This window comes from Balaenoptera musculus, chromosome 4, assembly GCF_009873245.2.
Source record: "Balaenoptera musculus isolate JJ_BM4_2016_0621 chromosome 4, mBalMus1.pri.v3, whole genome shotgun sequence".
Classification (NCBI taxonomy): domain Eukaryota; kingdom Metazoa; phylum Chordata; class Mammalia; order Artiodactyla; family Balaenopteridae; genus Balaenoptera; species Balaenoptera musculus.
Genome location: NC_045788.1, coordinates 61,931,743 through 62,003,831, shown reverse-complemented (window position 1 = coordinate 62,003,831; position 72,089 = coordinate 61,931,743). Strand labels below are relative to the sequence as shown.

The following is a 72,089-nucleotide window of genomic DNA, read 5'->3' as shown; positions in this document are numbered from 1 at the left end:
GGCCAACCGCAGGAAAAGAGCCCCAGCTGCGCCTCTAGCGCAAGTCCCTGCCCACGCCCACTCGTGACTCTCACCTCCGCAGGTGTACAAAGGCTAGGCTGAGGGTCTTTGGGGGGGCTGAATCATCCCCAAAGAAAGGCCTGTGGAGCAGTGACAAGGCCCCTGCGTGGCCGGAGCTCAGCAGGGGCTGGTCTTGGCCCCCACGAGGCTCAGAAAGGCCACTCCAGAGCTAAGGAACTAAGGAACTGGAGCTAAGGAACTCTAGAGAGGCAATGCAGGGTCTGAGGCAACCACGCTGGGTCAATTCTAAGATGAGCTCAAGGGAAAAAGAACAGGAGAAGAGCCCATTCATAATAGAAAGGAGGGCAGAAAGGGAGGGAGAAAGGAAGGGAGGAAAAGAGACAAGGAAACGTATCTTTAGGCAATAGGGTGGAGCTGGGCTCAGGTAGAGATGAAACCCCTTGCCTCAGGCAGGGTTCTTAGCCACAAACCACGAAAACTGGCTCTGGCAGATTTAACTAGAAAGGAGGTTTATAAAAGGAGTCATTTGGAGGGCTAAGAGCCAAGGCAGAGTCCAGGGCAGGTGTGTAAGGCCTGTGCCCACTCCAAGGGAGGCCATGAAGGACGAACCTAGCATTTCTAGGTCCCTGTGGGGATCTGGGCCCTCCCCGCTACCTACCCATTAGGTGGGGAATTCCTTACATAGAGGAAGGGGGTTCAAATACTGAGCAGACAAACAGAATAACTATGTCCACTAAGCTCCTCCTCTCCTCTACCCATCTGTGTCCCTGAACTGTGTGGGCATGAGGTATGTCTGGAAAAATAAGAACTTGAGCTCTGTTAACAGTCAGGGTTCAAAGATCACTGACACCCTGGAATCCTTGACAAGAGCCACTGTAAGAAGAAACAGTATGACACCAAAGAGAATATTTGCTACAAAGGAGGAAGGCACCTCGTACTACAAACCCCACTCATCTTCAGACCCTGAGGGTCCACATGATAGTGGCTTCAGGAAAACTGGGAGGCTGGCCCTCAGCCTTCCTCCCCATCCAGCCTCCCACAACCACAGGTGTGCACTTTGAGAAGACAGTCTAGGTGGAGGGCCTAGGAGAGTGGCCTCACAGAACGGTAGAGCCCCACAGAGCTCAAAGAAACTTCCTGCGGGGTCCCCCCTCCAGTGGAAGCAGAGCTGTTGCCACCTCACTTGGCCCGAGCATCGATCCCTGGGGAGAACTGCCAGAGACCGAAACCAACAAGACCAGGACCCCTCCTAGCTGTCGGGGCCATTGCCTGTGGAGCCCCGGCCCCAGAGACCCAGCTCAGCCAGCAGCAAGAGTGGACTCCCCACAGCAATGGCAGCACCACAGGCCAAGACAGGGCTGGAAGCCTACAGCCCAGCAGGCTACGGCATCCCTGGCGTGCCGCTGACGGCGGCAGCTGCAGCATCAGTGCCCCGCACGCAGCTCGGGCAGTAGTACATCTACACCTGACCAGCAACCTGCTGACAGAGCAGTAACCAGAGCTGACTCTTGGCAGATGAGACTCCACAGAAGACAAACTGTGCAAGATCCGTAGACTCTCTGTGACCTTGCAAATGTTGGGGGCAAAGAGCCACTAATATGTGGACACTCGTGTTAATCAGACTGGACTTGTAGTCCCAGACTGGTGAAACCTGGTGTGCTGGTACCACAATTGTAATAACAAACACAATTGTCATGTCATGTCGCATTCTCGTGCATTAGCTTAATGCCGGGCAGACAGAGGCACCAGTGAAAGCACGGGGAGCAAAGTGGTATTACTGCGGCACCGCCTCCTGCCCCCGGGAGCACCTACCTGAGAGGTGAGCCTACCTGTTCACCAATTGTTGGACCGTCGTCTGGCTCCTCCTGGTGGGATGGAAGGGGCAGTTGTCCCCTGTGAAGACCCCTGGGCTCTTCTCCTTAGGGCTGGTGTCCCTGCCCTGCTGGGCCCATGTCCTACTAAGAGACACGAGGGCAGAGGTAGTGGCAGCAGGTACCCCTGGGAGAGGTGGGGGAAGCAGTTGCCTTCTTAATTCCAGTCGTGCTAAGTTCTTCTGTTTTTCAAGGATAAAGCAGATGGTAATAGAGGACTAAGAAGAGGATGAGGAGCTGGTCCTTCTCCATACGCCAGGGCAGCAGGTTGCTGTGCTCTTCTTGCTGAGCACGTGGGGCCGTAATGAACTGGGCAGAGAGGCACATGAAGACGGGCTGGGCAGCTGAGGCCTTTGGTGTTGGTGTTCAGGGCCTGAACAGCACGTTGATCAGCCACCTGGCTGCTGCAGCTGTGTGTGATGATGTGTCTCCTACGCACTGGAGACCCTGAGCTTCCTCACCACCTTCTGCTGCTGGCGCCTGGCCTTTGGAGCTACCGTGCCGGCACCATCTGCAGCCTCTGGCACCATTGTTGCCCCTCCGATGGAAGGGCAGGTGCCAGGTCCCACCACGCCTGGCAGGCCCCAGAGGTAGAGCTCAAGAAGCTCAGGGCAGAGGTCATGCTGCAGGATGGGGCCTCCTGACAGACCTGTCCTTGGAAGATGCCCACACGTGGACAGACTATAGTGTCCTGAGAGCCACAGTTTGATTTCCTTTCCCGTGAATCGTGTTCTTGTTTCCTGGGGTTGTTTAGCTCCTGGGATGGCTTCAGGACCTGTCTGTCTGTCTGTCTCACTGTATGGAGGTGGTTTCCGGGCCTTTCTGGAGGCTTGGGGGTTCTAGAGAGTAGGCTGATATGGAGGAGTATGGAGAGTCAGGGTGGGCCAATGGACACCCTGGTCCTGGGCACCTGGACGAGTCTTTCCAGTTATCACTGGCGTGATTGTGACAGTGATGTTTAGGAAGAAGTGTATGTGCAGAGCCATCTCTGCATAGGCCCATCATTGACAACATGCTTGTGTGTCTGCATTTCTCTCTGTCTTTTTCGAAAACACTGCTAACAGGTCAAAACCAAAACCATCTTCCAGGAGACAGATGCTGGGTGTGGAGATGCAGATCCTTTCTACTGATCCGGGCAGGGTCTGGACGGAGAGAGAGGATTGAGCAACATGTCTGGACATGAGGTTGCGGACTGACTTCTTCTTTTATTGAAGCATAACAAAAATACAGAAAGGTGGATAAATTGCAAGTGTGCAGCTCAATAGCTTTTCCCCAAATCACCTGTGTAACCAGCATCCAATCAAGAAATAGAAATGTACCAGAATCCCAGAAGCCTCTCCTGATTCTTCCCTGTCACTCCCCCTCACGCTAACCACTCTCCTGACTTCTAACACCTTAGGTTAGTTTTGCCAATTTGAGGACTTAATAAGAATAGAATCCTAAGATATTACTGATGGACTTTAAAGAACAGAAATGTCTAATACCTAATATTGGGAGTTTTGCTTTGGGATGATATAATCCCCTACCATCATCATCCTCACACTTGTAATAAAGCCTGCTGCACAGATGAATGCCTTTTGTGTGTCTTTCGTTTTGCTTTCTAAAGGGTAGAGGTGGGAATCAGTGAAAGCGGCTGGGCCTCCCCTCTGGGCAGTACAAAAACAGACCAAACAGCGCTGCTGCAGAACGTGTTTATAGCAGATTCACACACTCAGAGTCTGATGGGGGCCCTGGAATGCTCAGGAACCGTGGACAGAGGGTTGGATTTCCGAGAGTACGGGATGCGTAGGCAATGAGTCAACTTCACCTACATTTCAAAAGATAGGGTGATGCTCCACTAGCATCTGGGTCACAAACTAGATAAGCACGACATTTCATTAGAGGAGATACAAAGAACCACCCATAGGCATCTCTATTTGACATTAACTGGCAGGTTTATTCCCGTGTGAGTTACACCTGCATGAGTCAGGTTTCAGGGCTGAAGCAAACCAAGCATATCCGAGTCTGGAAGAAGAGAGGGGAGGGAGGAGGATCCAGCCACACGTATGGAAAGGGACCAGGAAAAAAAACCCTGCTGGCAGGGGGGTAGCCATGCAGCCACCTATGCAGAAGTGCTGCAGAGGGTACGGAGCGGGTCTCTGGGGCCAGTCTTGGGTAGCGAACGGACCAAATCGCAAAGCAAAAGAGAAAAGTGAAACTTCTGTGCACCCACCCCCCACCCAGCAGCAGCAAGAGTTAAAACCAGAACAGCGCCCAGCTGAGCCTCCCAGGGGTGTAGGAAGCCAACTCTGTAGGAAGCAAGAGGGCAGGACCCGCCCTTCTGACAGTAACTGCAGATCAGATAGCGTAAGGTGGTTCTCAACCTGACTGCAAATTACAGTCACCAAGGGAGAGTTTACTTTTCACTTTTTAAAAAATTGTGGTAGAAAATACATAACATAAAATGTCCCATTTTAACTATTTTGAGGGATACGGTTCAGTGGCTTTAAGTACATTCACACTGTTGTGTAACCATCACCACCATCCCCCTCCAGAACTCTTTCATCTTCCCACACAGAGACTCCATCCTCGTTAAACACTAACTCCCCATTCCCCCCTCCCGCAGTCCCTGGCAACCACCATTCTACTTTCCATCTCTATGAATCTGGCTACTCTGGGTACCTCATATAAGTGGAATCATACAGTGCTTGTCCTTTTGTGTCTGCAGGGGAGATTTTAAAAGCATGAATGCCCAGGCCCAACAGCCCCTGATCAATAAATCAGAACTTGGGGTGGGGGCAGGAACCCCTCCCCATAGCAAATACATCTCAGCACCTGCTGGCTGATGCCTACAGTTCCTTTAGTTGTGGGTAAAGCTAAGGATTTCTCCTTTTTCAGCTGGAGATGAGGGGCTTAAAATGACTGATTGAGGTATCACAGTGACTGAAACTCATCTGCTAAAGATTGATCTATCAGTCAACAAGCATAAATGACTATTATCAGGCACTGTCTACTTTGGAGAGCCAGGAGCACTCAGACAGCAGCAGACGATGAGATGGGGTGAGACAGACACACTGGAGACTCATGGTTACTTTTGGTGGGGGGTGGGGATGAAGGTTAGTTCTGTTTACCTTTAGTTACCCTGTGGACAAAATAGGAGTTGGGAGTAGAGGAATTTAGGTCCAACGCAGCTGTGCACTTGCCTGGTTTACTGGAACGTGGCCACCCTGACATATGGTTCCCATCAACTGTATTTTTGCATGATTCTTGAATCCCTCCCCTTTTTTTTATTTGACTGCACTGACTTCATTGCAAAGGAACTTCACTTCCATGGGTTCTGAGGCATGACCAGTGCCTTGTTCAGAAAAGAGCCCCTTGTGTTGCTTGTTTCTGCAGAACTAGAAATACATAGAAAACAATCAGATGGGTTAGAGCAGGGGTCCCCAACTGCCAGGCTGCGGACGGGTACCGGTCCCTGGCCTCTTAGGAACCAGGCGGCACAGCAGGAGGTGAGCTGCCGGCAAGCGAAAGAAGCTTCATCTGCCTCTCCCCATGGCTGGCATTACCCCCTGAACCATCACTCCCCACCCTCCTCACCCCCGTCCGTGGAAAAATTGTCTTCCCTGAAACCGGTCCCTGGTGCCATAAAGGTTAGGGACCGCTGGGTTAGAGAGACAGAGAAAGACAGGCAGAGATACAAACATATACAGAATAACAGAATGACAAGAAAGATTCACATCAAGCTCCTAAGGCTGGCTCTCCCTATGAAGGGAGAAAGGTATGGGAAGGGGGCTGGAAGGATTTGAATGTTTATTTATTTTTTAAAATCCTGAAGCATACATGACAAAATGTTAACACTTATTCATTCTGTGTTGGCATTTGCTATGTTATATCACTTTTTACTTGTCTTTGTGCCTTTTGGTGTCTTTAAAAGTTGCCAGTATTGCAAATATATCTTTATAAATAATTGTACACATGAATATACATGTATAAAGAAATATTTTGATGACTAAAGAGAGTTCTTACAAAGTTTTTTATGTTAATAATTTTACCATAAAATTAAATTAATAAAGCCTCACAGAAAAGTTGAAAAATACCAAAAATAGAGACGCAAATTAACATTTCCCATAAAACTACCATCCAGAATTTGCCACATTGTGATGTCTTGATATCTAAGCTTTTTCTCCATGCATTAAATCATTGCATCATTGGGACTTCCCTGGTGGCGCAGTGGTTAAGAATCCGCCTGCCAGTGCAGAGGACATATGTTCGAGCCCTGGTCCGGGAAGATCCCACATGCGTCGGAGCAGCTAAGCCCATGTGCCACAACTACTGAAGCCCGCACACCTGGAGCCCGTGCTCCCCAAAAAGAGAAGCCCCAGCAATGAGAAGACCGCGCACCGCAACGAAGAGTAGTCCTGCTCACCACAACTAGAGAAAGCCCGTGCACAGCAACAAAGACCCAACACAGCCTAAATAAATAAATAAAAACCTTCATTAAAAAAAAAAATCATTGCATCATTGATTTCAAGTTTTCAGGTAGTTTATGATTAAAAAAAATAATACTTGTTCATTGTAAAATGCAGAAAAAGATAAAGAAATGAATCACCCATGGTCTTACTACCTGGAGTGTCCTTATCAACGTTCTTGATGGCAAAACCCCAAACCTGATTCTAATTAGGAAGAGAAAGACATTACTGGAAAGATTGGAGTAGCATTCATCATCAGTGTGGAGATGGGTTTACCGGTGTTTTTTATTTCATTCATCTCCTCCTCTGGTCTTTATGTGATAGAGTGACCCAAACATTCAGTCAGATTTTGAATGGCTGGACCCTAATGCCAATTTGACCTTAAATGTTATTTCTTTGATGGCTTAATCTGAAGGAGTCACTCACTATTGCAATAGTCTTTTTTTTTTTGGAAGGGAGAGGGCTTACCCTTTATCATCCTCTAGCATTTTTCTTGTTTTCTTGAGTTTTTCTTTCTTGTCTCTCTTCTTCATTGTTGGATCCTCAGGGCCTGGAACAGCATCTGACATTAGCAGTATTCATTGTTGAATGAATAAATGAATCAAAGAGCCTTTGGTGGTCTTGCCTACGAAGAATCTTCCTTTAACTACCACTGGACACGTAGCCTAAGAAGGCAACCTGGTGAAGCACCGGGTTTCATCTGCATCCCTGCCCCCCACCTCCTTGTAGAGCAGCAATTCTACATCCTTGTGTCCACTAGCCACAGCCAACACCATATCCCTCTTTTTTTGCCTGTTTGCCTTGTGCCTTGAGGAGCCTGAAATATCCATGTGAAGCCTCAGCTTCCAGTTCAATGACATAATCAATGTGTCCCTTGATGAGTATATTCTTCCCTTTGGTGCTAAAACTTTTACCCTCAGGGTCCAGTGTTGCTAGTATGGGAAAAAATATTTTTTATAGCCATTCACTATTGTAGCAGTCTTAAGATTTTTTTAACTTATCATTTATCATTCTTTACCACTTTTCTTATTTGCCACTGAGGAGTGGGAGGAACTACGTCATCCTCTGTGAGGGGAAGTGTGTATTCTTTTTTTTTTTAAACATATAGTTAATGCAATTTTTAAAATTATTTATTTATTTATTTATTTATGGCTGTGCTGGGTCTTCGTTTCTGTGCGAGGGCTTTCTCTAGTTGCGGCAAGCGGGGGCCACTCTTCATCGCGGTGCGCGGGCCTCTCACTGTCGCGGCCTCTCTTGTTGCAGAGCACAGGCTCCAGACACGCAGGCTCAGTAGTTGTGGCTCACGGGCCTAGTTGCTCCGCGGCATGTGGGATCCTCCCAGACCAGGGCTCGAACCCGTGTCCCCTGCACTGGCAGGCAGATTCTCAACCACTGCGCCACCAGGGAAGCCCGGAAGTCTGTATTCTTAAGGCCACAGATAAGCTCCACCCCAGCCACCATGGCCACACCGTACATGACCCCACTGAGCACACACTGGGTGGAGGGGAAGGGAGCAGAATGCCATCCGCAGAGTCGACTGTCCTGGTCCCTGGTCACTGAAAACCTCCACTGTGGGAATATTTTGTTCAGCATTCACATGAGATGCATATTCTGGGCCCATTCTGAGAGTTCAAGACATTAACTCTTCCCCAAACTTTTTTTGCCATAAATCCTCTAATCTTAGTTCTTCTAGGTCATTGACCATATGATGAGATTTTAATCACACCCCAGGATTTAGTGGTCCTTGAGCCATTCCAGAAAAAGTAGAAAATTTTTAAAAAATTTAAATACTGTGTTCAAAGTTCTGCCTCCTGGAAGTGTTTCTTTTAGCTGCTGTTCTTCAGGACCATCTGGAGAGGGACTATAGCACTGCTCAGGGCATCCCTGGTAGAGCCATCTGGAACCAAGCTTGAATGTTTCTCCCTCATCAAGCAGTCATAGAGAGCTCTACACGTGGCCCTACATGTTGGCTGAGGGAGGAGAGAGCAGAGAAAGCATGCTGAGAATGTGAGCAACACTTTCATGCCATTTATTTGTGCTTTCAGGTGATGCTCAAACCTGGCCTCATTGTACCATATCTGTTTGATGATGGAGCATTGTTATGCATGCCTGACTTTAGACTCAGAAAGCACCCAGATCACATGGTTACCTGATGTCCAATATGGAAAGTGTTCACTCTCCAGAAGAGTCCAATAGCAAGCTAAGAACAGTTTCTCAAAATGAGGATGGATGGTCATTTGCCAACATAGTCATGGTTTTGCTCCAGAATTATGGCGCCTTCACTGTGATTCTCCTATCTGGACTTGACACAGCCTCCAGGAAATTTACTACCTCTGGATCCACTAGGCTATAATAAAGCTGCTTGTGCTGCAACCTGTGCCAGTTGGAAGGTCTTCCCTTACATGGGTCTCCACCTAAAAACAAACATATATGGACATTCTACCCAACAACAACAGAATACACATTCTTCTCATGTGCACATGGAGCATTCTTCAGGATAGACCATATGTTAGGTCACAATTCAAGTCTGAAAACATTTAAAAAGATAGATATCATACCAAGTATCTTCTCCAACCACAATGAGATGAAGTTAGAAATTAACTACAGAAGGAAAACTGGAAAATTCACAAATTTGTGGAAGTTAGCACACTTTCTTTTTTTATATACAGCACGTTCTTCTTAGTTGTCTATTTTATACATATTAGTGTATATATGTCAATCCCAATCTCCCAATTCATCCCACCATCACACGCCCCCTCTGCTTTCCCCCCTTGGTGTCCACACAATTGTTCTCTACATCTGTGTGTCTATTTCTGCCTTGCAAACCAGTTCATCTGTACCATTTTCCTAGATTCCACATATATGCATTAATATACGATATTTGTTTTTCTCTTTCTGACTTACTTCACTCTGTGTGACATTCTCTAGGTCCATCACGTCTCTACAAATGACCCAGTTTCGTTCCTTTTTATGGCTGAGTAATATTCCATTGTATATATGTGCCACATCTTCTTTATCCATTCATCTGTTGATGGGCATTTAGGTTGCTTCCATGACCTGGCTATTGTAAATACTGCTGCAATGAACATTGGGGTGCATGTGTCTTTTTGAATTATGGTTTTCTCTGGGTATATGCCCAGTAGTGGGATGGCTGGGTCATATGGTAATTCTATTCTTAATTTTTTAAGGGACCTCCATACTGTTCTCCATAGTGGCTGTATCAATTTACACTCCCACCAACAGTGCAAGAGGGTTCCCTTTTCTCCACACCCTCTCCAGCATTTGTTGTTTGTAGATTTTCTGATGATGCCCATTCTAACTGGTGTGAGGTGATACCTCATTGTAGTTTTGATTTGCATTTCTCTAATAATTAGTGATGTTGAGCAGCTTTCCATGTGCCTCTTGACCATATGTAGGTCTTCTTTGGAGAAATGTCTACTTAGGTCTTCTGCCCATTTTTTGATTGGGTTGTTTGCTTTTTTAATATTGAGCTGCATGAGCTGTTTATATATTTTGGAGATTAACCCTTTGTCCATTGATTTGCTTGCAAATATTTTCTCCCATTCTGAGGGTTGTCTTTTCGTCTTGTTTATAGTTTCCTTTGCTGTGCAAAAGCTTTTAAGTTTCATTAGGTTCCATTTCTTTATCTTTGTTTTTATTTCCATTACTCTAGGAAGTGGGTCAGAAAAGATCTTGCCGTGATTTATGTGAAAGAGTGTGCTTCCTATGTTTTCCTCTAAGAGTTTTACAGTGTCCAGTCTTACATTTAGGTCTCTAATCCATTTTGAGTTTATTTTTGTGTATGTGTTAGGGAGTGTTTTAATTTCATTCTTTTACATGTAGCTGTCCAGTTTTCCCAGCACCACTTATTGAAGAGGCTGTCTTTTCTCCATTGTATATTCTTGCCTCCTTTGTCATAGATTAGTTGACCATAGGTGTGTGGGTTTATCTCTGGGCTTTCTATCCTGTTCGATTGATCTATATTTCTGTTTTTGTGCCAGTACCATACTGTCTTGATTACTGTAACTTTGTAGTATAGTCTGAAGTCAGGGAGTCTGATTCCTCCAGCTCCGTTTTTTTCCCTCAAGACTGCTTTGGCTATTTGGGGTGTTTTGTGTCTCCATGCAAATTTTAAGATTTTTTGTTCTAGTTCTGTAAAAATGCCATTGGTAATTTGATAGGGATTGCATTGAATCTGTAGATTGCTTTGGGTAGTAGAGTCATTTTCACAATATTGATTCTTCCAATCCAAGAACAGGGTATGTCTCTCTATCTGTTTGTCTCATCTTTGATTTCTTTCATCAGTGTCTTACAGTTTTCTGAGTACAGGTCTTTTACCTCCTTAGGTGGGTTTATTCCTAGGTATTTTATTCTTTTGTTGCAATGCTGAATGGGATTGTTCCCTTAATTTCTCTTTCTGATCTTTTGTTGTTAGTGTATAGGAATGCAAGAGGTTTCTGCACATTAATTTTGTATGCTGCAACTTTACCAAATTCATTGATTAGCTCTAGTAGTTTTCTGGTGGCGTCTATAGGATTATCTATGTATAGTATCATGTCATTGGCAAACAGTGACAGTTTTACTTCTCCTTTTCCAATTTGTATTCCTTTTATTTCTTTTTCTTCTCTGATTGCCATGGCTAAGACTTCCAAAACTATGTTGAATAATAGTTGTGAGAGTGGATATCCTTGTCTTGCTCCTGATCTTAGAAGATATGCTTTCAGTTTTTCACCATTGAGAATGATGTTTGCTGTGGGTTTGTCATATATGGTCTTTATTTTGTTGAGGTAGGTTTCCTATGTGCCCACTTTCTGGAGAGTTTTTATCATAAATCAGTGTTGAATTTTGTCAAAAGCTTTTTCTGCATCTATTGAGATGATCATATTGTTTTTCTTCTTCAATTTGTTAATATGGTGTATCACATTGATTGATTTGCGTATATTGAAGAATCCTTGAATCCCTGGGATAAATCCCACTTGATCATGGTGTATGATCCTTTTAATGTGTTGTTGGATTCTGTTTGCTAGTATTTTGTTGAGGATTTTTGCATCTATATTCATGAGTGATATTGGTCTGTAATTTTCTTTTTTTGGATTATCTTTGTCTGTTTTTGGTATCAGGGTGATGGTGGCCTCATAGAATGAGTTTGGGTGTGTTCCTTCCTCTGCCATTTTTTGGAACAGTTTGAGAAGGATGGGTGTTAGCTCTTCTCTAAATGTTTGATAGAATTCACCTGTGAAGCCATCTGGTCCTGGACTTTTGTTTGTTGGAAGATTTTTAATCACAGTTTCAATTTCATTACTTGTGATTGGTCTGTTCATATTATCTATTTCTTCCTGGTTCAGTCTTGGGAGGTTATACCTTTCTAAGAATTTGTCCATTTCTTCCAGGTTGTCCATTTTATTGGCATAGAGTTGCTTGTAGTAGTCTCTTAGGATGCTTTGTATTTCTGTGGTGTCTGTTGTAACTTCTCCTTTTTCATTTCTAATTTTATTGATTTGAGTCCTCTCCCTCTTTTTCTTGATGAGTCTGGCTAAAGGTTTATCAATTTTGTTTATCTTCTCAAAGAACCAGCTTTTGGTTTTATTGATCTTTGCTATTGTTTTCTTTGTTTCTATTTCATTTATTTCTGCACTGATCTTTATGATTTCTTTCCTTCCACTAACTTTGGGTTTTGTTTGTTCTTATTTCTCTAGTTCCTTAGGTGTAAGGTTAGATTGTTTGAGATATTTCTTGTTTCTTGAGGTAGGATTTTCTTGCTATAAACTTCCTTCTTAGAACTGCTTTTGTTGCATCCCATAGGTTTTGGATTTTTGTGTTTTCATTGTCATTTGTCTCTAAGTATTTTTTGATTTCTTCTTTGATTTCTTCAGTGATCGCTTGGTTATTTAGTAATATATTGTTTAGCCTCCATGTGTTTGTGTTTTTTACATTTTAGTCCCTGTAATTGATTTCTAATCTCATAACATTGTGGTTGGAAAAGATGCTTGATATGATTTCAATTTTCTTAAATTTACCGAGGCTTGATTTGTGACCCAAGATGTGATCTATCCTGGAGTATGTTCCATGTGCACTTGAGAAGAAAGTGTAATCTGCTGTTTTTGGATCGAATGTACTATAAATATCAATTAAATCTATCTGGTCTATTGTGTCATGTAAAGCTTGTGTTTCCTTTTTCATTTTCTGTCTGGATGATCTGTTCATTGGTGTAAGTGAGGTGCTAAAGTCCCCCACTATTATTATATTACTGTCGATTTCCTCTTTTATAGCTGTTAGCAGTTGCCTTATGTATTGAGGTGTTCCTATGTTGGGTGCATATATATTTATAATTGTTATATTGTCTTCTTGGATTGATCCCTTGATCATTATGTAGTGTCCTTCCTTGTCTCTTGTAACATTCTTTATTTTAAAGTCTTAATGATATGAGTATTGCTACTCCAGCTTTCTTTTGATTTCCATTTGCATGGAATATCTTTTTCCATCTCCTCACTTTCAGTCTGTATGTGTCCCTAGGTCTGAAGTGGGTCTCTTATAGACAGCATATAGATGGGTCTTGTTTTTGTATCCATTCAGCGAGCCTGTGTCTCTTGGTTGGAACATTTAACCCATTCACGTTTAAGGTAATTATCGATATTTATGTTCCTATTATCATTTTCTTAATTGTTTTGGGTTTGTTTTTGTAGGTCCTTTTCTTCTATTGTGTTTCCCACTTAGAGACATTCCTTTAGCATTTGTTGTAGAGCTGCTTTGATGGTGCTGAATTCTCTTAGCTTTTGCTTGTCTGTAAAGCTTTTGATTTCTCCATCAAATCTGAATGAGATCCTTGCCGGGTAGAGTAATCTTGGTTGTAGGTTCTTCCCTTTCATCACTTTAAATATGTCATGCCACTCCCTTATGGCTTGTAGAGTTTCTGCTGAGAAATCAGCTGTTAACCTTATGGGAGTTCCCTTGTATGTTATTTGTCGTTTTTCCCGTGCTGCTTTCAGTAATTTTTCTTTGTCTTTAATTTTGGCAAATTTGATTACTATGTGTCTCGGTGTTTTCTCCTTGGGTTTATCCTGTATGGGACTCTCTGTGCTTCCTGGACTTGGGTGGCTCTTTCCTTTCCCATGTTAGGGAAGTTTTCGACTATAATGTCTTTGAATATTTTCTCGGGTCCTTTCTCTCTCTCTTCTCCTTCTGGGAACCCTATAATGCGAAAGTTGTTGTGTTTAATGTTGTCCCAGAGGTCTCTTAGTCTGTCTTCATTTCTTTTCATTCTTTTTTCTTTATTCTGTTCTGCAGCAGTGAATTGCACCATTCTGTCTTCCAGGTCACTTCTCCATTCTTCTGCCTCAGTTATTCTGCTATTGATTCCTTCTAGTGTAGTTTTCATTTCAGTTATTGTATTGTTCATCTCTGTTTGTTTGTTCTTTAATTCTTCTAGGTCTTTGTTAAACATTTCTTGCATCTTTTTGATCTTTGCCTCCATTCTTTTTCTGAGGTCCTGGATCATCTTCACTATCATTATTCTGAATTCTTTTCCTGGAAGGTTGCCTATCTGCACTTCATTTAGTTGTTTTTCTGGGGTTTTATCTTGTTCCTTCATCTGGTACATAGCCCTCTGCCTTTTCATCTTGTCTATTTCTCTGTGAATGTGGTTTTTGTTCCACAGGCTGCAGGATTGTAGTTCTTCTTGCTGTCTGCCCTCCGGTGGATGAGGCTATCTAAAAGGCTTGTGTAAGCTTCCTGATGGAAGGGACTGGTGGTGGGTAGAGCCAGGTGTTGCTCTGGTGGGCAGAGCTCAGTAAAACTTTAATCTGCTTGCCTGCTGATGGGTGAGGCTGAGTTCCCTCTCTGTTGGTTGTTTGGCCTGAGGCAACCCAGCACTGGAGCCTACAGGCTCTTTGGTGTGGCTAATGGTGTACTCCAGGAGGGCTCACGCCAAGGAGTACTTCCCAGAACTTCTGCTGCCAGTGTCCTTGCCCCTGCAGTGAGCCACAGCCACCCCCCACCTCTGCAGAAGACCCTCTAGCACTAGCAATTATGTCTAGTTCAGTCTCCAATGAGGTCACTGCTCCTTCCCCTTGGGTCCTGATGTGCACACTACTTTGTGTGTGCCCTCCAAGAGTGGAGTCTCTGTTTCCCCCAGTCCTGTCAAAGTCCTGCAATCAAATACTGTTAGCCTTCAAAGTCTGATTCTCTGGGAATTCCTCCTCCCATTGCCAGATGCCCAGGCTGGGAAGCCTGACCTGGGGCTCAGAACCTTCACTCCAGTGGGTGGACTTCTGTGGTACAATTGCTCTTCAGTTTGTGAGTCACCCACCCAATGGTTATGGGATTTGATTTTACTGTGATTGCACCCCTCCTATCATCTCACTACAGCTTCTCCTTTGTCTTTGGATGTGAGGTTTCCTTTTTGGTGAGTTCCAGTGTCTTCCTGCCGATGATTGTTCAGCAGTTACTTGTGATTCTGGTGCTCTCGCAAGAGGGAGTGAGGACACATCCTTCTACTCCACCATCTTGAACCAATCTTGAAATTAGCGCACTTTTAAACGACCAATGGATCAATGTTATTAGTCTGCTTGGGCCACCATTACAAAATACCACAGACTCAGTGGTTTAAACAGCAGATATTTATTTCTCTAGTTCTGAAGGCTGGGAAGACCAAAACCAAGGTGCTAGCCAATTCAGTTCCTGGCGAAGACACACTTGCTGGCTTGCAGATGACCACCTTCTCTGCTGTGTCCTCACATGGCAGACAGAGAGTTCTCATCTCTCTTTCTCTTCTTGTAAGGACATTAATCCCACCAGGGGGGCCCCACTCACATGATCTCATCTAAACCTAATTGCCTCCCAGAGACCTCACCTCCAACCAACTACCATCACACTGGGGGATTAGTGCTTCAACATATGAATTTTAAGGGGACACAAACATTCAGTCCATAACATTCTGCCCCTGGCCTCCCTAAAATTCATACAGATATACAAAAATATTCATCCCATCCCAACAGTCCCAAAAGTCTCAACTCATTCTAGCATCAACTCTAAAATCAAGAGTCTAAAGTCTTATCTAAATCAGGTATGGGTGAGATTCAAGGTATGATTCATACTGAGGCAAAACTCCTTTCCAGCTGTGAACCTGTGAAACCAGAAAAGTTACCTGCTTCCAAATACAGTCCTGGAACAGGCATAGGCTAAACATTCCCATTCCGAAAAGGAGAAAGTGGAAGGAAGGTGTTATGGTCCCAAGGAAGTACAAAACCTAGCAAGGCAAATATTGTTACATCTTATGGCTGGAGAATAATTCTCTTTGGTTCTATGCTCAGCCCTCTGGTCCTTTGGAGCAATGGTCCTGCCTTCAGGACCCAGTGGATTGGCAACGCCATCCCTATTGCTCTGCTTGGCAGGTTACCACCCCCCGCCTCCAGGTGGCCCCACCCCCAAGGCTCCAGAAGACCACTATCTGACCTGTTGAAACTGAGGTGATGCCCATCCCCCCTACCTTTTGAAACCAAGGAAGCAGCCCTGATGATCTCTGAATTGCCTTCAGGGTCATTTTTCCCTTGTCTTGAAGAATAGCACATGTTCACAGCCAAATAACTTTATGGTCCAGTCCTGTCTATAGGATCTAACAAGCCCAATAGCCTTCCCTCATTTGGTCTGAGCTCCATTCCTTTGGGTTGAAACTGGCAGTGTTGCTGATGGAGTGGCTAATTAGGTCTGTAGTCTATTCCCATACTAATCCCCTTATCAAAGGGTTGTTGGGCCCCACCTTACTGTTCTCTTCAGAAAAACTTCCTCATTTTTTGCAATATGGACAGGGTGAGAATTTTCAAAACCGTAAGTTAGGATCTTTTTTTTTAATTTATTTTTTGCTGCCTTGGGTCTTCGCTGCTGTGTGCAGGCCCTCTCTAGGTGCAGCCAGCAGGGGCCATTCTTTGCTGCGGAGCGCAGGCCTCTCATTGCAGTGGTCTCTCTTTGTTGTTGAGCACGGGCTCTAGGCGCAGCGGGCTTCAGTAGTTGTGGCGTGTGGGCTCAGTAGTTGTGGCTCGCAGGCTCTAGAGTGCAGGCTCGGTAGTTGTCGTGCACGGGATTAGTTGCTCTGTGGCATGTGGGATCCTCCTGGACCAGGGCTCAAACCCGTGTCCCCTGCGTTGGCAGGCAGATTCTTAACCACTGCGCCACCAGGGAAGCCCTCAGGATATTTTCTGCTTAACAATTGCTTCTTCAATGCATTCCTCTCTTTTCACGTTATATTACAAGCAATCAGGAGGCACCAAGCCTCTCCTTAAACACTTTGCTTAGAAATCGCCTCAGTTAAACATGCATTTTCATTTCTCACAAGTTCTACCTTCCACAAAACACTAAAACATGAACATAATTGTGCCGAGTTCTTTGCCATTTTTATAAAATTTATCACTTTTTCTCCATTGTCTTATAACATGTTCCTCATTCCCATCTGAGACTTCACCAGAACAAGCTTTATAGCCCATATTTCTACCAACATTCTGTTCATGACTATTTGTGCTTTCTCTAAGAAGATGGACATTTCTCTATAGCGTTCCTCTTTTCCTTGTAGGTCCTCAGCTCAATCACCTTTAACTGCCTGTTCATGGCAATCTTGATCTTTTCTAGCATGCACCTCCAAACTCTCCCAGCCTCTACCCATTATCCTGTTGCAAAGCTGCTTCCACATTTTTAGGTATTTGTTACAGCAGCATCCCACCTCACAGTACCAAAATTCTGTCTTAGCTCAGTCTGCGCTAATGAATACCGTAGCCTGGGTGGCTTAAACAACAAATATTCTTTTCTCATGTTTTATAGGCTGGAAATCTGAGACCAGCGTGCCAAGATGGTTGGGTTTTTGTTTTTGTTTTTGTTTTATTTTGGACACACCACATGGCATGCAGGATCTTATTTCCCTGACCGGGGATAGAACCCGTGCCCCCTGCAGTGGAAGCATGGAGTCTTAACCACTGGACTACCAAGGAAGTCCAGATGGTTGGGTTCTGATGAGCGTCTTCTTCCTGACTCACAGACAGGCACCTTCTCGCTGTGTGCTCACACGTCCTTTCCTCAGTGCATGCACATGGAGAGAAACAGCAGAAAGAAGATAGGTAAGGAAACAGAGGACTTGAACAACACGATAAACCAACTAGATCAAACATATATGAACACTCTACCCAACAACAACAGAATTCACACTCTTCTGAGAGATCTTTGTCTCTCCTCCTCTGTCTATAAGGGCATTAATCTCATCATAAGGGTCCCACGCTTATGACTTTATCTAAACCTAATCATCTCCCAAAGGTCCCACCTCCAAAAACCATCACATTGGGGGTTAGAGCATCAATATATGACTCTTGCGGCGAGACAAATTTTCAGTCCATAACATGTATCATGTTGATTTTATTAATATTCATTTGCTTACCAGTGAGATTCATTATCTTGAATTTCATAGGTTTGTTAAACATTTATGGTTTTTCTTAGATGAGTAGCCAGTTTATGGCCTTTGCCCATTTTCCTACTGAGGTGTTCATTTTTAACTTCTTGATTTGTAAGAGCTCTTTATATTGTAAGAAGACTAACACTTTGTTATATATAGAGTAAAATTTTACAGTTTGCTTTTCTCTTGAAATTGGTTTTTTAACAGTAACTTTAATATGTAAATAAATTATTAATTCTAATGTTTAATTTCTATTAATAAAAACTTTAAAAATTTACATATAATTAAGCTTTTCACTTTTTTCTTTATGATTCCTGCTTTGGTATCATTCATAGAAATACTTGAACAACTTCAGCGTCATAGGAATTTAGCAAGGAATATTAGTAATAACAATAGCAAAATTACTAATAATCACTGTCATTTTTTGAGTATTTATTATGTATCAGACACTCTACATACATTATTCTACAGGGATACTTCAGAGATATTGCAGGTTTGGTTCCAGACTACCACAGTAAAGTGAATATCACAATACAATGAGTCATGGAAATTTTTTGGTTTCCCAGTGTATATAAAAGTTATGCTTGGGACTTCCGTGGCGGTACAGTGGTTAAGACTCTGCGCTCCCACTGCAGGGGGCACGGGTTCGTTCGTCGGGGAAATAAGATCCCACATGCTGCATGACACGGCCGAAAAACAAAAATAGTTATGCTTGCATTATACTGTAGTCTATTAAGTGTGCAATAACATTATGTCTAAAAAACCAATATACATACCCTAATTTAAAAATACTTTATTACTGAAAAACACCAAAACAATTACAATAGCAACATCAAAGATCAGTGATCACAGATATAATAATAACAAAAAGTTTGAAATATTGTGAAAATTACCAAAATGTGACACAGAGGCACGAAAGGAACAAATGCTTTTGGAAAAATGGCACCAATAGACTTGCTTGATGCAGGGTTGCCACAGATCTTCAGTTTTTTTAAAAAACACAATATCCACAAAGCCTGATAAAGAAAAGTGCAATAAAATAAGGTATGTCTGTATTTAATCCTCACAACAAACCTAGGAAGTAATTATTATTCCCATCCTACAGATTAGGAAACTGAGTCTCAAGAAGACAAAGTAACTTGCTTGCAGTCATGTGAGTTGCAAGTGTTGGAGCTGAAATTCAGTCACTGTGCAGATAAATGAGTAGACCCGGTCCCCATCCAGGCTCTGCTGTGCTGGCTGTTAGAAGGGACCCCATGCATGTCCCTTCCCCTCCCCACCCCGAGCCTTCATGTCATCTGTAAAATTTGTTTAGCAATAACTTCCTTATAGAGTTGTTGAGGGATTTTTAAAATTAATTTTTATTGGAGTATAGTTGCTTTACAATGTTGTGTTAGTTTCTGCTGTACAGCAAAGTGGATCAGCTATATGTATACATATATCCCCTATTTTTTGGATTTCCTTACCATTTAGGTCACCACAGAGCATTGAGTAGAGTTCCCTGTGCTATACAGTAGGTTCTCATTAGTTGTCTGTTTTATACACAGTAGTGTATATATGTCAATCCCAATCTCCCAATGTTGATGGAGTTAAATGAGAAAAAAATTATGTAATGTGCCTGGCACCAAGAGACCGTCAGTGGAAGAGAGGCGTCTTTCCTGGAGCACCTAACTCTTTCCCTCCCCTCTCTTTGTAGAGGGGTGGGGCAGAGCCTGTGAGAGAACGGGCAAACCAGTGCCTGCAGTGAGGGGCAGAGGTTGAAATCCCAGGCCTAGCATCTAAGTAAGGAACAGAGTGTGGTGCAACGCACGCACACCATCACGCCTCCGAAAGAGGTCCCACCCAGGAGTGACTCAGATGCTTTGGACACCTTTCCCTGTGTGGGAAGCGTGGGTGGGGCTGGATCGGGAAGATCTCCCCGCGGTTCAAAAGCAGCCACTCTTGCTTGTGAGGCGTGCCTGCGGGGTTACTGCTCATCTCCCGCTGTCGCCCTGGTGGCCCTGACATACACACTGAGACCATGGGAACCCTCGGGAGACACCTGGTAGCAGGGATCTTCTTCTTCTTCTCTCTCTACTACTTGGTGCTGGTGTCCTTGGCCCTGCTACGAGGACAGAGGTTCCTCAAACCCCCTCTGCTCCCAAGGGAGAAGCGAGGGCACAGGTGGTGGCAGCTGGTCCCTGTGGAAGGAGTGGGGAAGGTGGATTCCCCCTGATTCTCATTTTCCCCGAGTTCTTCCACCCGCCGGGAACAAAGCGGCTGATGACGGTGGACTGGGAGGCCCCTCGGCGACCGTTCACGTTCAAGGACGAGCGGCGGCACCTCACCACGTACGGGTCCTTCCCCCTCGGTGGCGTGGTGGACATCGCGAGCCAGGCGTGCCAGGCGTGTGCAGCTGGAGCAGGCAGCCGAGGCGCTGGCCTTCTGTGCGCTGGTGCTGCTGGCGGTGACCCACGCCGAGCACAAGGGCGCCCTGGAGACCCGCGTGCACACGCTGTTCACAGTGCCTGCCTTCCTGGTCGGCCTGTGCTCATCATCGAGATCTGGGTACCCAGCCAGCCCAGCTCTGGGTGCTCAAGACTTGGGTGGGGCTGGTGCTCAGCAGCTGGCTGATGCAGCTGAGCATGCTGACGTACACGCCTCCCTCTGGGCAGCCCCGGAGAGGGGAAAACCCCGTGGACCTCGCCTTCCGCACCATCTTCTTCTGCTGGCACCTGGCCTTAGGGGCCGCCATCTACGGCCTCTGCAGCCTCCGGCATGATCGCTTCTCCTCCTGGAGAAAGGCCCCAGGTGCCAAGTACCACCTGTGCCCCATAGGCGAGGGCAGTGAAGAGCTTGAGAAGCTCCGGGCAGGGGCCCAACTACGAGATGGGGGTGTCTAGGTATAGAATCTGTCCCTGTGCTGCACCCTTTGTAATGAGAGCTTTGAGGGTGCCCACCGTGTGCCTAGTGCAGAAATGTCCTGGGATCTGCAATGTGGCTTTCCATCACAGGGGTCCCCTTCCTTGTTCCTGAATGAACCTTCCAGCTCCTAGGATTCCTGCTATCTATCTCTCTGTTCTCTCCAGGCCTGTCTCTTTCCTGTCTCGCTATTCAGTATGGTTCCTAACCATGGACTTACATGAAGTGAGAGCAGGAGTAGTGTTTATCTTTGACAGCTTTTGGGATCCAAGAGGAAGAAATGAAATGAGGGAACAGAGAGAGACGGAGGGTCTCTGGGGACTCGGCAGGGCTCTGCGTGTCTGAGGCTGGGCTGGCTTAGCGTGTGCATGTTTGTGCCGGCGGCTGAAGTGGTGAAACGTGTGAAAGGGAAGGGGCTCTGTTTTCACATCGTGGTGAGGACTTCTGTTTTCTTCGTTTCTCTCTGTTTTTTATTCACACTAAGTGTAGCAGGAAGAAGAGCTGGTTTTGTTGTTGCTGTTTCCTAGTCTAAACTGGACGAGGCTACTTCTGCCTGAGGGAGTAAGGGATGAGGGGAAAGGGGGTGGCAATCAGCTTAGCAGGGCTCAAGTCTGGGGAGAAAGGAGGCAAGGGAGGAATTCCCAAAGGTGAGTGTAAGAAATGAGGATTATATCTGTATAATTTTAAATTGTTTGGGTTCTGCTGTGACATAAAACAACTCCATTGCTTATGCAGAGTCTTTCAGTAAAGTCTTATGCTACACATACAGGTGTCTTGTGTGAGTGATTCTGGGGCAAGATCAAAGAAAGGGCCCAGATTTCAGGTGGTGGGAGCAGAAGGGGAAGAACCGCCATGACACATGGGGCACAGATGACCTCAGTGGTTCTGAAGATGCAGGGACTCGGAGCCAAGAGGGAAACTGCAGCCCCTGGAACCTGCAGAACTTTCCAGCCAGTCACTGAGTTCCTCCCAGAATGAGGAGAGGAGGTGCTAATAAATTCACATACTCAGTGAAATATATGAAAGCAAACTATATAAAAATACTTATCCCTGGGTACAATCAGAAAACTGCTTCTGATAGCATGTGTCTGCTTATGTGAGATGATAAACGCAGCATTTGGAAGTCTGAAGAGGCAGGAAGATGGGAGTAGATGCTGGCCATAGATGTGGACAAAGGACCACAGAGAAAAGTGCCCACACATGAAGCAGCGGCAATTCTGCCATGGCACACGCAGTCAGAGATGCTGTCCTCAGAGACAGAAAAGCTCTACGAAGCACAGAGAGGGATTTGCATTTGCAGATGGAGGGCAAGATGGGCTGCACATTGTCCTCTGAAATATGCCTGGACACTCCCTGAAGAAGCAGGGTGCAAAAGTGTGGAAACAGGCCCTGGAAACAGTAGGACAGGGGTTAAAGCGAAGAAGGGGAGTAAGGGAAAGGATGGAAGTGGGGCAGGGGTCTGGCAAGTCACATGGGCTGGGCTTGCAGAGGAGGGACACTCTGGGTCTAAGGAAGAGACATGTCTTCCTGCAGCAGCTGGAACCAGGCCAGTCTCAGCTTTCCTCCCCAGCAAAGCAGGAACCAACCTAAGGAAAGGTCAGCACCTTTCTTTCTGTCCCCACCCTAAAAAGCCCAGAAACAGAGCCAGCCTTACCGGCGGCTTGTGCACCCCCAGCAGTGAAAGCACCGAGTCCTAACCACTGGACTGCCAGGGAATTCCCAGGGCCCCTCACTTTATATCTTCCATCCAAAGCCCTGGGTGAGACCATAGCAAGGGGTCCATATGATCGTTTATCACTGAAAACTAGCAAAAGTTAGATATTTCTGTATTCTTTTTTTCTCCATAAAATCTGACTGCACCCTCTCCCTGAAGACTTAACACAGATTTACTTTCAGGATGCCTTATGATAAACACACCTCTTTCCCTGTTGGTAGAACATCCTTTATTCAAGGATAATGTTAAGACTCTTCCTTCTTCAGCTTGGAAACAAGAAGCTTAAAATGCTAATGACATCACACACTGGCTGAGAACCACCTGCTAAAGTAGAATCCCTCAGTCAACAAATGTAAATAAGTCTTATCAGATGCTGGACCTGACTTAAAGAGGAGTAATTGGAGGTGCAGAAAACTGATGGCTAGGAGAGAGATGGGAAGTAATTTACAGAGGTGGGTCCTGTTTATCTTCATTTGTGCTGTGTGCGGGAATTCTTGTCCTGCACATCTGGCCCTTGCCCAGCGAATCAGTCATGGCTCTCTAGGGAATCAGAACCAATAGGATGTGGATAGACAGACAGAGAATTTAAGGAATGGACTCATGAGATCGTGAGGACTGGCAAGTCCAAAATCTTCAGGGCACGCCAGCAGGCTGGAGACCCAGGGGAGAGTTGATGTTGCCATCTTGAGTCGAAGACAGTCTGGAGGCAGAATTCCTTCTTCCTCAGGACACCGCAGACTTTTCTTTTAAGGCTTTCAACTGATTGGATGAGGCCCACCCACACTATGGAGGGTAATCTGCATATTCAAAGTATACTAATTTAAATGTTAATCACATTTGTTAAAAATACCTTCACAGGGATTTCCCTGGTGGTCCAGTGGGTAAGACTCCACGCTCCCAATGCAGGGGGACCCGGTTCGATCCCTGGTCGGGGAACTAGATCCCACATGCCACAACTCAAAAAAAAAAGATCCCGCATGCCGCAAGGAAGATCCCACATGCAGCAACTAAGACTCAGCACAGCCAAATAAATAAATAAATATTTTTAAAAAATACCTTCATAGCAACATCTAGACTACTGTTTGACCAAACAACTGAGTACCGTGGCCCAGCCAAGTTAATTAACCATCATACTCAGCATAATGGAACATGGCCACTCAAACATGATTTATGTCAACTGTGTTTGTCATGATTGTTGGAGACCTTCCTAAAGAATAACAGTAACTTCATTTTAAATGAACTCCATCATTATTCGTTCTGACTGCAGTGTGACTACAACTATATAATGTTCTATGGACTTTATCCCTTCCCTGTATCCTCCAGAAGGAGAATGATAGAGTGATGGGTGTGCAGGTAGGTGACGATTTTCAATTAAAAGAATAATGCTTAGAGGCTATTTTTTCTTTTTCATGTTACATGTTTTAGACATCTTAGAAAATAACAAAAGTAGTTTAAAGTATTTTGAAATCTACCATAATGCTCTTACCCAGAATTAATTACTGCCTGGCAGGGCTAAAAGGGTAGAATGTATTTCAACCACACTAAGAGGTTGGATGGTAGGGTTTACATATCAGAGATGAGGCCTTTCCTGCTGAAGATGACTGATGTGCCTGATGACCAAGGTGTGGCTGACTGAAAAGTGTTGCAGGTGAAGGTCACTGAAGATAAGGAAATCCAGAACTGGGAGTCTAGTGCTGTGGGAAGGAACTGAGTAAGGATACTGACATGCCTAGAAGATGGCAACCTTGGGCTGGAGAAGAACCCAGAGCCCAGTCTGCAGCGAATTTGGAGGAGGAGGAGGTGGTAAGGTATCAAGGATGGCCAGAAGACAGAAAATGTGACTAACATCAGCTTCAAAGGAGGAAGTGATCAGGGTTAGGCAGACATGGTAATACCTACCCCACAGAGGTACTGTGAGAAATAAATAAGGTTCATAAACAACACTTAATACACAGTCTGGTGTACAGTAGATGCTCAATACATATTAGTTTGAGATTCTGAATATACATATGCACAATGACCAGACCATATATAAAAATAAAACTCTGACCCACAATCGGCAGCAACCAGCCCGGGAAGCCAGCCTGCTATCTATAAATCAGACTTGTAGAAAGTCAGCTATCGCTCACTACTAACCAGTCCAGGTAGCCAAATAATAACCCCTATAACAACTGACCCAAAATGGGAAGGACCTGATTAATAACTAATAGCTTCCCTAATTTTTGCCCTGCTTCCAACTTAGGACCAACGAAAGAAAGCCAAATATGCATCCCTAAACAATCACATGATACCCCACTTCTAGTTAGCCAGCCTGCAGCTTCCCTATGCCAACAGCCTCCAATCAAGGCATAACGGATGCCTTCTCTTTTTTTTCCCACTATGAAGCATTCCCATTCCCCTGCCTGTCTTTGCGTCTTTGTCAAAAAGCAAATAAATGTGGCTAACTCCCTTGCTATAGCAAGCCCTGAATATAAAGCCTTTTCTTGTTCTCCTTTGGTTGGTTTTCATCTATTTTCACATGTTTAATTCTTTCATTTATTCATTCAAGCAGTTATTCAATATTTATTGAGCATATGTTGATACTATATGCCAGACCCCATGCTGGGACATGAGAATAATGACGTGACCCAGATGCGCAGGTCCCTGCCTTCAAGCTCATTGTGGTTGTGGGAGAAGAAAGGCAAATAAACAGCAAGGTAAGTACAGTCTGAAAAGGACTGTGATGAGGGGCAGCTAATCCAGACTTGTGAATCAGGGAAAGCTTCCTAGAAAAGTGATGTCACCACAGGGACCTGAAGGATGAATATGGCCAAGGGAAGAGTGATGAGGGAAACAGTCAGGAACAAGTGAAACGGCCATAGGAAAAGTCCCCAGGCCATTGCATAAACACCGAAGGAAGTGAATGAAAGTGGGATGACTGGACCTCCGTGTTTGAGCCTGGAGTGGTGAGCCATGAAGGTGGAAAGGCAGACAAGGGTCAGAATCCTTCTAGGCCACATGAAGGCATTTGGCATTTATCCTAAAGCTGACAGTAATGATCAGATTTCCATTTTGGAAACATCACTCAGGCTCCATGTGGAGTGAGGCCTGGAGGGCAAACCTGGAAGCAGGGAGACCAGTTAGGAGACTAACAGGTGATGGTGGCTGGAGGAGAAGAAAAGTGCAAGGACTGGGAAGATGAGTTAGATGTTCCCACCCAGGACATCACGGCTGGAGGTCAGTAGGGTCGGGGGGTTGGAGTGGGTGGGACAAGCCAAAGCTTGTACAGCTGAGGAAGAAAGTAAATGCAGTCACTGAGAAAATGAAATCCACAGTGGGGGCTGGAGAAGAAGAGATGAATTCTGGATGGAGACATGAAGTTTAAGGTGTCGTTCTGCAAGAAAGTGGATGAACTTGTCTGGAGCTCAAGAGAAAGGATGGGTAGAGAGGGCAATCTGAAAGTCATAAACGGTCATTAAAGCCATTTATGGGGATGGATGAGATTGCCGAGGGATAGGGTACGGGGAAGAGGGCTTGGAACGGGACTCTGGGAGGCACTACACCTAACTGGAAAAAAGAAGGCAGGCACTCGTAAGGCAAACCAAGAAAGAGTAGCCAGGGAGATGTGGGGAAAACCAGGACCTTGCTGTAATATAGATACTAAATATTGATATTGTTTTAATAAAGGGAGTAGCAAACAAAGCCTCGTTTCTTATTCCCAGTTCCTCCTTCCCCTTCCAGAGAAGGATGGTCCCCAGGACACTGGGAGGGAACTTACTCTACTAGTTACTAGTGGAACTGGTCATGCATTGCCCCATAGTGTTGCCCAAGCTGCATCAACAAAGTGCTAGCGTTGGTACACATCATTAAGTAAAACTGGATGATGAAATAATGGGAAGAAATGCACATGCTTAGGACAAGGACGTCCCCCTGAGGCAGGAGATAGATAGCCCCCCTCCCGCACCCTCCCCGCCCATGGTAAACAGCTGGAGTTTGTTCCCTGTGGACCGATACTCCAATATGAAAATAGCAGGACAATTGAGAGAGGAGGCTGGGCCCTGCCCAGATAAGAGATAAGAGACCACATATTTCTCATTCTCAAAGTCAAGGAGACCTTCCCGACTAGAAAGCTCCTTGGAGGTCAAAAGGGAAGTGATGCTAAGCTACCCATAGGCCTCTTCTCTGGAATCCATCTTAGCTGAGAGATGCGAGAGCACACATGGGAGGATCCTGAGATATACCAAATATAGACTCAGAACCAGGCAATTTAAAATGATTGGCCAAAGGAAACCTGGAAGAAATGCCCCATATAAGTGATTTAAACTACCATGAGGGCACGACTCTTTCTCTGAGTCCGCCTGTGTGTCTATCCACCCGTATTGTACTCTTTTTCCTCCTAATAAACACTTTATTTCACTACTCTCCGTCTTTGTGGGAATTCTTTTCTGCAAAGCCGAAGGGCCATGGCCTTGTCACTGACCACTGGTGTAGCGGCTAGGATTCAGCGCTCTCACTGCCGTGACCCAAACTCAATCTCCAGCCAGGAACCGAAACCCTGCTTCAAGCCGCTGCAGGTCGAGGCCACCTGGGATCACCCTTACGTCACGCCCAGCTGAGGATTTTACTAGTATCTTGGTTAGGTGGGACTGGCAGTTAATTCCAGGACCACCGTGGGCATTATTCCAGTTTGATGGTTGAACAGTATACAGTTAACTATTTAGTTCATTAGCCCGGGTTACTGAGTGCCTACCATCATATTTCCTCACTCTTCAATAGCCTGTGGGTACAAAAGGGACCACAGGAAGGATAATGGTTTATGTTTCAAGTCCCCCAACCTCTTAAGCCCCCTCTGAGGTACCCCTCCCCGTCCCCACAAGCCTCTCTCTCTCTCCGCCCCCCCCCCTCCACTTTCCCTCTCCCTCTCTCTTCTCTCCCCTCACCCACAAGCTCTGGGCCTTCCAGTTTCCAGGAGAGCCCAGAGATTACCCTTCCGCCTTCCTCACTGCCAGTGGTGTCCCTGGTAACGAGGCCGCTTTCCTCTCTAATTCGCAATTCTTTAAAGACTGCATAGAGGCCCTCCCCCCCGCCCAACCAGGAAAAAACGTCCTTCTCCCAGCACTGTGCGCCCACCCTCGGCGGCCCTCCGCCCGCCTGAAAACAGTTCCTTAACTTCCCCTGGCAACCCCACTCTCCAGGGACACAGTCCCCAAGGACCAATCTCCGCGTGGCAGCATCCTCACTGCCTAGCGCATCAACCGGTCCTGCTGTCCTGGGACAGAATCTAGGCGCGTGGGGACTGGGAGACAGAGTTGGGAGAGACACTTCACTTCTTTTGTACTTCTGATTGTTTTATCATGTACAAAAGAAAGAATACGGGTAATACGCTCGATTTCTTTTTCAACGAAATCAAAATTAAAACTGTACTAAGGGCACAGAACTATCTAGTAAACCGTGAGGAACGCACGGAGCCCAGTTCTGCCAGGCTGCCCCCGGCTGTGCCTGATGTGCTCCACGGCCACCCTCTTGTTACAGGGGTTCCGGCCTGAGAATGGCCGTGGTGCCAGGGCCCTTCACCCCTGCGCAGTTCCTCTCCCCTCCTCGGGACTGGGGCGGAGGTCCGGAACTCAGCCCGGAGCCCACCTCTGCGCGGGCGAGGGGCTGCGGGGACGCTGCGGCGCGTGGCGCGACCGCCCCAGCGTGCGCTCAAGGGAGGAGCGCGCCTCCCACCGCGCCGCACTTTCTTTTCCCGCCTCGCCCTGGAGGTCCGGCCTCGCAGCTCGCCCGGGAGAGTGTCCAGACGAGGTGGTGTACCCGCCCCTCCTGGGTCGTTTGTATCCTCAGCGCCCGGCACCACACCAGATTTGGGAGGCAGAGGCTGCGCGGGGGAGGAAGCTTCGCGTTCTGCGTGAGTGCCCAAAGCTAGGCCCCAGCACTGCTGTGCCCTCTTATGCCACGCCCGCCCGGGCGAGGGCAGGCCGGCCCCAGGTACTCATAGGTGACACACCTTATCTGGGGAAATGAGGAGGGAGATGGATGAATCACTGATGGATGGACTGATTCTTAGATCTTTTCTGCGTGCACTATTTCTCCAGCTCCTTCTAAGCACTCGGGAGGAATCGGCGAACAAAACAAAGCTCCCCGGCGCTCTCAGATCTAGAGTGGGAGGTGGCAGTGACCTGATTAGTTCATATATTGATGTTTAGCCCTAAGTGTCTACACCACCTCCTCCTACACCCTATTAAAAGCAAACTTTCCTTGACAAATTGGTCTCCATTGTGCACCAAGGGAGCCAGCAAGTGGCAAAAGCATGCTGACGGGGGGAGGGTGTGGGCAGGAAGAGGTATGAGGCTGGGAAACACAATGCCTACGTTAAGCAGAGACATTTTTTTCATTCGTAAAACATCATTTATCATCATCATTGGGGCTTCTCAAAATTTCCTAAGTGCCCCAACCTCTTTTTTAGTCGCTAATATTTGAAAAGAAAGAAAGGATGGCAGTTTCATTCCGCAAGGTCATAAAAACACTTCTATTCACTCGTTATTTAACAGTTTCTGGCAAGATGGTTGAGATGCCAGATGTGGTGACAGTTCGTCAGAAGAAAAAGCACAAGTTTGAAAGGCAAATGATAGGGATACATGAATGTCCTCAATGGGAATAACAAGGTTTAATGACCAGACAATAGTGCCCCAAATGTCCGATTAACAGGAAGCGTGGAGCAATGACAAAGGAATCAAAACCAGAGCACCGCCAGACAAGAGGAACTCCAAACAGGCCCTTCCCAGGCATGTTTCTTTTCTTTCTTTCTTTCTTCCTTCCTTTCTTTCTTTCTTCCTCTTGTGATGAAAACTTTTAAGATCCACTCTCTTAGCAACTTTCAAATATACAATACAGTATTATTAACTGTACCCCCATGCTGTACATTACATCTCCATGACTTATTTATTTGATAGCTGGGAGTTTATATTTTTTAACCCTCTCCTCTCATTTCACCCGCCCCCTCTCTGGTGACCACCAATCTGTTCTCTCTATCCATGAGCTTGGATTTGTTTGTTTTTTGTTTGTTTTTAGATTCCACATATAAGTGGGATCATACGGTACCTGTCTTTCTCTGTCTGACTTATTTCGCTTAGCATAATGCCCTCAAGGTCCATCCATGTTGTTGCAAATGGCAAGATTTCATTCTTTTTTATGGCTGAATAATATTCCATTGTATGTATATACACTGCATTTTCTTTGTCCATTCATCCATTGACAGACACTTAGGTTGCTTCCATATCTTGGCTCTTTTAAATAATGCTACAATGAACATGGGGCTGCAGATGTCTTTTCTAATTTGTATTTTTGTTTCCTTTGGATAAATACCCAGAAGTGAATTGTTGAATCACATGGTAGTTCTATTTTTAATTTTTTGAGAAACCTCCATATGGTTTTCCATAGTGGCTGCACCAATGTAGATTCCCAACAACAGTGCACAAGTGTTCCCTTTTCTCCACATCCTTGCCAACACTTGTTATTTCTTGTCTTTTTGATGACAGCCATTCTGACAGGTGTGAGGTGATATCTCATTGTAGTTTTGATTTACATTTCCCTGATGATTAGTGACGTTGGACACCTTTTCATTTACTTGTTGACCATCTGCGTGTCTTCTTTGGAAAAATGTCTATTGAGATCTTCTGCCCATTTTTAAATCTGATTGTTTATTTTTTTTACTATTGAGTCGTATGAGTTCTTTACATATTTTGGATATTAATACCTTATCAGATTTATGATTTGCAAATATTTTTTCCTATTTGGTTGATTGTCTTTAACCAGTCATTTTTCTTAAGCTGCAAAGCAGAGTAGTTTGTGCCGTATTTAGTTTCAGGGCTTTTTTTGTCTTTTTTTGTAATTTGACACTACCTGCTCATTTAAGTGACATCCTGTGTGAAACCTACATTCACACACAGGATTTATATGCAGACAAAACAGCATACCATGATTTACCTGTAGACAGAGTCAAGTTCAGAAAATTACTATCAATGATCCTACCAAACTCAATACCCTCTTTTTGTAACAAATACTTTGTCAAGGTCCTTTACTATCTTGAACTGAAATTCATAGATAATATAATCTGTCTACATACATGATTGCAAAGACTAGAGATAGATAGATGATAGATAGATATAGATAGATAGATAGATAGATAGATAGATAGATAGATAGATGGCACTATAATATCTGTCAATGCCTCCCAGCCAGAGACCCTCAGGAACACACAGTTGAATAAGTTAAATCTATTGCTCTTTGCAAGGAGGGAAAATATGCACCACAGGGAAATGTGGTAGAAGGGACTTGGAGGATTTAGGTTTGTGTTAGGTGACTTTCAGGAGGATTCATGGAAGTGGTGCTTTGCTTTGGATTAGATGCTGTTGAGAAGTGGGAATCATTCTATAGTTGGCTCTTTTGATAAATGTGACCCAGAAGGAGGGTAGATTAGAGTAAGACTAAAGGTATCATTGTAAAGGAGCGGCAGACACCTGTACTAGCCAAGATAGGGAGATGTTTAGTCATTTCTCTGGTTTGGACCACGTTCACATTCATCTGTGTTCAGACATGATTACAGAGTGTTCTTGTTTTTATCTAGATCCATCAAGGTCTCAGAGTGGCTTCGTCTCATACTGGTAATCAGTGAAATTGTTGATGTGCAACAGGAGAACACAATGCTGAGCAGTGAGTGCCAGGCCAACTCCCAGGTGTCATGGATGGCTTTTCTCATTTTCATATCCTAAGTGAAATTAAAAGGAGAGATAAAAATGATCCATAATGAAATAATGTACATTTTGATATATAAATGCACCAGCATAACTATATTAGAACACATAATAGAGTCAGATGATTGCATTCCCTTATATGAGTCATTCTGGATTTAAAAGTAAGAATATTGGAAGTGTTTCCTTACAATAAATGCAGAAGAATGAAAGAGAGTGGTTCCAACTATCATCAGAATTTAAATTAGTGTTAAGATATATAATAACACACCAGGCTCATTTGTATATGATAAGAGAAGGAAGGAATAACCTTAATGGAAACAGGAATAACATGTTAAGCAAATTATAGGCTGTCAAGGAAGAAAACATAAAGAACAATATTCTCATGACATTAGCCTTACTTGTGAGTAGTGAAGAAAAAAAAAACCTTTTTGTATGACATGGAGGAAAAGAGTGATGAAATATCTCAGAGATCATATCTCCTGTCTTGAAATTTCCATACTCATTCAGTGCATGCATACTATTATTTAAAAAGACCTTGAAGATCATATACAATAAACCCAAAGATAAGGCGTATTTTAACATAATGGGATTCTCTCCAGGCCCCTGACCAGCCCTTGTTGCCAGACCTGAGTCTCAAACTGAGGCAGACTAAAAGGATAATAACACTTACCCTACAGGGTTGGTGCTATGATTAAAGATAATGTTTGGTAGCTCATACAACTCAATAACAAAAAGACAAACAACACAATCAAAAAAAGGGCAGAAGACCTAAACAGACATTTCTCCAAAGAAGGCTTACAGATGGCCACTAAGCCCATGAAAAGATGCTCAACATTGCTAATTATTAGAGAGATGCAAGTCAAAACTACAATGAGATACCACCTCGCACCAGTCAGAATGGCCATCATTTAAAAGTCTACAAATAATAAATGCTGGAGAGGGTGTGGAGAAAAGGGAACCCTCCTACACTGTTGGTGGAAGTGTAAATTGGTGCAGCCACTATGGAAAACGGTATGGAAGTTCCTCAAAAAACTAAAAATAGAGTTGCCATATGATCCAGCAATCCCACTTCTGGGCATACATCCAGACAAAGCTATAATTCAAAAATATACGTGCACCCCAGTGTTCATAGCAGCACTCTTTACAATAGCCAAGACATGGAAGCAACCTAAGTGTCCATCAACAGATGAATGGATAAAGAAGATGTGGTACATATAGACAATGGAATACTACTGATACTAAGTCATATAAATGAATGAAATAATGCCATTTGCAGCAACATGGATGGACCTAGAGATTATCAGATTAAGTGAAATAATCAGAAAGAAAAAAGACAAATACCATATGATATTGCTTATATATGGAATCTAAAATATGACACAAATGAACTATTCTATGAAACAGAAACAGATTCAGACATAGAAAACAGACTTGCGGTTGCCAAGGAGGAGGGTAAGGGGGGAAGGATGGATTGGGAGTTTGGGACAAGTAGTTGCAAACTATTATATGTATGTATAACTGAACCACTTTGCTCTACACCAGAAACTAACACAACATGGTAGGGAATTCCCTGGCAGTCCAGTGGTTAGGACCCTGTGCTTTCACTGCCGATGGCATGGGTTCAACTAAGGTTGCACAAGCTGCGGCAGCATGGCCAAAATAAATAAGTAAATAAATATTTTTAAAAATTGTGAATCAACCATGCTTCAATAAAATAATTTTTTTAAAAAAAGATAACGTTTGGAACATGTATAGTTCATGGTGCTCTAAAGCTAGCCATTGTCATCAATTTAGTCTTTGGGCCCCGTGCGCACACACACGCGTGCGCACACACACACACACGTCTTTGGGCCCCGTGCGCACACACGCACGCGCGCACGCGCGCACACACACACACACACACACAAAGATGGAGAGATAGGATGTGTGCTTGCTTGAGTCTCCATGATTACATGGAAGGTGCTTGACTGAGTGTGTGTGGTTGAGTTTGCAGGAGAATCCCAGGCGACGCCGTTACAGGCTTTTGACAGTGCAGGCCGGGTATGGGGGGATCACGGGAGATGGAGAGGACAGGTTGAACATAACTGAGTTGGAACTTGCTCAGTTGGGTATGTGGATACTTGTGTACAACATGCTTCAATATATTTACCTTTGTGCCTTTTTTTGATAGTACAGACCTCTGGGAAAATAGTTTTTATTAACATCGCAAAAATGCAGGGACTTCCCTGGTGGTCCAGTGGGTAAGACTCTGCACTCCCAATGCAGGGGGCCCGGGTTCAATACCTGGTCGGGGAACTAGATCCCTCATGCATGCTGCAACTAAGAGTCCACATGCCACAACTAGGAGTCCGCATGCTGCAACTGAGACCCAGCACGGCCAAAATAAATAAATAATTTTTTTTTAAATTGCAAAAACTGCAGCCCTACATTTTACATGCTTGACTTTTGGACCCCATTTATTTCACTGTGGCCTGGGGTTCTTTCGCTTCATCGGGTGGTGGAGAATAGAAGCTGAATTGGAAGAGAAGACAAGAGGTCTTAGAGAAGTTAGCATTGGGACTGTATCAGAGTAACAGTGAAAATCCTGAAAAACGGCAAGGAATCCAAAATAAATAAAAGAAAACACAATTTTCTTTGCATTGTGCTAAACATCTGTTGCTAATTTTTTTTAAATGGCCTACAAACCTATGTTGTCAGCAAATTATAGCTGAGGCTCAATCTGTGGCACATACAATGATATTGGAAAAGGGAATTATTGTTTCTATGAAATCATTTTCAAGGGTTGCGTTTTACTGTCAATGCCTCTGTATGAATTGTCATTAACTTTGAAAATAAATTTCCACTGTGGCTTTTTTATCCCTTAACCTCATCCATGTGAGCAGAGCGCTTCCTTGTCCCCCAGGGGGCTCTCGTCCACTAGAAATCAAAATTTCCTAGCCTGATCCCAACTCACAGCTGATGTTCAACAGCTTTCACCATCTCTTTGATTTTTCTTAGAACAGTATCATCAGAATTCAGTGGAATAAAAATAACATTTCAGTTGGATTTTTTCCTATCATCGTTCTAATAACCTATTGTTTGCTGGTAATTTGACTTTTTTCCCCCTACAATGTGTTGCTTACCCTATTTTGCAAGCCTTTATATTATTTCAAAATTCCAGCTTTCAAACTTTTCCTTTAAATCTCAGAAGTATGATATGCTATCAATTTTATAAATGTGTTTCTTTGTAAAATCTTCACTTTATCTTGATGGGGGGACGTCACTGTTTATTAGAAAAGAACTGCAGAGTTGGCATGTTTGCAAGGGTTCAACGTGGGCAGATACAAAACCAAGTTTTCAATATTCAGCTGAATATTGTTGACTCTTTTCCTTTACATTTGACATTTTGTCATACAGGCCAAATCACTATATTCCTATGTAAATGCAGAATCACCATGAAGATGACAGTTAAAAGGCGGACAGATTTGGTGACTCCAATAATACAAGAGGATTGCCGTCAGCAACTTCTCAAAATGGTGAACTCTGAAATAAAACACAGTACAATCTTTCCTTGATGTATGCCGTTGTTGCTTCCCAGGAAATCTGCTATTTAACTAAACCTTGCCAATAAAACCAAAAAACATAGAAACACTTTGTGTTCATTTGTAAAATGGAATTAGTTCTGGGCTCAAATAATTATAAGCAGGTTTTTCACCTACCTAATTCCAGGTTCAGTTAGATTCTAGAATTGGATCATTATAAACAGGTTTTTCACTTCTATTTAAAAGTCCTGAGGGACACAGGAGAAATCTTTTGTTGTGCCAGTGTGGCCCCACTAAATGCCGACAGTAACCCCTATTCATTATGACCAAAAAAAAAAATACAAATTTCCAAAATTCTCTGGGGAGCAGTAGCGCCCTGCAGAGGACCATTAATTTTTATGAAGATACAATTGTACATCTGTGGTTTATGATCTAAGTTACACCTGATTTACATAAAAATATGGTCACTCAAACATGATCAGGGCTGTTTTAAGAGCTTTATGAGGCTCAGTCCCTTACTTTGGAGGCCCTACCTTAATTATATCAAGCATTTAAAATGCACCCTCATCCTACGGTAAATATACTAATAGCAAGACTGGCTATGTGCCATGCACCATTCTAAGTATTTTACAACAACCTTCTGAAGTAGGCACTATTATTATTCCCATTTTGCAGATGAGGAACAGGCGCAGAGAGGCTCAGTGACTTGCCCAAAATCACACAGCTCCTAAGTAGGGGAGCCAAAATATTATACAAAGCTAGGCACTCTGATGTGGACATACTATGGCCTGTGTAACTCTTGTAGAGTTTGTATTTAAGAATAATTTAAGACATCACTTATGAGTTAGTTGAGTTGCAGATGACTTAACCTTTGTCAATTTCAGTTGTGGAGTTTTTGTTTAGTGTTTTGAGCCAATCATTTAATTTGAGGTCTCAAACATCCTTGTAAGGTCCTTAAAAGGCCCCCAGACCTCATACTAAGCCTGCACTGTTGAAAGCCTACAACAGCACCTTCCATGCAATCAGGGAGACCCACAGCAGCACTCACCTTCTCTCTCCTGGTTTTTAGTGTGTAGCTTCTAGAGCACCATGATCCATGCAATTGTTATCTCTAATTTTAGCACCCACCCTGTAGGATAAGTGTTATTATCTCAATTTATGGAAGAGGAAACTGGTATCAGAATAAGTGACTCATTCAATGTTCACATTGCCTAAGAAATGACAGAGCTGAGAATTCAATCCTGGTCCTTAGGGGTCCAAAGTCTCGGCCCCCGTGATCTCAGTTTGGGCCCCATGGGGCTTTCCTGTCTCTTTGCCTAACACTCCTTCCCTAGTAATGGAACCTCAGCAGGTTTCCATATGTCCTGCCACCCAGTTCCCATCAGCAAGAGGCACAGCTACTAGTTCTTTCCCTACAGCCACTGTCATCCCATTTCAGAGCCGATTAAGCCCTCAGACTCTCATTAGAGCAAAGCCAACTACAGAGGTTGTTCTGGATGGGGAACTCCAGAAGACGATGTTCTCAGTGCCAGACCTCACCTGCTCCTCTTTTCCTGGGCACTAAAATCACCCATCAGTTCTCCTGACCATGCTTTTTTTTTTTTTTTTTTACAAACATAAAAATTTTATTGAAGTATAGCTGAATTATAATGTTGACCATGCTTCTTAGAGTTCCCTTTCCCCACAACCCCAGAGGCCATGACTGCACAAAATTTCCCCTCATCCTGGTTGCCTGAACCCCCGAGGGTCCAAAGAGCATGAGGAGCAGATGTTACCAGCTGGTTCCCCTCACTCGAGACTGAGATGGACTCCACGGGCCCTTCACCTGGAGGCCTCCGAGAATGAGGCTGAAACAACCAAATTTTATTGGGAATGTGGTAGAGAGAGCTGAGAGAAGCTACGGTGTGGGGACCCAGGAAGAGAGAAGCAAACAAGAGATCCCTTGCAGAGCCAGAGAGAGGGAGCGTGCATGTGCACAAAAACAAGAGAGAGGAACTCAGTCCCTGCCTTTCTGGTCCCCAAATCCTCCTGAGGTCTCCTACCCTTCCAATCCTTAGGCCTCATGAAATCTGCCAGTATCCTTCCGATAGATTCCTTTCTTGCAACCAAAGTTCCCTGCATCACCTGCTGAGCCCCACTGCAGCCTCAGGTGCTAAACCCCAGGGCGGGAGCAAAAAGGACCAACTCATCAGTCCCAACCCTCTCACTCCCATCCGGATCTGGGATCTGGCAGGTGGTGGCACTTAAGTGAGTTTTCTGAGGGCCTGTCACCTATTCACCTCTGAGTCGCAAACACTCCAATAAATGATATGGAGTTGAGAGTATGGGAACAATCTATTAAATATAAAATATAGCAATGCCATAAAGGCTGGACTAACTCTGAAAAAAAAGCTAGAGGCTAGGAGACCAGAAATTTCAGTACAAAGTGAAGATGTTCCAAAATGAGACTAGGACAAATTTGACAAAACATAGCATTTTCAAAGAAACACTTGTGGCGTTTAATCGCAGAACTGCTGCAAAGGGCAGAGAAAACCTTCAAAAGTTTATTCCAAGGGAAAAAAAATAAAGAGGAACCAAACTGGGATAGGTGTTTGGACAGTAGAAATGAAAGGGTTAGGGGTGTGGAGTTTGAATCTTAATGCGGCAGACATAAAAATAGGATATGGAAGAGAACTTGCATATGATAAATACATTTGGGAACTATCAACTTGAAACCATGAAAATAGATGTATTCTACCTGAAAATAAGTATGGTGTGGTTTGTAATATTTTTTAAGGTTACCAACATTTGGAGAATGTGATGAACAGTATAAATCTTCTTCCCAGGTAAAAAAAAAAAATACTCATAACACAAAAATATACATAATTTTGCACATAATTTCATGAGTTACTCAGACTCCAAACACAGCAAAGACAGTCAGGAATTTAGAGCCAATGAGCAGAGTGAGGAGGTCAGTGGATAAAAAAATTACTAAGAATAATTTGATTGGACATCAAGGGTAGAAGTATTCTTGGTAGGCAAGCCAAAGTGATCAGATACCAAGGATAGGGGTATTCTCAAAACAGTAACTTAGAGTTTCCCTGGTGGCGCAGTGGTTAAGAATCCGCCTGCCAGTGCAGGGGACACGGGTTCGAGCCCTGGTCTGGGAAGATCCCACATGGCGCAGAGCAACTAAGCCCGTGCGCCACAACTACTGGGCCTGTGCTCTAGAGCCCGCAAGCCACAACTACTGAAGCCCACACGCCTAGAGCCCGTGCTCCACAACAAGAGAAGCCACTGCAATGAGAAGCCTGCGCACCGCAATGAAGAGTAGCTCCCACTCGCGGCAACTAGAGAAAGCCCACACGCAGCAACGAAGACCCAATGTAGCCAAAAATAAATAAATAAAATAAATAAATTTATTTTAAAAATAAATAAATACACTAACTTAGTAGATTCTTTGCTAAAACAGGGCCTTAACTGGGGTGGTCTACCTTATAGCCCCTCCAGAATGCCCCAAGTCTAGCCCCACTGTAGACCCCAGCCCACTTTGCTCTAGCTAAACCCTGTCTGTTGAGTGCCTGAATCTGCTCCCTGAGGTCCTCCTTTCCATGTTCACTTTGCCACTTCCAGACTCTGGAGACTCAGCCGTGACACAGATGGTTCAAGGCCTGCCCTGCCCCACCCACTGGATGGTACCTCTCAGTTCAGAGTCTTATCTGTTTACCTGAGCTTGCTGAGCCCGCACAAGGGAACATCACACAACCAATAAAGTGATGATCGCCTGAGGATCTGGATATAGCCACAATCTACGTCATGGAGAGCAGGTATGTAGATACTCTTGTAACTAGACATGTCTCCACAGGAAACAGCCTAGTAAGCAACATGGCTGAATTTTCTTTCTGTCTCTTTTTTGGCTTAAACATTGTTCTGGTTTTCCTACTCACCAAAACTTGTGTGAATTTCACAGAGACAATGATAAAGAAAGCAGACACCAAAGAGCAGATACTATATAATTCCATATACGTGAAATTAAAAACAAGGAAAACCAATCTATGATGATAGGAGTCAGAATAGTGGAATTTCTGTGTTGACTGGGAATAGAACAAGAGAGCCCTCTGGGATGCTGGAAATGTTCTCTCTTGATCTGGGGCGTGATCACTTGGGTTTATACATATGCAAAACTTTCTCAAGTAGTACCCTTAAGATTAGTGCACTTAATTGCATATAATTTATACCTCGATTAAAAAGCACAAAAACATTTATTATGGGTTCTTCCCTTCCACAACAGTATTTCCTGACTGGGTACACGTTTCCCCTTGCTGATCTGTCTTCTGGAATTCCTGGGTCCTTTTCCTCTTCCCTGAGCCTGGAGATTTTCCTTTCTGGAAGCTCTGTCTGGAGCTGAGAGCTACCAAATGGAGTTAAAATACTCTCAATCAAGGGACTCCAGGTTCTCTGTTCCATGTGCCAGTTATCAGGTTATTGCCTTTCAGCTCCAAGACTGTTCCTCGGTGATAATGCACCTGGACCTTAAAATATTTCTCTTTTGCCAGCTGGCCAGATGCTAAGCTTTCTCAGTAGTGGGCTCTGAAAAGAGACTGGGGGAGGAGGGGGCCAGCTTTCCAGGTTCCAGTGTGCTCCCCTGGGCAGCCTCCCGCAGCATGAGGCTTCTGCAGCACCTGGTCCAGCTACATGCATGGTTTCTGTAGAACCTAGCAGCCAGCAGCACCGGCACTTCTCCCTGGGCAGCTCCCCTCAACCCCCAGGGAACTGTTCCTCAGTGACTCCAGCTAGCACAGCACCTCAGCAGACCTCACCATCCAGGGAGCCCTGGCTGCACCTTCTTCAGTGAGGTCTGGATCCCAGCCTGTGGAGGGAGACCCTCTTGCAGATTGCTCCTTCTTTCTGTCTCTCTCAGCTCTAGGTGTAGTGACTGCTCCTTATATCCGCTGCTACTGTATTCATCTGAGTTTTCTCCACCAGTTACTAGCCAGCCTTAATCCCAATCCCCTGTTATACTTAATGATTCTTTATATTAAACTTTCCCTGTTCAAGTCACTGTGCGGTTTCCATCTCCTGACTGGACCCTGACTGATACATTCCCCTTGTGGGGTTTGGGGATGTGGGGTTTTTACAGATAGAAGTAGCAATTGTCGGAGTGGTGATGCACTGAGGTAAAAGGCTCTGCTACCAAATTGCTGGGTGATCCTGGGTATCTCAGTCCATTGGGCCGCTATAACAAAACACCATAGGCTGGACAGCTTAAACAGCAGACATTTATATCTCACAGCTCTGGAGGCTATAAGTCCAAGATCAGTGCCAGCATGGTGGAATTCTTGGTGAAGGCCCCCTTTTGCAGACGGCCATCTCCTTGCTGTATCCTCACATGGCAGAGAAAGAGATCATCTCTCTTGTGTCTCTTCCTATAAGGGCATCAGTCCCATTCATTAGGGCTCCACCCTCATGACTAATCACCTCCCAAAGACCCTACCTCAAAATAGCACACTGGGGGTTAGGATTTCAACATATGTATTTTAGAAGGGGACACAAACATCCGGTCCCTAACACTGGGAAAGTCACTTTTCCTTTCTGGCCTCAGTTTCTCCTGGGATGAAATGGGGAATGTGTCTGCTCATCCTCCACTACCTTCACAGAGAGGTTGTGAGAATAAAGTGGAAGCACTGTGAGCTCCTTGGTGGACAGGTGCTGCTGAAATTCCCGGAGCTATTCCACCTACTAAAGTGGCTCGCAAAATTGACTGTTACGTAAAGATCTCTGCATTAATCAATTGCCACCCCTCCCACTGCAGGGAGGGAAACAGGGGTGGAGGAATACAAGAAGGCCTAGAGACTTCTGGAGGTAAGCAGGGGTGGCAGGACCTCTGGGAGATTCAAGGCAAGGGCAGATGTTAAGACCTACACCCCGTCTCTGCCCTCAGATTAAGCTGATAGTCGGGGTTCACTTAGCATCATATCTGTGACACTGTTCCCCAGCACACATTTGACACTGACCAGTGCTGAAATGTGATGCTCTTGTACAGCATCTCTGCACTGTGCAATTCCAGGTGGCGCCATGCACGTCACAGTTTTGCAAATGGCCCTCCCTGGTGTTGTGCAATGTACAGCCTGTGCAGCCATACGCAGTAGCCCTGCCCAGTTGAGGGAGGCTGAGGCCGTGGCCACACACTCCCTGTGGGTCATCTTCTCTGAGGTCCTGAAGGGAAGGCCCTTCAAGCAAACTGATGACACAAGGAACTTGCACCAGGCCTCCAGGGGCCACAGAACAATCATACTGATTTCCACCTGACTGTCCTTTACCACCCAAAGGGCAGCATCTTCCCTGGTTCCCGTCCCTGCCTGTAGTTCTTCCACCAGTACCTCCAACTTCGGGCTTAGATAATTCCTTATCGATTAGCATGATGTATCACACGTCATTACTTCAGAACGAGGAATCCATCTTACGGCAAAGGAAGTATGAAATGGACATAGGATCACAGGATCTATTGCTCTTACTGTGTTCTTAGCATCTGGAAACAAACATCGGAAGAGAATGTTGGAATGGCCTGTTAAAGTCTCATTTAAGGCACAGGTTTCAGGGCAACACCCTGCGGGGTTGAGGTGCATCCTCTAAGATGAGGTATACGCACTGGCCAATGGATGATATACAGAGTTGTTTCCTCTGTAGCTGTTCAACATGCATCCAGGAACCAAGAGGGAGAAGTGGGATTGATCCCTCCCACCATCAATCCCAGTGGCCTACTTTCAGACTTTGTGATTCCGGTACCTACAGCCTTATGCTCTGTTGTATCAGAAGATCTGGCTCTCATAGTAGGGGAAGGAGGGGAAAACTTCAGACAGGCATACCATAGGGTCTGAAGCTACACCTACTACCTGGACCCTTGGGAATCCCATGCTGGTAGACCAATAAGGATAGGTTACGGGCAGGCAGGAGTGATGATTGACTCTGAAAGCCATGAAGAGCTAGAGTAGCTATATGATGGGGGACGGAAGGACTACAGCTGAAACACAGAGGTTCCATGCCCAGTGATAATGGTGAGCCGTCAATTACTTCAACCACTGCCCGACAAAGGCAAGGTAGCTAAGGCTCAGATCCTTTGGGATGAAGGACTAGGTCTCCCCACCAGGCAACCAACCCACACCAGTCAAAGTGCTGGCGACAAAGAGGGAAATCTATGATGGTGATGGAGAAGGAGATGATAAATACCAATTTCAGTTTTGGGACCAGCTGCACCAGTGGGGACCATAGCTTGTTCTACTGACACACTTATGTTCTTGCAGAGATTGTAGCTGACCACATTTTGATGGAGTCTCTGAGGTGGATTGGATTTGCTGGAAGGCAGGAACAGATCTGAGTGATACAGGAGCCCTCTTGTGCACCACTTCAAATCCTCTTGGCCACAACTCTTACTCCAGCCACTGCTTTGGCAACCAGTTTTGCACAGACTTCACCCAGTTCTTAGCCTGCACAGCCTGACTGTGCCTTGCCTTGGGCCCTTGCTCCCTTACTCTGAATATCCTTCCGCCCTGTGTCTCCTGGACCCTTCTCCTACATTTCTGCCCTCTCCTTCTCATTAGCTCTTTTGGTTCCTCGTGCCCTGTAAATATAGGTTCTCCCCAGAGTCCACTCTTTGGCTCCCTTCTTGGTGTACACATTCCCTCCAGACAAACTTGTCTATACAGATTGCTTCTATCTTTATTTTTATTAAGCTATTTCCCAGATCTCCAAATTTACTCCTGTATTTCAGATCCACACTTTCAACAGCTGGCTGGAGACCTGCATGAGGAAAACCAACCAACATTCCAACACAGGGAGTTCTTGCCAGAGAATGATTATTCTTTTGCTTATATGAGAGTTGTGGATTCTACATATTTAAAGTATTCTATATTTTTAATAAAATGATAAGGAAAGCACACACACACACACACACACACACACACACACTCCACTCTTGGGATCCTGAGCCAGGGGAGCTGGCAAGCGTCCCTCCAGGACCCAGAATTCTCAGTACCTGATTTTGTTCTCCACCCTTCCTCCACCACGCATTTCATAATCATTCTGTAGATTTACATTCACCAGTAATCAAAGCCAACAATCTCAGTCATGCATCCCAGTTTCTGCCTTCATCTCCTATATTTCTAGCTCACTCCCCCATTACCAAACTCCAGCAATGCTCTGCCCCACAATGACCTAAGATCCACTGATCCTACCACCTTTCCCAGTGCCTAGATCCCTAGATGTCCCCTCTTCCCTCCTTGCCAAATTTAATTTCCTCACCCAATTCTTATAATTTCTCTCTTTATCACAATCTAATTCCTTTGCACCTCTTTCACTTTGTGATACTAACTTAGAAAAATGACAGACCAGGTTAAATCCAGCCCTCCACCTACTCCACACCTGCCCTCATGCACCTGAACCTGGCTGCAGAAAAAGATGCAAAACTGCTGACTGTTTTCTCTCTAAATCCATGACATGAACCTCAAGCACATCTCAGCTGTAGCCAGGCAATCATCCAATACATCCTAATCCTATAGCCCTGAATGACGATTTCTTCACCTGTCTTCCCCTCAGACCTCCAACACCTTCTTTAGCTTCACTCTTTACTTGTGACCTTGTTTCCCGTTTTACTGAGGAAATGAAATTTGCCAAAAAAGAACTGTCCTGGACTCCCACCTACCACATCTGTGCCAGCATACTCTGTATTACCTCCTTGATTATAGATAAACCATCTGTGGTCCTGACTAAAGCCAATCCCGCCCTTATTCAAGGACATCTCTCCAGTAAACCTACCTTCTCTCTCACAGCATCAGATTTTCCCTCTCTACTCTTTCCCATAAACATACAATCACACTATTATTTCTCCCATTTTCTTTTTTCTTTTTTAACATCTTTATTGGAGTATGATTGCTTTACAATGGCATGTTAGTTTCTGTTTTATTACAAAGTGGGGGCTTCCCTGGTGGTGCAGTGGTTGAGAATCTGCCTGCTAATGCAGGGGACACGGGTTCGAGCCCTGGTCTGGGAAGATCCCACATGCCGCGGAGCAACTGGGCCCGTGAGCCGCAACTACTGAGCCTGCGCGTCTGGAGCCTGTGCTCCGCAACTGGAGAGGCCACGATAGTGAGAGGCCCACGCACCGCGATGAAGAGTGGCGCCCGCTTGCCGCAACTAGAGAAAGCCCTCGCACAGAAACGAAGACCCAACACAGCCAAAAAAATAAATAAAATAAAATAAAATAAAATAAAAGAATTACAGGGGTCTACATCTTTAAAAAAAATAAATAAAATAACAAAGTAAATCAGCTATACATATACATATATCCCCATATCTCCTCCCTCTTGGCGTCTCCCTCCCACCCTCCCTATCCCACCCCCCTAGGTAGTCACAAAGCACCGAGCTGATCTCCCTGTGCTATGTAGCTGCTTCCCACTAGCTATCTATTTTACATTTGGTAGTGTATATATGTCAATGCTACTCTCTCACTTCGTCCCAGCTTACCTTTCCCCCTCCCCGTGTCCTCAAGTCCATTCTCTACGTCTGCATCTTTATTCCTCTCCTGCTCCTAGGTTCTTCAGAATCTTTTTTTTTTTTTTTTGATTCCATATATATGTGTTAGCATATGGTATTTGTTTTTCTCTTTCTGACTTACTTTACTCTGTATGACAGACTCTCGGTCCATCCACCTCACTACAAATAACTCAATTTCGTTTCTTTTTATGGCTGAGTAATATTCCATTGTATATATGTGCCACATCTTCTTTATCCATTCATCTGTCGATGGACACTTAGGTTGCTTCCATGTCCTGGCTATTGTAAATAGAGCTGCAATGAACATTATGATACATGACTCTTTTTGCATTATGATTTTCTCAGGGTATATGCCCAGTGGTAGGATTGCTGGGTCGTATGATAATTCTATTTTTAGTTTTTTAAGGAACCTCCATACTATTCTCCATAGTGGCTGTACCAATTTACATTCCCACCCACAGTGCAAGAGGGTTCCCTTTTCTCCACACCCTCTCCAGCATTTGTTGTTTGTAGATTTTCTGATGATGCCCATTCTAACTGGTGTGAGGTGATACCTCATTATAGTTTTGATTTGCATTTCTCTAATGATTAATGACGTTCAGCATTCTTTCATGTGTTTGTTGGCAATCTGTATATCTTCTTTGGAGAAATGTCTGTTTAGGTCTTCTGCCCATTTTTGGACTGGGTTGTTTGTTTTTTTGACATTGAGCTGCATGAGCTGCTTGTAAATTTTGGAGATTAATCCTTTGTCAGTTGCTTCATTTGCGAATATTTTCTCCCATTCTAAGGGTTGTCTTTTTGTCTTGTTTATGGTTTCCTTTGCTGTGCAAAAGCTTTTAAGTTTCATTAGGTCCCATTTCTTTATTTTTGTTTTTATTTCCATTTCTCTAGGAGGTGGGTCAAAAAGGATCTTGCTGCGATTTATGTCATAGAGTGTTCTGCCTATGTTTTCCTCTAAGAGTTTGATGGTGTCTGGCCTTACATTTAGGTCTTTAATCCATTTTGAGTTTATTTTTGTGTTTGGTGTTAGGGAGTGTTCTAATTTCATTCTTTTGCATGTAGCTGTCCAGTTTTCCCAGCACCACTTATTGAAGAGATTGTCTTTTCTCCACTGTATATGCTTGCCTCCTTTATCAAAGATAAGGTGACCATATGTGCGTGGGTTTATCTCTGGGCTTTCTATCCTGTTCCATTGATCTATATTTCTGTTTTTGTGCCAGTACCATACTGTCTTGCTTACTGTGGCTTTGTAGTATAGTCTGAAGTCAGGGAGCCTCATTCCTCCAGCTCCGCTTTTCTTTCTCAAGGTTGCTTTGGCTATTTGGGGTCTTTTGTGTTTCCATACAAATTGTGAAATTTTTTGTTCTAGTTCTGTGAAAAATGCCTTTGGTAGTATGATAGGGATTGCATTGAATCTGTAGATTGCTTTGGGTAGTAGAGTCATTTTCACAATGTTGATTCTTCCAATCCAAGAACATGGTATATCTCTCCATCTGTCTGTATCATCTTTGATTTCTTTCATCAGTGTCTTATAGTTTTCTGCATACAGGTCTTTTGTCTCCCGAGGTAGGTTTATTCCTAGGTATTTTATTCTTTTTGTTGCAGTGGTAAATGGGAGTGTTTCCTTAATTTCTCGTTCAGATTTTTCATCATTAGTTTATAGGAATGCAAGAGATTTCTGTGCATTAATATTGTATCCTGCTACTTTACCAAATTCACTGATTAGCTCTAGTAGTTTTCTGGTAGCATCTTTAGGATACATGTATAGTATCATATCATCAGCAAACAGTGACAGCTTTACTTCTTCTTTTCTGATTTGGATTTCTTTTATTTCTTTTTCTTCTCTGATTGCTGTGGCTAAAACTTCCAAAACTATGTTCAATAATAGTGGTGAGAGTGGGAAACCTTGTCTTGTTCCTGATCTTAGTGGAAATGGTTTCAATTTTTCACCACTGAGAACGATGTTGGCTGTGGGTTTGTCATATATGGCCTTTATTATGTTGAGGTAAGTTCCCTCTATGCCTACTTTCTGGAGCGTTTTTATCATAAATGGGTGTTGAATTTTGTTGAAAGCTTTTTCTGCATCTATTGAGATGATCATATGGCTTTTATTCTTCAGTTCGTTAATATGGTGTATCACATTGATTGATTTGTGTATATTGAAGAATCCTTGCATTCCTGGGATAAACCCCACTTGATCATGGTGTATGATCCTTTTAATGTGCTGTTGGATTCTGTTTGCTAGTATTTTGTTGAGGATTTTTGAATCTATGTTCATCAGTGATATTGGTCTGTAGTTTTCTTTCTTTGTGACATCTTTGTCTGGTTTTGGTATCAGGGTGATGGTGGCCTTGTAGAATGAGTTTGGAAGTGTTCCTCCCTCTGCTATATTTTGGAAGAGTTTGAGAAGGATAGGTGTTAGGTCTTCTCTAAATGTTTGATAGAATTCGCCTGTGAATCCATCTGGTCCTGGACTTTTGTTTATTGGAAGATTTTTAATCACAGTTTCAATTTCAGTGCTTGTGATTGCCCTGTTTATATTTTCTACTTCTTCCTGGTTCAGTCTCGGAAGGCTGTGCTTTTCTCAGAATTTGTCCATTTCTTCAAGGTTGTCCATTTTACTCATATATAGTTGCTTGTAGTAATCTCTCATGATCCTTTGTATTTCTGCAGTGTCAGTTGTTACTTCTCCTTTTTCATTTCTCATTCTATTGATTTGAGTCTTCTCCCTTTTTTTCCTGATAAGTCTGGCTAATGGTTTATCAATTTTGTTTATCTTCTCAAAGAACCAACTTTTAGTTTTATTCATCTTTGCAATTGTTTCCTTCATTTCTTTTTCATTTATTTCTCCTCTGATCTTTATGATTTCTTTCCTTCTGCTAACTTTGAGGGTTTTTTGTTCTTCTTTCTCTAATTGCTTTAGGTGTAATGTTAGGTTGTTTATTTGAGATGTTTCTTATTTCTTGAGGTAGGATTGTATTCCTATGTACTTCCCTCTTAGAACTGCTTTTGCTGCATCCCACAGGTTTTGGGTTGTTGTGTTTTTTTTGTCATTTGTTTCTAGGTATTTTTTGATTTCCTCTTTGATTTATTCAGTGATCTCTTGGTTATTAAGTAGTGTATTGTTTAGCCTCCGTGTGCTTGTATTTTTTACAGATTTTTCCTGTAATTGATATCTAGTCTCATAGTGTTGTGGTCGGAAAAGATACTTGATATGATTTCAATTTTCTTAAATTTATCAAGGCTTGATTTGTGACCCAAGATATGATGTATCCTGGAGAATGTTCCATGAGCACTTGAGAAGAAAGTGTATTCTTTTGTTTTTGGATGGAATGTCCTACAAATATCAATTAAGTCCATCTTGTTTAATGTATCATTTAAAGCTTGTGTTTCCTTATTTATTTTCATTTTGGATGATCCATCCATTGGTGAAAGTGGGGTGTTAAAGTCCCCTACTATGATTGTGTTACTGTCGATTTCTCCTTTTATGGTTGTTAACATTTGCCTTTTGTATTGAGGTGCTCCTATGTTGGGTGTATAAATATTTACAATTGTTATATCTTCTTCTTGGATTGATCCCTTGATCATTATGTAGTGTCCTTCTTTGTCTCTTGTAATAGTCTGTGTTTTAAAGTCTATTTTGTCCGATATGAGAATTGCTACTCCAGATTTCTTTTGATTTCCATTTGCATGGAATATCTTTTTCCATCCCCTCACTTTCAGTCTCTATGTGTCCCTAGGTCTGAAGTGGTTCTCTTGTAGACAGCATATATATGGGTCTTGTTTTTTTATCCATTCAGCCAGTCTGTGTCTTTTGGTTGGGGCATTTAATCCATTTACATTCAAGGTTATTATCGATATGTATGTTCCTATAACCATTTTCTTAATTGTTTTGGGTTTGTTATTGTAGGTCTTTTCCTTCTCTTGTGTTTCCAGCCTAGAGAAGTTCCTTTAGCATTTGTTGTAAGCTGGTTTGGTGGTGCTGAATTCTCTTAGCATTTGCTTGTCTGTGGAGGTTTTAATTTCTCTGTCAAATCTGAATGAGATCCTCGCTGGGTAGAGTAATCTTGGTTGTAGGTTTTTCCCTTTCATCACTTTAAATATGTCTTGCCACTCCCTTCTGGCTTTCAGAGTTTCTGCTGAAAGATCAGCTGTTAACCTTATGGGGATTCCCTTGTATGTTATTTGTTGCTTTTCCCTTGCTGCTTTTAATATTTTTTTTGTATTTAATTTTTGATAGTTTGATTAATATGTGTTTTGGAGTGTTTCTCCTTGGATTTATCCTGTATGGGACTCTCTGTGCTTCCTGGACTTGATTAACTACTTGCTTTCCCATATTAGGGAAGTTTTCAACTATAATCTCTTCAAATATTTTCTCAGTCCCTTTCTTTTTCTCTTCTTCTTCTGGGACCCCTATAATTCGAATGTTGGTGTGTTTAATGTTGTCCCAGAGGTCTCTGAGACTGTCCTCAGTTCTTTTCATTCTTTTTTCTTTATTCTGCTCTGCAGTAGTTATTTCCACTATTTTATCTTCCAGGTCACTTACCTGTTCTTTAGCCTCAGTTATTGTGCTTTTGATTCCTTCTAGAGAATTTTTAATTTCATTTATTGTGTTGTTCATCATTGTTTGTTTGCTCTTTAGTTCTTCTAGGTCCTTGTTAAACATTTCTTGTATTTTCTCCATTCTATTTCCAAGATTTTGGATCATCTTTACTATCATTACTCTGAATTCTTTTTCAGGTAGATTGCCTATTTCCTCTTCATTTGTTTGGTCTGGTGGGTTTTTACCTTGCTCCTTCATCTACTGTGTGTTTTTCTGTCTTCTCATTTTGCTTAACTTACTGTGTTTGGGGTCTCCTTTTCACAGGCTGCAGGTTCATAGTTCCTGTTGTTTTTGGTGTCTGCCCCCAGTGGCTAAGGTTGGTTCAGTGGGTTGTGTAGGAAGGGACTAGTGCCTGTGTTCTGGTGGATGAGGCTGGATCTTGTCTTTCTGGTGGGCAGGTCCACATCCGGTGGTGTGTTTTGGGGTGTCTGTGGTCTTATTATGATTTTAGGCAGCCTCTCTGCTAATGGGTGGGGTTGTGTTCCTGTCTTGCTAGTTGTTTGGCATAGGGTGTCCAGCACTGAAGCTTGCTGGTCATTGAGTGGAGCTGGGTCTTAGCATTGAGATGGAGATCTCTGGGAGAGCTTTTGCCATTTGATATTACGTGGAGCTGGGAGGTCTCTGGTGGACCAATGTCCTGAACTTGGCTCTCCCACCTCAGAGGCACAGGCCTGACACCCGGCCGGAGCACCAAGACCCTGTCATCCACACAGCTCTAAAATCAGCAACAAGACAAGGATGCCCACTCTTGCACTTCTATTTAACATAGTATTGGAAGTCCTCGCAGAATTTATTGGATACAGTGAAAGCAGTGCTCAGAGGGAAATTTGTGGTTGTAAACACCTTGGATGAGCTTAACCATAGACTGGTCACAGCTGAGGAAAGAGTCAGTGAGCTTGAATACACGTCAGAATTTCCCAAACTGTAGAGGACAGATGGTAACAACTCTTCTCCCATTTTCAAAGAAAAACTCTTGATCCTTCCTTCCCTTCCAGAAACCATTCCATTTCTCTGTTCCCCTTCATAAAAAAGCCACTTGAAAGTATTACTTGTACTCATTGTCTCCAATTCTCTATTGAATCCTCTTCAGCCAGGCTTTTGCCTCTATCACACTATGAACGTCTCTGAACAAGGTCACCAGTGACTTCTGTGTTGCAAAATCCAATGATCGGTCCTCAGTCCTCATCTTACTTGACCTATCAACACACCTGGCACAGTTCATTGCCTCTTCCTCCTGGAAATACTCTCTAGCAAGACACCACACTCTCTGGGTTTTCCTCCTTCCTTACTGGCTGTTCTTTCTCAGCCTACTGGTTCTTCAATTTGTATTTCTTTACTTTGGAGTACTCCAGGGCACTCCTTCACTTCTTCCTCTATACTAACTCCTTTAGCAATCTCGTCTAATGTTATGATGTTAAATATCTTTTTTTAAAACATTCAACATTTTTAAAAATTGAAATATAGTTGATTTACAATATTGTGTTAGTTTCAGGTAACATGTTAGTTTCATGTCCAACAGGCACATGAAAAGATGCTCAACATTGCTAATAGTTAGTCTGATGCAAATCAAAACCACAATGAGATAACACCTTACATTGGTCAGAATGACCATCATCAAAAAGTCTACAGATAATAAATGCTGAAGAGGATGTGGAGAAAAGGGAACCCTCCTGCACACTGTTGGTGGGAATGTATATTGGTGAAGCCACTATGGAAAACAGTATGGAGGTTCCTTAAAAAACTAAAAATAAAGCTACTGTATGGTCCAACAATCTCACTCCTGGACATATATCCAGAAAAGACGAAAACTCTAATTCAAAAAGATACATGCACCCCGATGATCATAGCAGCACTATTTACAATTGCCCAGATATGGAAACAACCTAAGTGTCCATTGACAAATGAACGGATAAAGAAGATGTGGTACTGTATGGCACACAAACATGTAAAGACAGGGAAATATGTTCAGTATAGCACATAACTACATTTTAATTTTAGTTTATTTTTTATTTTTATTGGCATATAGTTGATTTACAATGTGTTTTTAAGGTGTAGAGCAAAGTGAATCAGTTATACATACACATATATCCACTCTTTTTTAGATTCTTTTCCTATATAGGCCATTACAGAGTATTGAGTAGAGTTTCCAGTGCTATACAGTAGGTCCTTATTAGTTATCTATTTTATATATAGTAGGGTGTATATGTCAATCCCAATCTCCCAGTTTATCCCTCATCCCACCCTAGTAACCATAAGTTTGTTTTCTACATCTGTGACTCTATTTCTGCACTACAACAAAAACTACATTTTTGTTAAGGTAAAGACATTTTCAACATTACATTATGTAGGATGTGGAGTTTCAGCTCCAGGGGTAAGTGCAGGGTCTTCAGTTCCAGCCTCCCCCATGAGTTCTGCTGTGAACTGCAGGTAGATGCTCATTCAGTTCTCAGGCCCAACCACATCCGGCTGCCATCTGGCCAGGAGCAATGGTCAGGATCACATCTACCTCCTGGTGGTTCTTATAACCATAGAACAACCATCTTCTTTCCTTTCCTAATGGGGATGCTTTTCTTTTAAACATTTAAAACTCTAACAGAAGAGATTTCTAATTAAAAATAGCAGACTAAACATCTCTGTTTATTTCCATTCCCTCCCACATCCTCGCTAAAATTAAAGTGAAGGACTAAAAAATGGACAAACCTACAGCCACAAGAGAATGAAAGGCGGTCCATCAGCTGATAAGAGATTTTGACAAAATTCTAGAAGACAGGAAGCAAAAGAAGGAGTGACAAGTAAAGTAGCAGAATAAAGGAAACTGCAGATTAGAATACTGGCACAGAGAAAAAATACAGAAAAGAGCCGTTTAGCCCTACAGAATGTCAGAGAAGTTCAGTTCTCTAAGGAATCAAGTAGAGTAGAACAGCAGAGGGCAAGTAGGGTTGAAAACAAGGAGGCTAATTAAAATCTATATAGAAAATAAACAATCCCCCCATTCTCCCCTTCCTCCAGTTCCCCTGGGGTCAAACCAGACATCCATCCTTTAGGGAGGAGAATAGAGTTTCTTTCCCTACAGAAATGAGTGGCCCAGAGAATAGAACTGCATATTATGGCATTAGAGGATCCCCCAGCATAATGGCCAGCTCCCGTACAATCACCCCGAAGCAAAGCCCACCCCCAACTCAACACACACACAAAGCTCCTGATATGCTTTTTGTGCCACGCTCTTAAATAGGAGCAGTCAGTCAAGAATCACTAGAAATTTGAGGAAGGCTTCCAAAATAAATAAAATCAAGATTTTAAAAAATGACTCAACTGAGTTCCCATGGAATACTGATAGTTTCTTACATCCAAATCTCTTCACACAACCACCAAAACCCATACAAACTAACAAGGAGAGCAACTCAAATCACATATAATCTATATCTATACCATAACTACAAGGCAGAGATTCCACAAACTTTAATTTACATGTAAGAGGCAAATTAAACATATGATATCAGCAAAGCTGGCTCCAGAGCTCACTCCAGAGCTCTAACTAGAAAGTCAGGTGAAGACTGCAGGGAAGAAGGATGGGTTCAGGGGAATTCTAGCAGTGGAAGAACATGAATAAAAGTCACCACTTCAAAAAGAGAGGGTCTCATCTTGAGTAGAAGAATGCTAAGAATCCTTCTCCAGCTCCAGCCCCGGATGCAGCAGCTATCTCGATGTTGATGCCCAAGAAGGACCTGCTTGTCATTTATGAACTCCTTTTAAGGGAGGGGGTGATGGTGGCCAAAAAAGATGTCCACATGCCTAAACACACTGAGCTGGCAGACAAGAATATGCCCAGTCTTCACGTCATGAAGGCCATACTGTCTCACATCACCAGGCTATAGGAAGGAACAGTTTGCCTGGAGACATTTCTACTGGTACCTTACCAGCAAGGGTATCCAGTATTTCTGTGATTGCCTCCATCTGCCCCCTGAGACGGGCCTGCCACCCTGCACTGCAGCCGTCCTGAGACTGGCCACAGCCCAAAGTTCTGGAGGGAGAACAACCTGCAAGACTCACACAAGGGGAAGCTGACAGAAACGCCTACAGACCAAGCATTGTGCCCTCTGGTGCCAAAAGGAGAGCTAAGGCCAGGCTGGGTCAGCAACTGAATTCCAATTTAAAGGTGTGTTTGAAAAAAAAAAAAAAAAAAAAAAAAAAAAAAAGGTGTGTTTGTTTGGCCGTGGATGTGGTCAGCCACCTCAGTAAATCTGGAAGAGATTGTTTAGTGTTGAACAAACCTGTAGGAAGGAAGGAAGGAAGGGAGTGAGGGCGGGAGGGAGACTGAGATTAGGTCTGCCACCTGGCAGGCCAGAGCACTGGCCACTGAGGAATCTAGGAGAGGCTCAAAAATTCACAGAACCAAAAATAACAGTCTTGGAAAGCCTCCACTCCTAGGGAGAGGAAGGCTGCTTAGAAGGGGGAAGCATTATTTGGAGACTGGGAAATGGTGGAAAGTAGAAGTCCTACAGAAACAAAAGAAAATTGCAGAATCAGAAAACACACTAATCTCTCCCTCAGAAAAGCACAATCTATTAAAGAAATTTCACTCCACTTATCAATAGAAGAAGGCATTCCTGAACTAAGAACCTTAGTAAGCCACCCAAGCCCTTTACCTCTCCCCACAAAGAAACATCTGTTATTAGCAGGCCGGGAAAATTCAACACGCTTTTAAATAAACAAATCACAGGCAGCATCTATACCAAGCCACTTTGAGAAGAAAACAATAAGTGAGATGCTAATATGTTCAGCTGATGAATTTATTCCCCTCCAAAACAACAAAGAAATGGATGAAAATCGTGACACAATATCCAACAGCAATTAAATATTATTAAATAGGCATTTGAAGATATAAAACACCAAAATTCAAATTTTCTGGATAGAAATGGACAAAAACCAAGATGTGAAATGAGTTAATCAAACTCAGGAAAGAGATAGAAGAAAAAGTCAAATAGAAATATATACAGAGAAGCAAGAAGAACTACAATCCTGCAGCCTGTGGAACAAAAACCACATTCACAGGAAGATAGACAAGATGAAAAGGCAGAGGGCTATGTACCAGATGAAGGAACAAGATAAAACCCCAGAAAAACAACTAAATGAAGTGGAGATAGGCAACCTTCCAGAAAAAGAATTCAGAATAATGATAGTGAAGATGATCCAGGACCTCAGAAAAAGAAAGGAGACAAAGATCAAGAAGATGCAAGAACCTAAATGTCCATCATCGGATGAATGGATAAAGAAGATGTGGCACATATATACAATGGAATATTACTCAGCCATAAAAAGAAATGAAATGGAGTTATTTGTAGTGAGGTGGATGGAGTCAGAGTCTGTCATACAGAGTGAAGTAAGTCAGAAAGAGAAAAACAAATACCGTATGCTAACACATATATATGGAATCTAAGGGGGAAAAAAAAAAAGGTCATGAAGAACCTAGTGGCAAGATGGGAATAAAGACACAGACCTACTAGAGAATGGACTTGAGGATATGGGGAGGGAGAAGGGTAAGATGTGACAAAGTGAGAGAGTGGCATGGACATATATACACTACCAAACGTAAAATAGATAGCTAGTGGGAAGCAACCGCATAGCACAGGGAGATCAGCTCTGTGCTTTGTGACCACCTAGAAGGGTGGGATAAGGAGGGTAGGAGGGAGGGAGATGCAAGAGGGAAGAGATATGGGAACATATGTATATGTATAACTGATTCACTTTGTTATAAAGCAGAAACTAACACACCATTGTAAAGCAATTATACTCCAATAAAGATGTTATAAAAAAAAAAGATGCAAGAAATGTTTAACAAAGACCTAGAAGAATTAAAGAACAAACAAACAGAGATGAATAATACAATAACTGAAATGAAAAATACACTAGAAGGAATCAATAGCAGAATAACTGAGGCAGAAGAACGGATAAGTGACCTGGAAGACAGAATGGTGGAATTCACTGCTGCAGAACAGAATAAAGAAAACAGAAAAAAAAGAAATGAAGACAGACTAAGACACCTCTGGGACAACATTAAACACAACAACATTCGCATTAGGTAGGGGTCCCAGAAGGAGAAGAGAGAGAGAAAGGACCCGAGAAAATATTTGAAGACATTATAGTCGAAACTTCCCGAGCATGGGAAAGGAAACAGCCACCCAAGTCCAGGAAGCAAAGAGAGTCCCATACAGGAAAAACCCAAGGAGAAAACACTGAGACACATAGTAATCAAATGTGCCAAAATTAAAGACAAAGAAAACTTATTGAAAGCAGCAAGGGAAAAACGACAAATAACATACAAGGGAACTCCCATAGGTTAACAGCTGATTTCTCAGCAGAAACTCTACAAGCCAGAAGGGAGTGGCATGACATATTTAAAGTGACGAAAGGCAAGAACCTACAACCCAGATTACTCTACCTGGCAAGGATCTCATTCAGATTTGATGGAGAAATCAAAAGCTTTACAGACAAGCAAAAGCTACAAGAATTCAGCATCACCAAAGCAGCTCTACAACAAATGCTAAAGGAACTTCTCTAAGTGGGAAACACAATAGAAGAAAAGGACCTACAAAAACAAACCCGAAACAATTAAGAAAATGATAATAGGAACATAAATATCGATAATTACCTTAAACGTGAATGGGTTAAATGCTCCAACCAAGAGACACAGGCTCGCTGAATGGATACAAAAACAAGACCCATCTATATGCTGTCTACAAGAGACCCACTTCAGACCTAGGGACACACAGAGACTGAAAGTGAGGGGATGGAAAAAGATATTCCATGCAAATGGAAATCAAAAGAAAGCTGGAGTAGCAATTCTCATATCAGATAAAATAGACTTTAAAATAAAGAATGTTACAAGAGACAAGGAAGGACACTGTATAATGATGAAGGGATCAATCCAAGAAGAAGATATAACAATTATAAATATATATGCACCCAACATAGGAGCACCTCAATACATAAGGCAACTGCTAACAGCTATAAAAGAGGAAATCGACAGTAACACAATAATAGTAGGGGACTTTAACACCTCACTGACACCACTGGACAGATCATCCAAACAGAAAATTAATAAGGAAACACAAGCTTTAAATGACACAATAGACCAGACAGATTTAATTGATATCTATAGGACATTCCATCCAAAAACAGCAGATTACACTTTTTTCTCAAGTGCGCATGGAACATTCTCCAGGATAGATCACACCTTGGGTCACAAATCAAGCCTCAAGAAATTTAAGAAAATTGAAATCATATCAAGCATCTTTTCTGACCATAACACTATGAGATTAGAAATCAATTACAGAGAAAAAAACGTAAAAAGTACGAACACATGGAGGCTAAACAATACGTTACTAAATAACCAAGAGATCACTGAAGAAATCAAAGAGGAAATCAAAAAATACCTAGAGACAAATGACAATGAAAACACGACGATCCAAAACCTATGGGATGCAGCAAAAGCAGTTCTAAGAGGGAAGTCTGAGCAATACAATCCTACCTCAAGAAACAACAAACATCTCAAATAAACAATCTAATCTTACACCTAGAGAAACTAGAGAAAGAAGAACAAACAAAACCCAAAGTTAGTAGAAGGAAAGAAATCATAAAGATCAGAGCAGAAATAAATGAAATAGAAACAAAGAAAACAATAGCCAAGATCAATAACACTAAAAGCTGGTTCTTTGTGAAGATAAACAAAATTGATAAACCATTAGCCAGACTCATCAAGAAAAAGAGGGAGAGGACTCAAAGCAATAAAATTAGAAATGAAAAAGGAGAAGTTACAACAGACACCACAGAAATACAAAGCATCCTAAGAGACTACTACAAGCAACTCTATGCCAATACAATGGACAACCTGGAAGAAATGGACCAATTCTTAGAAAGGTATAACCTTCCAAGACTGAACCAGGAAGAAATAGATAATATGAACAGACCAATCACAAGTAATGAAATTGAAACTGTGATTAAAAATCTTCCAACAAACAAAAGTCCAGGACCAGATGGCTTCACAGGTGAATTCTATCAAACATTTAGAGAAGAGCTAACACCCATGCTTCTCAAACTCTTCCAAAAAATGGCAGAGGAAGGAACACACCCAAACTCATTCTATGAGGCCACCATCACCCTGATACCAAAACCAGACAAAGATACTACAAAAAAAGAAAATTACAGAGCAATATCACTCATGAATATAGATGCAAAAATCCTCAACAAAATACTAGCAAACAGAATCCAACAACACATTAAAAGGATCATACACCATGATCAAGTGGGATTTATCCCAGGGATGCAAGGATTCTTCAATATGCGCAAATCAATCAATGTGATACACCATATTAACAAATTGAAGCAGAAAAACCATATGATCATGTCAATAGATGCAGAAAAAGCTTTTGACAAAATTCAACACCTATTTATGATAAAAAATCTCCAGAAAGTGGGCACAGAGGGAAACTACCTCAACATAATAAACGCCATATATGGCAAACCCATAGCAAACATCATTCTCAATGGTGAAAAACTGAATGCATTTCCTCTAAGATCAGGAACAAGACAAGGATGTCCATTCTCACCACTATTATGCAACATAGTTTTCGAAGTCCTAGCCATGGCAACCAGAGAAGAAAAAGAAAAAAAAAAACTATCACTGTTTGCAGATGACATGATACTATACATAGAAAATCCTAAAGATGCCACCAGAAAACTACTAGAGCTAATCAATGAATTTGGTAAATTTGCAGGATACAAAATTAATGCACAGAAATCTCTTGCATTCCTATGCACTAATGATGAAAAATCTGAATGAGAAATTAAGGAAACACTCCCATTTACCATTGCAACAAAAAGAATAAAATACCTAGGAATAAACCTACTTAGGGAGCCAAAAGACCTGTATGCAGAAAACTATAAGACACTGATGAAAGAAATCAAAGATGATACAAACAGATGGAGAGATATACCCTGTTCTTGGATTGGAAGAATCAATATTGTGAAAATGACTATACTACCCAAAGCAATGTACAGATTCAGTGCAATCCCTTTCAAATTACCAATTTCATTTTTTACAGAACTAGAACAAAAAATCTTAAAATTTGTGTGGAGGCACAAAAGACCCCAAATAGCCAAAGCAGTCTTGAGGGAAAAAAACGGAGCTGGAGGAATCAGACTCCCTGACTTCAGACTATACTACAAAGTTTCAGTAATCAAGACAATATGGTACTGGCACAAAAACAGAAATATAGATCAATCGAACAGGATAGAAAGCCCAGAGATAAACCCACACACCTATGGTCAACTAATCTATGACAAAGGAGGCAAGAATATACAATGGAGAAAAGACAGTCACTTCAATAAGTGGTGCTGGGAAAACTGGACAGCTACATGTAAAAGAATGAAATTAGAACACTCTCTAACGCCATACACAAAATTAAACTCAAAATGGATTAGAGACCTAAATGTAAGACTGGACACTATAAAACTCTTAGAGGAAAACATAGGAAGCACACTCTTTCACATAAATCACAGCAAGATCTTTTTTGACCCACCTCCTAGAGTAATGGAAATTAAAAAAAAAAAAGAAATGGAACCTATTGAAACTTAAAAGCTTTTGTACAGCAAAGGAAACTATAAACAAGACGAAAAGACAACCCTCAGAATGGAAGAAAATATTTGCAAGCAAATCAATGGACAAAGGGTTAATCTCCAAAATATATAAACAGCTCATGCAGCTCAATATTAAAAAAGCAAACAACCCAATCAAAATATGGGCAGAAGACCTAAGTAGACATTTCTCCAAAGAAGACATACAGATGGCCAAGAGGCACATGAAAAGCTGCTCAACATCACTAATTATTAGAGAAATGCAAATCAAAGCTACAATGATGTATCACCTCATACCAGTTAGAATGGGCATCATCAGAAAATCTACAAACAACAAATGCTGGAGAGGGTGTGGAGAAAAGGGAACCCTCTTGCACTGTTGGTGAGAATGTAAATTGATACAGCCACTATGGAGAACAGTATGGAGTTTCCTTAAAAAACTAAAAATAGAATTATCATGTGACCCAGCAATCCCATTACTGGGCATATACCCAGAGAAAAACATAATTCAAAAAGACACATGCACCCCAATGTTCATTGCAGCACTATTTACAATTGCCAGGACATGGAAGCAGTCTAAATGCCCATCGACAGACGATGGATAAAGAAGATGTGGTACATATATACAATGGAATATTACTCAGCCATAAAAAAGAACGAAATTGGGTCATTTGTGGTGACATGGATGGATCTAGAGTCTGTCATACAGAATGAAGTAAGTCAGAAAGAGAAAAACAAATATCGTATATTAATGCGTATATGTGGAACCTAGAAAAATGGTACAGATGAACCAGTTTGCAGGGCAGAAATTGAGACACAGATGTAGAGAACAAACGTATGGACACCAAGGGCAGAAAATGGTGGGGGTGGGGGTGGTGGTGTGATGAATTGGGAGATTGGGATTGACATGTATACACTGATGTGTATAAAATGGATAACTAATGAGAACCCGCTTTATAAAAAAATTTTTTTAAATAAAAAGAAAAAAGAAATATATACAAATATCAACTCAATATGTTGTACACCTGAAGGTAATATAATGTTACAAGTCAATTATATCTCAATAAAATCTTTAAATTTTTTTTAATTAAAAAATTTCAGAAGTAAAGATTAAATCACAAGATGCCCAAAGGAGATAGATGAAAATTCAACTGAAAATATAATAAGAGATATAGCCAAGAGAAAAATAAATAAATAAGGAGGTAAAATGATCAAAGAAAAGATGATAGCTATAGAGAATAGGCAAAAAAGATTTATATACATAAAATTGGAGTTGCTGAAAAAGCAAAACAGAACAATGGAATGAAACTAATATTTAAAACTATAATCCAATAGTGATTGTAGTAATGATTATACAACTATATATGACTTGTCAAAACTCATCAAATTACACACTTCAAATTGGTGAACTTTATTTTATATGAATTATACCACCATAAAGTAGATTATAAATTAAATAAATATGAAGTGTTTAACCCCAAAGAAATATAACCCCAGAAAACTTTCTGAAAGTAAAAATGGCCTAAATCTACATGTTGAATGCACCTATGTACATAGGAAAATTGACCAGAATAGTCAACTCTGAGATATATCAGAGTAAAACAATTTTAAAGGTAAAGAAAAAAATCCTCTTGGCAAATTTTCCACATCAAATACAAAGTAAAGAAAATCAAGTTGTCATCCTATTGGATAATCATTAGTGCAAAACTAAAAAAATAGTGAAAGAAAGTATAACTGACAATTTGACCAAAAAAAAGGAAATTATAGAAAATATTTTATTAATCTAAAAGAACCAAAAAAGGAAGAAAAAAGGGAACATAAAACAGATGGGTTCATCAAATTTACCAGTGCTGAAAGAAGAAATTAAAAGTTCAAGAAGTGTGGTGTTTTTTAAAAAACTGTATTTGGCATTTAAAATTTTCCAACAGTTCTGGCTATGACAGAGTAACTAGCACTGGACTAGCCCTCCTGCCATAAATAATTACAAAACTAGGCAAAATGTACAAAGAGTTTTTTTAGATATTGGGACAACAGGTAGTACAGAACCGTGATCCCTAAGAGAAGAAACGCCCATATGAGCTCCACCGTAACCTGGCTTTCTTCCTGGAGACAGTTTCTAGAGCACAGTACAGAGAGGTAGAGCCCAAGCAGAGAACAGTGGGCTCATTGAGCTGAAGAGGCAGAAATTAGATTTTAGGGCTGTTGAAACAGCTGAAATTTGTGAGGCAGCGTACTGAAAAGGAGAGAGCTGTAAGAGAAGGAGATTCAGAAATCTGCATAGGGGGTCCCCTCAAGTGGTTGACTGAATACTCAGCTGAGCATAGAGAGATGAGTCTGCAAAGCCTGGCAGAGAACAGCTATTGAGAAGTTGGGAGCCGCACAGAGATTCCAGCGGTCTCACAGGACTGGGAGACATAGCTGTTCCAACCAGCCAGAGTGGCTGAACAATGGTGCAGTTCAATTAAGGCCTCAGAAAGGCCACATCTCAGGAGTAGAGCTAGTCTAGCTCTTCAGTAAGGAATACTCTAAACCAGTCCTAACAAGGCTTAAAACAAGTCTTGAAGAAAAAACTCAAATTGATTCACCAGTAAATCGATTGCCTACTAAAATGAACCTCAACAAACTTTAAAGAAAAGCCGCATAATTCCCACAGTGTGGAATGTACAATGTACACATGACAATCCAAAATCAGTGGACAGGTGAAGTAGCAGAAAATGTGATTCAAAATCAAGGAAAAAAGGTTAAGAGAAACAAACTCAAACATGATAAGAGGTGTTGGAATTAACAGACACAGACTTTTAAAAAGCCATTATAAAAATATTTAAGGATTTAAAGGGAAAAACCGAACATAATGAGTGAACAATTGGGGAAATTCAGTAGGTAAAGGGAAACTATTAAAAAGCATCAAATGGAAATTCTAGAATTGAAGAATACAATATCAGAAATAAAAAATTTGCCAAATGGGTTGAAGGGCAGATTAGACACTGCAGGAAAAAAAGATCGGTGAACTTGAAGGCAAGTCAATAGACCTATCCAAAGTGAATCACAGGGAGAAAAAAAATGCAAAAATTGACCAGAGCCTTAGTGACCTGTAGGACAATATTAGGCAGTCTAACACATGTAACTGGAGTCCCAGGAGAGATGAGATATTATAGCATGCAAAAATATATTTGAAAAAATAATGGCTGAAACATTTCAAACATCTCAGATATTATGAGAAAATATCACCCCACAGATCCAAGAAGCTCAAATGCTAAAAACCAAAGATAAACAGAAAAATCTTAAAGGCAGAGAAAAATGAAAAAAAAAATTAAACAATGATAAAACATTGACTTAGAAATAACACAAACCAGAAGACAATGGAACGACATCTTTAAAATACTGAAGGGGAAAAAATTGCTAACCTATAACTACAATTCATGCAGTGAAAATATCCTCCAACAGTAAAGGCAACCAATAAAAGGAACCAGAGCTCCTTGGAGAAATAGCTGATTCCAGGACTAGGACATGGAAAGTACAATATGAACCTGGGACATCTTATAGAGCCAGGAAGTACTGATCAATGTGGAGGGAATGGTTAAGTTTGAAAATCATCATTTTGCAATCATCATAGTAAAAAAATTGGCTCAGGAAAATGGGTGTTAAATCTATAGGGAAGTTGATAAGGAGCAGGATATTTACAAGGTCTTAAAATTTCTCTGCAAAGATGGCTTATTAATTGCAAGGAAAAAACAAATTGATAAAGCAGACAACACCTTGACTGGGTAATCCAAATCAACATCACCAGCGATGGGCAAGTGAGCATGCGTGCCTTTAAATGTGATGTCCTGAAAAGAACACAATGTCACATGTATATTATTACTGCCCAGGATGTGTAAGCTAAATCTAATCACAATGAAACAAGGAGATGCAATCTTAAGTGCATAAAATTACCTAGGGAGTGTACTTGCCAAAAATGTTTAACCTGTTTAACATAATCAGAAAAATGCAGAACATTCCACAAGATGGCTAGCCCAAGCTCTTCAAAAAGTCAGTACCATGAAAGCTACCCAAAAAATTTGTAAGGGAGAACTGTTCTAAGTTAAAAGAGAATAAAGAAACATAATAACTAACTGTAATATGTGACTCTTGACCCAATCCTGGATCTAAAAAAAAAAATGCTATTAAAGTAAGTTTGGGCACAAATGGTAGAATTTAAATATGAACTGCATATCAGAAGATATTATTCAATTAGTGTTAGACATTTGGAGTGTGGTAATGATCTTGAGGTATGTAGGAAAATGTCCTTATTCTTAAAAGAAATATATGCTGAAGTATTTAGGACTAAAATGTCATGATGTCTACAATTATTTTCAAATGATGCAGAAAAATAAAAAACTAGAAATAGAAAGCAAATGTGGCAAAATGTTAATGACTGATGGTTAGGGAAAGGATATATGAGCATTCAGTGCACTATTCTTTCAACTTATATGTAAGTTGAACATTTTTTAAATAAAAAGTTGAAAGAAAGATAAAACAGGAAAAATGACCTTGGAGAAAACAAGGCTAACTCTGGGAACAAGAGAAAATATACATACAGGGACTTCCCTGGTGGCACAGTGGTTAAGAATCCATCTGCCAGTGCAGGGGACACGGGTTAGATCCCTGGTCCAGGAAGATCCCACATGCCGCAGAGCAACTAGGCCTGTGCGCCACAACTACTAAGCCCGCATGCTGCAACTACTGAAGTCCGCAGTCCTAGAGCTCATGCTCCGTAACAAGAGAAGCCACCGAAATGAGAAGCCCATGCAGCACAATGAAGAGTAGCCCCTACTTGCCACAAGTAGAGAAAGGCTGCACGCATCAACGAAGACCAAACACAGCCAAAAAAAAAAAAAATATATATATACACACACACACACACACACACACACACAGTATCCTCAGGGAAACCTGAGACACCATTACAAGCGTAAAAAAGAACAGGATACTCTAAAACCAGAAAATTCCGTAAACAAGACAACACTCTTAGAAATTAAAATTTTGATCATTAAAAAAAATTCCAATAGAAGGACCAGTAGATCAGAAAATAGATGTAAAAAACAACAAAATAGGAAGTGTGAGAGAAAAGATAAGAGCTATAGAGGATCAGTCCAGGATTCCAACATCTGACTAATAAAAGCCCTAGAAACTGGAAATAGAAACATGGTGGGGGCGAGTATTTTCAAAAAATAAACCAAGAAAATTTCCTAGAGCTGAGGAACATTTGACTTCTATCCAAGAGCCCAGAACAATGAATGAAAAATAACGCCACTGAGGCATACTTACATCATTTTTGTGGAAGTTCAAGATGCTGGGGATACAGAGATGGTTAAAAGATTCCAGAGATATAAACAAACACACTGACATGTCACCTACAAAGAACCAAATGTCAAGCAAGGTTCTGAACATTTTGACCAGATAGCTTGACGCTCACAGCCACTGACAGAGTGCATCTCATACCAAGAGGTCTCCCTGGGGACGGCCCCTATACTTTGCCCAACACCACTGTTACTGGCATATCTTTCTTTTTCATAAGAAACTGAATCACCAGAAAGCAGGAATACCAACTTATTCATCTTTATATCCCTGTCTCTTCTTTATTTCTAAAGTCCTGCAAAATATATACAAAGTTCTTTTGAATAAGCTATAGTCAGTTTCTCTCTGTCCTTATCTCATCGTTTCCTTCCCTCCCATTTTCTGTCCCCTTCTTTCTCTGATCCCTTGTTCATCCTGGAAACACTGATCAAGACCTAGTGTGCTGGGTCAGGGGCTATCAAGTGAACAAAGACCATTAGTGGTTTCCAGGAGCCCACAGCTGTGAGGAGACAGACCCCATGCAGGACATGGCCCTCCTGGGAGCCCGGATGTCTTCCTCCCCAAATTACAGCACAGAATCCAGATGTACCTACACAATAGTTTAACGTTTCCTATTATTAAACTTGAGTTAAACACAGATTGAATTTTCTATTTTTCTAATTTAAACATTTAGCTAAGTTTTAACTTATGGAATTTTGTAAAAGGTCAGGGGCTCCTTAGGGAAGAAAATGTTCCTCCTTCACATCATCCAGGGAGAATCCATACGTTCCTTCCATCTTTGTAGCCCCTCCCCGTGTGAGTTGCTCCTTGAAACAGTAGGCCACAGGATGCAGACGAGGCCTCATCAGCAGAACTGGGCCTGATGATGACAGTGTGAGTGGCCCAGGGACTCTGGGTGCCTTGGAAGGGGGACTGGGAGAGTGAGGGTCTTCGCAAACAGTTCCCAGAGGAGCATCTCCCCCTAGTGGCCACAAGTGGGAGCTGCAGTGCTCTCAGCCAAAGAAAAGCCAACACAGTGTAGGGCTTTCCACACACATCCTCCACCCCACCCCTACCCCGCAGACGCTGGACCCCCTTTTCAGAATCTGGCCTGTGTAAAAGGCACAGGCGACCTGGATCTCCATTTATACAATCTCCCTGGGTCCTGGGTGGAACTTACAGGTGCGCTGGACTTTCCTTGTCTGTGCCAGACAGAGCCCCTGCCCTCCCAGGCCTGTTCTGTGAGGGCAGCTGCTTCCCGTCGCACCCCTTTGGGCATCAGAACCTTGATAACGAAGCTTAGCTTCAGCACTCTTCCCTTGCACAGGGGAGAGGCCTTAGCAAAATGTTCATATGGACACATGTTTAGGCAAAATCTACAAAAGTGAGATCTTTTTGGTATTATTTTTCCAAAAGAGGGTCCCACAAACTTTTTAAGCTTTCAACCACACAAAGTCTATACATATCTGACCCTAATGGTTGCATAGGGGCCACTTGGTGTAGAGCTCTCTGAATAGTTCTTCCACTCAAATGTCCAGTCCCCAATCCCACTTCACCCCCTGGAGGCCGCAGAGGACTTTGACAGGGCAGTCTGTGCAGGGGTCAAGAACATGGGTTTACAGGTCAGACAGATGTAGGTCTACCTCCCACTTCTGTCCCTAGGCATGCTACTTGATTGTGCCTCTCTTTCTTCATCTGAAAAACAGGGATAATGATCGTACAACCTCTTTGGGCTGCTGTGAGTACAGAATCAGAGAATGCACAGAAAGACTTCTGTTTGATGCCTGACCAGTAGAAGGCTCCAGGAATAGTGGTTACGGGAAGGTCCATAAATAGATACCTACCCTGGGAATAAATATATATACCCCTAACTTCAATTCAACTCTCTATGTTAAATTGGACCAAGTAAAACTGCCAGTATTTCACTGTTTTTTGACCTACAAAAATGGCAGTTTCACATGATTTCCCCTAATAGGACATATGATGACAATAATTCCATAAGGTGGCCGGGGTATGGCTATTGGTAGGGACCCCCAGTCCCTCATGGTGTACCTGTGCTTTGCCTGGAGAGGCTGAAAGAGGCAGTTTGATTCCTTGCTCTCTTCTCCCTCCAGGAGCCCCGCTCTGTAGCCATAAAGACCTCTGATAGAAAATAAGTCCTGGGATGTAATGTGCAGCATGGTGACTATAGTTAATAACACTGTCTTGCATATTTGAAAATTGCTAAGAGAGTAGATCTTCAAAGTTCTCATCACAAGAAAACAATTTTTGTAACTCTGTGTGGTGATGGATGTTAACTAGACTTATTCTGGTGATCATTTTGCAATATATGCAGATATTGAATCATTATGTTGTATACCTGAAACTAATATAATTTTACATATCAATTATACTGCAATAAAAAAACTTATTTAGAAAGTTCTCACCAGCCAGACCACAGAGGGTCCCCCTGCCCCCAGTACTCTATGAAACGCTGTCCCCTGCTGTCGGTCCCTCCGTGGCACCAGCTGCTCTCTGGACCACAGCTCCTGTTTGGTAGGTGCTGGGGCTCTCCTGGCCTCTTCCTATCCCAGTCCTTGACACCTAATCCAGAATCTCTCTTTCCTCACCCGGCCCTCAGGGGAGCAGGGGAAATTCTGGTGGGGAGGGAGCCAGGCCCAGATGCAGTCCACACTGCAGAGGCCCCACCTGGTGGCCAACATCCTCTAGCCTAAAGCTGTCCCTGAGAATCACAATCTCACAAAAGTACCCTCTGGCTGCTCTTATTTAACTAGTTCCACCCCAAGTGGCCCCCAGGCCACACACTCTCTGAGAACACACGCAGAATCCCAGAGCCCCTGCCACGGGCACAAAGCACAGTCCTGACAGACGAGCTGGGTGCTCAGCTGGTCATTCAGTCAGACCACAATCCCAGGAGCCCTCAGAGATCAGAAGGGAGAATGCCACGCAGACTGTGCCATTGGAGTTCTCTGAGAAGCAGAGGCTGACTGAGCTGGGAGGAACCAAGGTCCACCAGCTTGTAACACAATGAAAGAAGGGGGAGGAAGAAGGAAGGGATGGACAGCCATCGTGACGCAGGCATGTCAGTTTCCACCAGCCCCACGGGAGCTCTGGAACAAAGATGTCCAAGGTTTCCTGTTCAGAGTCCCTCACTGGGCAGAAGTAGCCAGGCCCTATGCCATCGTCATGCTCACATTGGCTGGGCTCAGCTCAAAAATTGAAACTGACCTTCAATGTGGACCCAGACGCTGAGGCTGTAAGCTCACCTCAATCCTCGAAGCTTCTCGAAGGAGAGAAGCAGGCAGTGCAGCTCTGTGCCTGCCACAGTGCACGCCTTGTGCTGCATGGACCCGCTTTTCCACACACATGAGGCAGACTCTGGGGGCCTGTCTTCTTTCAGGAAAATCTACAAGAGGGAAGTTAGGGGGATGAAATAGAGACCCCATTCACTGCAGGTGGTCTTGGGGCCACAGCTGGTACCCATCGCCTCCCTCCTCTACCATGCAGTCTAAATTCCCCTTGCCCTCAGCTACTGCCTCTGCGGTCTCAGTGGTTTACCTGTGGTATGACCCAAGCCCTGGTTCTTGAGGAGTCTGAGCTCCTGGAAACAAGGAAATGCACCATCCAGATCCTCCTTCAAGAAAAGACGTGCTGACCAGCTGGGAGGAGTGTGATTGCTGACCGTCTCCAGCTGTTCATTTCATCGGCATGGGCCCCAGCCCATAACTGAGCAAGGTGGCGCCACAGGGTCTAGCTTTGTACCAGTCTTTGCTCTGGAGCTGCCCCACTGGGCGGCAGTTTATCATATTTGCATTTCCATCTGACGGCCCCCCCTGCTCAATACTGCCCTCTTTCCTGTCACAGATGTTACCCTCCAATGAAACCCCTGCACCTAACTCTGCATGCCTAACTCTGTCTCAACCACTGCTTCCTGGAGAGCCCAACCTGTAACACTTGGTACCAGGATTGGTCCAAGAAAGCATCCACCATGGAAGAGGCACCATGCAAACAAAATGACTCAGGCAGCTTTTATCGGTGGCCACCCCATTGCCAGCACGATGGACACATGAACAAAGTAACAATGATGGCAGAGACAGAGGCTATGCAAGGGCCCAACAGCATGGATTCGCACTTAACAAGGACAATCTAGTTGCTGCTGCTTCTGAATGTCCAATTGGCCAGCAACACAGACCAGTGCTAAGCCCCCTGTGTGCTATTCCATGAGGAGACCAACCAGCCACATGGTAGCAGGTTGACTACATCGGGTCCCTTCTATCCTCAAAGGTCAACAGTTCATTCTCACAGGGATAGACATCTAGTCTAGGTGTAGGTTTGCCTTTCATGCCCATAAGGTCTCAGCCAGCACTAGTGGTTGTGGAATGCCTGATTCACAGGTGCTGAATCCCGTACAACACGCATCTGTTCTAAAACTGTACCCAAGATTTGTTTTAATCGTGTATGGTGAGACATGCAGAGGTGAAAATGATTGTCATGAAGGAAGAAATTTATATTCACAGATTTCTAGAAACAGAGGCCTTCCATGCCGTGCCACACAGGACCACCTAGGGAAGGACCAGTGTTGTTCAGGATGCAGAAGAGGGGCAGAGCATAGCTTGAGCCTTTATTAGGGTTCTTGTGAGAAGGAATGGGCAAGGCAGGGCGGTACTCTGAGTCAGTTTAGGATTGGATAGTTTGAATGGCTTCCTTGGGCCCTGGGCTATAGAGGTGGACCCTAGTTAATAATTGGTACCTCGCCCTGGGGTGATTTGGAACAAGGTATGTGAAAGTTTGATAAAGGAGCTAGCTGGAGATGAGCTCTGGATTGGTTGGTTCGTATGTCAAAGGCGCACTTGCAGGGAAGTTGTCTGCTATCTCTAGGAATTTGTGAGCCTTGGGAGGGGCAGTCTCTCCAACATCAAGTCCCCAAATGCCAGAGGATCAAGAATACAGGAAACGAGAAAATATAGTCAATACAACATCCAACCAGGGCATTCCCTTACAGCAAAGGAAACAAGGCATAATCACAGGATTCACTGGTGATATCGCCTCCCACACCACTCAGAGGCAGAAGTTCAGGGATTTGGTGTCTTCCAGGGTATCCAACCAATGTGTCATGGTCCCACAGACCTGCCTTGGGTCAGGATCCAACCATCTTTGGAGCTATATTATACCACTCAGCCACTCTGTCTTTCTGTCTAAATCCTGACCTTCAACTCCAGCTCTTTTTTCTTCACCCACTGTATGAGATGAAGGATTCTTTGTAAGATGCCAAAGAAACCCTCAGGCTCTCACACTTGTTTTCAGTTGTTTGTTAATTGCCCTCAGCTTTTCATTATGCGTCTGTGGGTTATCAACCCAACTATTCATTCCCGTCTATCCACTCATGTGTGTGCAGGCATGTGTGTACAATTACGTACACACGCATACCTTTCAAATGCCTCTGCCTACCTTTCAAATGCCTGATCATCACACAGGCTAGTTCATTATTCTCTACCTGCACATTCTCCCAAGTCACCACCAGTGAAATGTTTAACAGTGGGAATACCAGCCCGAGCTGGGGGCTGGGATGTGGTCCTCATGGCCAGCTGGGTGATGGAGTGATCAGTCCCCAAACTCCATCTTACTGACTAATCTCTTGGACCACTCCTGAAAACAGATGCTGAGATGGAGTTAGGAGTCCAAAAGTTTTATTGGCGAGTAGGACTTGGGAAAAGAAAAAGGCAAAAGCTGGAGTGGGCAGGGAGAATTCTCCAGCTATGATGCAGGCCTGCTGAGGTCTCTGCCTGCCCGCCAGGGAGCTCCGGAGCACATGTCACCCATTAGAGAATCCAGCGCGGGGGGGAAATGGCCGGGCCCTTATGACACCACCTTGTCGGGCTGCTAGCTGGAGGCCACCCTGAAAGGATGTGCCCTCAGCTGGAAAACTGAGGTTGACCCTGAAGGAGACTACAACTGAAGTTGTTAGCGCACCAAATGCTTGGCGGCTGGGCAGCGAGTCCTTTCTGGAAGAGGTATCTGAGAGGAGCATCTCCCAGCGCAGCAGAGATGATGACAAGACAGCCTGAGAACTGGTGATATATCACCTGTGATATCAGTTTTCGTGTGAGCCTGTGCAGAGTACAGTCAAAACATAGAGTTGCTTCTCTGGTTAATAAAGTGGTGTTGGGTAGAAGTTTACCACGAAGATAAGGTGGGAGGGGATATTGCAGAGAGAGGGAACCAAATGGTCAAAGACCAAGGCAATGCAAAGCATGGGCATGTTCTAGAAAAATACAGAGAATCCAGAGAAGCTGAAGCATAATATTGGCAGGTGGCGGAATGCAGGCATGAGTGATCAAAGGGGACAGGTCACACAGGACCTTGTTTGCCTGGCCACAGAACTCCAGCCTACAGCCGACACAAGACACCTGAAAAATGTTCATCAGGAAAATGACACGATCAGGTGTGAATATTCGTATTCTGGCAGCCGTATGGAAAAGAGAAACCAGGAGGTAGAGAGGACATGGGCCAGCAGAGAGCCGAGGCGGGGTGGTCAGAGGAAAAGGAAAGTCTACCTCTGCAGGAGGAGGAACTGGCTGGACATGGTAAGGGACTGACTGTGGGGCTGGATGAAGGGAGGAGACCAGGGCGATGCCTTGGTTTCTGGCTTGGGCATCCAGTTGGCTGTTCCCCTGCTCCCAAAAGAGACAGATCCCCGTGCTTTCTCTTTCTCCCCCAATCTCTACTTTCCCTTGACCTCTGGTCTCTTCTCCCCAGCCCAGGTCCCTCACACCACTGGACATCACTTGTCCTCCTGTCTACCTGATGCACATGTACAGGAGACAGTACAGGAAGGCACTCCAGCAGAGGCTACCAGGCATTTCCCAGTGGGCAGCTCACAGCCCCTGCCCAGGTCACCTCTCAGTCCCAAGTTCTGGGACTCTTTGTCCCATAGAAATGGGTGGTCCAATAGTTAAGCCCCCCAAACCTCCACCCCACCCCTGGCTGCCCAGACCTGCCAGTCTATTCTCCCCTTCTGCCCCTCCCCCCATCTCCCTGCTTCAGCCCCTGAGCCTACACTTTCCTCTTGTATTTCCCACCCCAGGGCCCTCCACTTGCAATGTCTAAACCATCAAGACACAATTCAAATGCCACCTCCTCCTTGATTCCCCCATTTGCCCCCATCTCTACTGGCCTCGGTGTTGTCCTCTCCACCCCTATTGTGAGGTTTTAAACACTTGTAGTTCTCCTTTGCTACATGTCAAGAACCCAGAGACAGTGTCTGTTCCAGGCAGGGCCTTGCTCAAAGTAGCGGTAGGGGAGTGTCCAGGGAAGGAGCAAGAAGGCAGAGCCAAGACCCGGTGACCAGGACAGAGGGCAGGGGATGGTGCAGAAAGACAGGTCGTGGCATCTCAGGGCAGGAGGAACTGAGTGTCAGTGGCTCTGTCACCACCACTGTGCCTTGGCAGGGCAGCCCAGCCAGAGCTGTCAGGGCCTGCAGCTGCAGGATCAAGGCTCAGAAGCAGCGCCAGTCCAGGTGGTGCAGCGGAAAGCAACGTCCAGAACCTCAGCCACAGCCCTTCCCTTATAGCCACTGAAAGACCTGGGGAAGGGCAAGCACACAGGGGCTCGGGTAAGGGTGGAGAACTTGGCCATCAATGGTAGTGAGCCTGGGTTTGTATTCACTGGCTGGTGAAACCTGGGGTGTTCCACTTGGACTAATAATAAATAACAATAAGTGTCATCTATTGTACTACCAGGGCGCCAAGTACTTCACATGCATTCTTCTAACAGTGGGGAAAAGGCTCAGGGCTGAGGAAGGGAGCAGAGTCGTGTTTGTTGTAGCGGTACCGCCCTGTTCTGGAGCCCTGCCATCAGGGAGGAGCCCGGCCAGCTCTCAGCTACCTGAAAATGACGCGGGCCCACATGGGGCCTGTGCCCTCCCCCTGTGTGGGCAACAGAGGAGGGGCCAGCAGGGCCTCTTCTGACAGTTGAGAGGTGGGGAGAGTCCCTCACAAGCCCCAGCCCCCCACTCCCGAGCAGGCTGCTGGCCGAGGCATGGGCACTCTCTTGGGACACCTGGCTCTGGCGCTGCTCATCTATCACAGTGGGCTCTACTATACAGTGATGGTGTCCCAGGTCCTCTCGCGGAGCCAGAAGCTCCTCTTCCCCTGACTCCCCGCAAGGGACAAGCAAGGCCAGAGGTGGTGGCAGCGGGTACGTGCAGAGGGAATGGTGAAGATGGGCGCTGGCGAGATACTGATATTGGGAGAGTCCTTCTTCCCACCTGGAACCAACTGTTTTCCCCTGATAGACTGGGAGGCTCCTCGGCGGCCTTTCCAGCATCACAATGCGTGGCAGCATGCCACCAGCTTTGGCTTCTTCCTGCTCAGTGCC

At 43.4% G+C, this 72,089-nt stretch overlaps 2 pseudogenes; both read left to right on the top strand.

Moving 5' to 3' along the window:
* The first annotated feature begins 19,735 nt into the window (after window positions 1-19,735).
* Window positions 19,736-21,321, top strand: LOC118894662 (annotated as a pseudogene).
* Window positions 21,322-52,468: 31,147 nt separating this feature from the next.
* On the top strand, window positions 52,469-71,867 carry LOC118893986 (annotated as a pseudogene).
* Window positions 71,868-72,089: the final 222 nt, after the last annotated feature.